The 72,089-nt window shown below is 41.1% G+C and overlaps 1 protein-coding gene across 3 annotated transcripts; it reads left to right on the forward strand.

Moving 5' to 3' along the window:
- The first annotated feature begins 23,984 nt into the window (after positions 1-23,984).
- LOC308432859 (enoyl-CoA delta isomerase 2) lies at positions 23,985-57,267 on the forward strand. Of its 3 annotated transcripts, none has more exons than XM_080932702.1 (10): positions 23,985-24,066; positions 46,497-46,659; positions 48,514-48,612; positions 48,954-49,148; positions 50,307-50,376; positions 51,069-51,168; positions 52,465-52,585; positions 54,802-54,891; positions 56,198-56,341; positions 56,950-57,267. In XM_080932702.1, the coding sequence occupies exons 2-10, from the start codon at positions 46,552-46,554 to the stop codon at positions 57,103-57,105; spliced, it is 1,083 nt and encodes a 360-aa protein (XP_080788828.1). In that variant the 5' UTR covers positions 23,985-24,066; positions 46,497-46,551; the 3' UTR covers positions 57,106-57,267. The 3 variants fall into 3 exon arrangements, with proteins under 3 accessions (XP_080788828.1, XP_080788826.1, XP_080788827.1); XM_080932700.1 differs by lacking the exon at positions 23,985-24,066 and adding an exon at positions 45,691-45,818; XM_080932701.1 differs by lacking the exon at positions 23,985-24,066 and adding an exon at positions 45,708-46,002.
- The last annotated feature ends 14,822 nt before the right edge of the window (positions 57,268-72,089 follow it).

The following is a 72,089-nucleotide window of genomic DNA, read 5'->3' on the forward strand; positions in this document are numbered from 1 at the left end:
CATTTCATTGGTCCAAACATTTCATCAAGTATACATCTTACCCCTCTCAGGGCCCAAGGTCACTGCTGTCCAGAAATAGAAGAAACTATCTCTCCCTGCTGTCTTGTGTTTGGTTTTGAACATAGGATCTGAAAGAAAAGCATGGGCAAAAGAGAGTAGTCAGTGGACACAGCCTTAGAGACACTATGACTGGGGAGAAGGCACGTGATGTGTCCTAGAAGACACCAAAACCATCTCTACTTTCATGACCTTTGGCCCGGACATCGCTCCACTAAAATTGGCTCACAGTCAGAACTACAGTTGCTGGGTGAAGTGTGTCAAGGGTCAGGGGCATACAACGCTGTCTTCAAATCTTTCCCACAATCCACTGCAGCCTATAGGTCGTACACAGCATCCCTTCATTAGCATATTAAGCAAATAATGGTGTGCCTGCTAAATTGAGTATTCTGAAATCCCACTCCCCTTACATGTAATCCATAATTCTGCAAAGCTGAAGTCTTTAACTGCATGTGTGCATATATGTCTATGTCTCTATGTATGTGTGTCTCTGTGTGTGTCTACATCTGTATGCCTTTGTGTCTGTGTTACTCTAGCTAGAAGAAGAAGATATTAGGATGGGAGGGGCTTTTAGTGCCTCTAAAACTTGGCTACTTAATGGAATTATCAAAAGATTGGCTTAAAATCACGGTGGCCAGGCTCTCTGAACCCATTTCAAGTTCATCAGTCCCTGAGAATGGAGCAAATGTCAAAACTCTCCTGGGGATGAGCTAGTTTAGCCAAGGCTGTAAAACATCATCATCGTCTTCCCCCAACTATTTCTCTTAGCTCATCATTGTTAGGATATGATGTCTGTCCCCCATATTTTAAATGTCTGCTTTGACCAAGGCTGAGATCCAGAGCTACAGACTGAGTTCCATTCATCAATCTAATAGAACACGTTCTCCTTGGTGTTTATTTTAGAATAACAAGGCAATCAAGTTAAAAACAGATTGGCCTCTGCAGGCCTGCCTGCTGCTGGGGTTTATAACTTCCTTCATCCTGCCTGTTGTGTTATTCTCTGCAGTGCTCCATTCCCAAGAGGATGCCCTTCCCAGACACAGGGCACAGTCTGCCACCTGAATTCATCCCTCGTCTCATTCTCAGAGGGTATGCGGTGGGCCTGTGATTTCTAGAGCTTTTAACTTCTGCCAAGTAGCAACATTTTAAAATGGGATTCTGTTTGTTTGTATTTTATATGGGGAGTACCATAGCTTAAAAGGGCCAAGGGAAAGAACACCTTAGCCCTGACCTGTAACATGTACAAGAACTAAATTTACTTTCCTGCTTCCTCTGAGCTCATGTGTTCATGTTTCATCATACAACCCAGGAACTATTTCTTCTCACGCCCCTTTCAGTATTTGCACACCTTGCTTAATAAACTGCTTCTTCCAGAATGTTCCCTATGGATTTGGTTTCCATGGAAACCTGTCTCCAGTGGATTAGGGATGCCTGCCGGAAAGAGTATCATAAAGTCCCTATTTACCTCCTGGTGTGAAGAAGCCACCAAGGAGGCTAGAAAGACGGTAGGGAGACTCACACCAACTCCAGTGGGAAGTATGTGTATCTATAGTCCGATTCCGTATCTATGAGCACAGAAGTGTTTCGTTCTGTTTGCTATAGTTGTTTCTCAATTCAGGACAGAAGTAAAATTTCAGAAGCACCTGCTCACACAGACTGAAGCACGTGAGTTCAGCATGCTCCTGTTCCTGGCCACTTTTTCTCCAAGGGTAAAATGGTAGGTGTGGAGGGTGTCAACACTGAATGAAGCTTTGCATAAATTCCCAGACTGGCCAACTCTAGGGTGACAGAGAAATCAGTTAGCAAAGGCTAAGATGCACTTCCAAGGCACACCACAAGGGGGCACAGTCATGCAAGGTAAGGCTACCCCTCCATTCTCTTTATGAGAAATGGTGACTGTCTTCGAGCATGCAAAGAAAAACTCTGAGATCCCCAGGGATGCTTGATGGAGCTGAAAGGATAGTCATTCAAGGACAGGTGCCTAGTCCACCAAAGAGACTTACTATTAACCAGGGCCCACAACTTAACATGTAATGTCCTAGGGCATAAAGATCAATAAACTTTCAGTGTGGAAACTAAGGTTGTTGAGGTTTGTCTGTCTGTCTGCTTATGCAGCAGGGTCTCCCTGTGTAGTTCTGGCTAGCCTGGAACTTGCTATGGAGACCATTCTGGCCTGGAACTCACCCTTGGGAACGATCCAGTGCCAGGTGTATAAAGGGCACATGGGCAGTCACTGGAATAGTGCCATGCAAAGCCACTCTGATCAATCAGGGAAAAGAAGTATCTGTGCTTCTGTTCCCAAGGGTTTCTATGTCACTGGCGTTTGCTTAAATTTGATCACTTAGGTCAAACTACCCTTTCACACCAATTCCAAGATAGTTAACTGAGCGACACTATGAATACAGCAGGTAGACAAGTTCATGGTAAAGACAATTTAAGGGTGTCCTCCCCCTAGGCCATGTGTTGTAAACATAGTGCTTAAAGACATTGTCTCCCCCTCCCCCAACAAGACTCACTCAGGTAAACAGATAGATCACTCCAGTAGCTGAGTGAGCCCACAGTACAATAAATTAGGTCATAAAACCTAGATCTTGCCAGACACAGTGATGCACTCTTTAACAGGACTGACAAAGAGCTTGCAGAGATTCTAGCATGAATGCCAACCTGTCCCTTCGGCCCCTGCTCAAACTGATGAGCTATCTTTGCAGGCAAGGAACATGGGTTTCAAGAGGAAAATGCACACAAGTTCATGTGTATGAGCATGCCCACTGTGGTCTCCGAAATGGCCCTTCAGTAGTCTGTGAAGAAATTCCTTGCTCCTTAGTCGCAGTGCTTTGGAGTCTGAGAATCTTTCCTGAGGAATGACTTTGCATGATTTGAACCAAGGTTCTCTTTAGGAACAAAGGCATGATTAAGGCAGCTGAAGCTGGAAAGGGAGCTAGCCATTTAGAGGGGATTGTATGGGCAGTCCTTTAGGCTGGGTATGTGGCTGTGACCTCAATACTCTGCCAACTGCAGAGTTCTACTTCCAGTCAGAACCTATGAATCCACAGAGAAAACACCTGGGGCAAATCCTTCCAAGCTGTCAGTACTGATCAGTTTGCTACGTGGATTTCAAAGCACCTATATGACTATTCCAGAGCCTCGAAGCAGAAAAAACAACAACAACAACAAAAATCTTAACATCTGATAAGGACTGCAGGCAAACAAACTTAATAGATTCGTAGCTTCAGCAAAATTAGCAAAACTGAAAATATAAAGTAAGGAAAACTCAGCCCATGTCAAGGCATGCGCTCATTGTAGCTAGCAATACGGCAACTACAAATAAATACAGTTTATAACTGAAATAGATGCTGTGTTTCATCCGACTTTCAGAAGTGAATCATGTGAGCTACTTGTGCATTTCCTTGTAAAATCCAGTTTAAGAACCTTGCTAAGTTAGTTCAGCCAGAAATCTCTTCTATATCTGATCAGGTCCTTCTGCCTCTACTGTCCCTCATGACCTGGGACTTTCTTCAGCAAGAATCCCTTTTAGTTAGATCACCTAGAAGCCCCCTTTTCCACCAAGCAACCTCCAAGTCTACTCCACAATGCCCTGCTCCTTGGCTCTTGCCTCTTACGTACTCAGGCTGGGTGCAGACTTAATCTCAGTCACTTATAAACTCATTGTTATGGCTGCTTTGCCTAACATGTGAGTTTGATAGTCGTTCACACCACACTGCAATGGCTGGGTCTTGACTGACCCTCTAAATCCCATGTGTTAAAGGCATGGTTCTCAGCCTGACACTATGGGGAAATGCCAGAAGCTTCCAGAGGTGGCATCTAGAGGGAGGTCTGTAGGTCACTGGGGTGTACCCTCAAAAGAGATAGTAGAACCTCAGCGCTTGCCTCATTTTCATTTGCTTCCTAGTCATGAGATAAGGTTTGTTTCACCATGCATTCCCTTGTCACCTCACCACAATCCCAAAGTGATGAGAGGTCAGTCAAGTACAGACTAGGCCAGCACAGAATTGTGACCCTCTTCATAAGCTGAGTTTCTGGAGTACTTGTCATAGTGACCAACAGCTGATACAAATACTATGTTTTAATTGTCAGCAGCACAGCTGCTTTAGTCAGACTCATTCTGTCAGGTTCAACACAGTTTGGAGCCATAGATTATTTCAGGTGTCCTCTAGAGTTAATGAAGCCATACTTGCAGCAAGAAGAATCACACAGTGGACCACTTGATGGAGCATCTGCATATGGAAATGGGCAGAAGTGGACTCAGATGCCCTTACCAATCTCCTCGAATCTTGACCAACCACATGCTATCTGGTCCTTCGCCTTGCTGTCACCCCCACCATATTGAGTTATGATATTAAGTACAGTTCCTCAAGACAAAACTTTAAAAGGTTTATGACAAGAATTATATATGGTGGCTCTTTTTTCTCATTTGCTTACCCTAAAATTTTAGATGTAACTCTTGAAATAAGGACACCAGAGCTCAGACATTAACATGTCATAATAATTACAGCAGCACTTTGAAGACCCCAAAGACATTGGGTGGACACTGAACATGTTAGCTATGAATGGTTGCCTCCTCAGCTGTGTGAGTACTGTATATCGTGATCATTGTATATACAGATCACAGTGTATACTCAGAAGAGTTCATTCTGGTGTCCATGGTTGACTTCTTCAAAGAAAGTAGAGAAAATGCTCCAAAGTGCTCTGATTTTAAGAACATCTGAACAGGAAGCTCTAGGCCCCTTGAATGCAGAGAACTCTTCCAAGCCTGATGATTCAGCATGTAAGAGTAAGCAATGCTCTCCCAAAGGACCTGAGTTCAGTTTATAGAACCCACATGAGCAGCTCACAACTGACTGTACCTCCAGCTCAGGTATCCAGTGTCCTCTTCTGGGCTCTGTGGGCATCAACATACACACACCTAGACACACAAACAGGCGTAATTTAAAAGTTACTATTGTCATTCTTAAATATATTTTTAAAAACTGATAGAAAAGTATAAAATTAGCATAGCCACATGTAAACTCAATGCATAATTCTACTTTTTCTACACTGATTGCAATTTATTTAAGATACAGTAAGATAATCCAAAAGACAGCAAAGGGGGTACTATATGGATAAATTACTAATTGTTTACCTACTTTACCAGTGGCTTTTCTCTTCCTTGTTTCTCTCTCTTTCTGATAAAGGAAATCATAATATGAATGAAAATCCAAGTTGTCTAAAGTTCCACAGAGACACGACTGTGTGCTGAGTCAACAGAGGCAGGAGTGAGGAGGTGAATCCTCAGCACCAGCCCCAGGAGAATGTCAAAGAGAGCAGAATGCTGACTGACACACAGCGTGTGTAACAGAGGACAGAGTAAGTCCCAAGATGACTTAGGAGGCCTGTTTCTATGTGCACCTGCTTCTAGAATGAAACTAGATGCCTCAAAGACAGATGAAGAGAACAAGGGAGCCAAACAGAAAGTCTTGAAGGAGCCACACATTTTACTTCCTCTAGAGACAAGCCCTTGGGTGTGAGCAACTTACTCGGGGAGGCGTGAGACACTGAGACAGTAGACAAGGCACTTGTAAAGGGTGAGGCAGCTTAAGTAGTCAAGGTGGTGGACGGTGACAACATTTCCTGGGAGGGTATGAAAATGTGTTTTGAAACCAGTATCAGAGACAATGTGAGCTGAAATCTCGAGTATCTGTAGCTTAGTTCCTTTGACTTAGGCTGTGTACTGGTCCCATAGGACTTTGACTCCCCATCATTTAGCATCCCTGGTTCTAGAAAAAGTCTTCAGAACACTGAAACAACAAAGGCAACTGAAATTAGCAGGGGCCCTGAAGTTACATGGTTACCTATGTTACCTTTCATCTATGAAGTTGATAGCCAGTAAACAAGGGGAAATGGAGTGTTCAATGAGTGATGTTGGGACAAATGAAAAACAAACCAAAAACACAAATATAGAAAGTCACCAGAGGAAGTAGCAAGAGAGGAGGAAGCCAATGGTGCACCTTCTGCATGCAGGTTGGCTGCATCACATCGGCATTTGATGCTCTAACTATTGTCTCCGCCAAATAGAGTGGTTGCACGGAGAGGATGAGGACACTGTGAGGAACTCAAATCCTTCTTTAGCACAAGATGAAGCAGATAAAGAACGTGTACTGTTTGGAAATGATCCCACCATGCATGGCAACCAGCAGAGACAGATAAAGAATCAGAAGCGCTTGTCCACAGACGGACCCCTGGACAGTGGAGAAGGGTCAGAACCACGAGATTTTAGGTAAGTCCTTTAGACTTCTTAAAGAATGAATGCTTGCATGCTTTTACATGAACGAAACATGACTCCCATAGCTCCAGGGTTTTGAACACTTGATCCCCAACTGGTAGCACTCTTTGGTGAGGTGTAGGACATGTGTCATTGTTGGAGAAGGTATGTCACAAGAAGTGGCTAAAGAGAATTCAGTTTCTCTCTCTGCATTGTGCTTTAATTTCAAGGTCTGAACTCTGCCTCCATGCCTGCAGCCTGTTGCTGTGCTGTCCCCGCTGTTATGGCCACTAAACCTCTAGAATTGTAAGCCAGAGCAAACTCTCCTATAAACTGCCTTGTTCCCGTTGTCTTATCAGAGCATATAAAAGTAACAAATATGCTTTTTCAGTGAAAATGTGTAAGCAGAAAAGGCAAAATGAGAAAAACAGCATGAATCAAAATATTTACAGTGTATTCCTCTAAATGGTGTGATTATAGGTTGTTATTTTCTCTTTGCTCTTCTGCTTTTTTTTTTTCAATGATGAGACTTCTGTTGGAAAATGGATGCAATGGATTCTAAGGCTGAATTACCTCTGGGAACTGCTGAGGGTGCCGTGGTGTAGATGCAGTGCCAGGAGGCTCTGAGAAGGGACTGGCAGACACAGCACTGCTAGAAGAATCAGCATACAAGCCAGTCCAGGCAGGGCACACCAGACTCAGTTTCAGCTCCAGAAGTGGACATTGTATACGTTCACTGGACATGAGCCCAGGGGCAGATGTCCCATGAGAAGGGAGGGTTGAGATGGAACACACAGACATTTCTGACATTCTGCGATATTTCAGGAGATCCAGCTCCAAACGGCCCAGCCTTCCAGGCAGAAAATGCTCTATGTAGCCTGATTCCAAGGAGAACGTCTGATCTGAGAACAAAAAAAGGCTTCAATTAGAGGGGAAACTGGAGGGCCAAGCAAGTGACATTCTGCACTTCAGGAGCCCAGAAAAGGCCTCTGCAGGCTGCTGAGGGCTTTTCACACAACTCTAAACCATGGGCTTCCTGGCAAGTGAGACTGATCATGGTAAGAAATACTTGGTCAGCATTATAAACCCCTATGAACCAGGCCCAGAAGACTAAGTTAGTGTATATAGATGGTTAGTTTCCTAGGGCTACCATAACAGCATACAAAGCTCCACCTTCATCCTTTATCCATTCCAAATGTGTGCCTGAAACTGGGAATCGTGGCAAACCCCATGTATACTGTTTTCCTATCTATCTACCCTTAGTTTCAAACAGTTAACTTAAACATTACACCTTACTGTAGATCTCCACATCCTAAGCAACTTTTTCTTTACTTTTCAAGTGGGAAAGATTCAAATTTTCTCTTGCAGAAAGTGTTTTGTGGCTGCTCTATTGCAGATCCACATTGCTAACACCACTACTCTCATATCCTGAGGACATTATTAAGTAAAAAATATATATATATATATGGATCACTTGAATCCAAACACTGCAGTATACAACTGACCCAATGAATGTGACAGCTGCCAAGCAATGGGTGGGCGGGTAGCAGAGAGAGAAAATACACCAGACAAAGGGCTTAAATTAAAACTTGTGAGTTATTGCCAGAGGCTACCATTTAATGTTTTTAGACTATAGCTAACTGTAGAGAACTAATGGAAACTATAAAACATGAACAATAAATGGAGATAATATGCTACAAATGTATTTTTTTTTAAGTTATAGAAGTTGGATGTTAAATCAAAGAAACTTACTGTCTTATAATTCTGGAGGCTAGAAGTCCAAGAGCCTGGTGTGGGGAGGGCTACACTTCCTCTGGCAGGCTGCAGATGACCCTCCTGGTAGCCAGTAGCCCCTTGGCTTTGAGAATGTATCCCAAACCCTCACACAGTGCTCCCCCTCCCTGTGTCTGCCTATGTCACATTTCCCTCCTAATAAGGTCAAACCAGATTAGAATTTACCCCACTCCAATTCAGCCACATTTTGACTGAACCAATTACATCTACATTTACCCTGTTTCTAAATAAACTCACATTCTAAAGTCAAGAGCACTCAGACTTTAATATAAGAATCCCAAAGTAACACAATTTTCCTTGGAACCTTTAAATTAGAACCACTTGTGTGCCTAACTACTGGTGGAGGCTGAATCCAGGTACTCAGTTTGTACATATTAACTCTGGACTTTGTATGGAAATATCTGTGTCACCCCATTTCATTTCAAATGTCATACAAGTGTGTAGTACAAGCGAATGGCACAAAGGACATCAGCAACAGCACTGTAATAGTCATCAGCAAAATCATAGCCAAAAGCTGGTGTGATCTTCCACAGAGTGCTGTTTTACATGCTTAATACAGCTGATGAGTCCGCATGACCTCCAAACTCCAGGCTTGGACCAGCATGCACATTAGGCCTACCCAGCTCCTGTGTCCACCTGGCTTCATTACACCTAAGCCTTGTCCAACTGTTAGACCCAATATGTCCTACCCAGAATAGTCCGTATTCTGCCCCAGTCTGCCCTGCCCATATCGGACACAGCTCTAACAAAAGTCCATGTGTTCAGGTTTTACAGCAAAAATATAAACAATATAAAAGATCAAAGCAGTAGCCCTCTCCCACCATAATCCACCAGGCCTATAGGAATGTTTATCGATGAGAACTACCCAGATAAACCCCAGGACACAAAATTTAAGATAGCAATCATAAAGTTCACCAAAGCATTCAAGAAAGAATAGGGAAGACAGAAAGAAACTGTTCAATGAACTTAAACAGAATAAAGACCTGGGTGATAGCCAAGAAAGCACATGATGCTGACGGGAATGATAAAGACAATCCAGGATTTGAAAATGGAATCCAATAAAGAAGTGCTCTGAAGAGGACTCAAACTAAAATGAAAATAAGAGTTGAACAACAACAACAAAAAAAACCCAATAATCCAATTATAAAACTCAATGGAAAGCCTTACAAATAGAATAAATCACACAAAAGATAAAATGTCAGGACTCAAGGATAAAGTAGAGAATCCAGATAAAATAATCAAGGAATATAAAAAATTTAAATGAATGAAAGGAACATACAGGAATTATAGGACAGAATGGCATAAGAGGTCTTCAAATTATAGGCATAGATGAGGAAAAGAATCCAAAACAATGGCATAGACCAGATCTTCAATGAAATCATAAAACTTCCCCAGACTAAAAAACAGCACACTCATAGAGACATAGAAAACACTAAGAACGCCACATAGACATGACCAAAACAACCATGTATATCATCATTAAAACACTACAAACAAAGGAAGAGAATTGAAAGCTGTAAAAGAAAAAACACTAATCACATACAAAGAAAAACCCAAATAATAGCTGATTTCTCAACCAAAACTATGAAATCCAAAACAGCCTAGAACAATGCATTCCAAGTCCTAAAAGACTATGAAAGCCATCCTAGACTAATAAACCCAGCAAAACTATATACCACACAAAGAAAAGCTTCCCATGATATGAGCACCTTTAACAAAATCAAATCCAACAAATCAAACAAAGAAAATACAAGAAGCAATATCTCACACTGAAGGGGAATGAGTATGGCCAAGAGACTGTAGACAAGAAAGTGGGGCTGTAATTATTGAAACACATAGGACCACTGAGAACACAAACACCAAAATCAACAATACAATAATTGAAATCAACACACACCTGTGCTTCCACATTTGGCTCACCACTGGGGTGTGGGAAAATGAGAGGCATTAGGCTATGTAGCATTCAGTAGGGGCCTCAGCCACCATCCCCTGTGAAAAACAAAGCAGGCTGAAGCCAAGAAGACAGGGTTTCCCAAATTCTAGGGTGTCCTGTCATTGCTGGAAATTACAGTGGAGTTGGAAGGAGCCATGTGGGCCAGTGATGGGGAGTTGGTGAGGCTGAAGCTGGGGTTCCCTTACTTCCAGACATCCAAACACTCAGACACTGCTGGGAAGCAGAAGGAGGGAGTTGCGTTGTCCAGTGTTGGGCCTGCAGGTTGGGAAGAGGATGTGTGTGGGGTGAGTGTCCAGGAACTAGAGGGGCCTTCTGCAGGAGACTTAGGCAGCACAGCTCTATATGAGGAAGGCTTCCCCCAGAGCAGTTCTTGATGAGAGACACAGTCCTTGTTTGTCCATATTGTTTATGCATTGTTCATAGTAGAAAATGGGTGCATACAACTTACTCAGGGTGGACCAGAGATTAAATACCTTTTACTGGAAGGGATGGCCAGGAAGGGAATTAATCAGGCATCACTAGCCTAGCATCTGACAAAATAGTCCTCAAACTAAAACTAATCAGAAGAGATACAGAAGGGTACTTCATTTTAACCAGGAATGCAGTTAACTCAAAAGACATTACTATCCTAAACATATATCCACCAAACTCTGGTGCATCCAATTTTATTAAAAGTGAACTATCGAAATTTAAAATGCAGATTAGCATCAATCCATTAATAGTAAGTGATTTCAATACCTCACTTTCTTCAACATTTGTCCAATTTTTGTCATCTGGACAAAAATCATACAGAAAAACACCAGAATTACACGGTATCATGAATCAAATGGACCTAACAGCTGTCTACAGAAAATTCTGCCTGAACAGCAAAGAACATACATTCTACTTGGCAGCACATGGAAGCTTCTCTGACCACATCTTGACATGCATGAGGAAATGGAAGACCTCTACAATGAAAACATTGAATCTCCAAAATATAAAAAAAAAGAAAGACTAGAAAATGAAAAGACATCTCATGCTCATGTCAAAATGACTATTCTCCCCAAGCCCATCTACAGACTCAATGGTATCTCAATTAAAATCATCATCTCATTCCTCACAGCAATAGAAGAAAGAAGTAAAAATATGCTAAAACTCACCTGGCACCACAAAAGACCCCAGATAACTAAAACAATTGTAAACAAAGAAGATGATTCTGGGGGTTACTATTCCAGACCCTAAGATTACATTAGAGAGATCAGGTAATAAAAATAATACGGTGCAAGTACAAAAAGACCATGGTACATGTAGACCATTGCAACAGTATCAAAGTCTCAAACATGAGTATATATAACTATACCATTTAATATCTGACAAAGATGCCAAAAATATACACTGGAGAAAAGACAGTATCTTCAACAAATGGTATGGGGAACTGGTCATTCATATGGAGAAGAGCAACATCAATCCCATGCCTATCGCCTTGCGTAAAAACTGGACCCCAAATGGATTAAAGACCAAACTTTGAAACCTGAAACACTGAAACCACTAGAAAACAGGAGCAGTGCCCTACATGACACAGGTATAGGAAAGAACTTTTTGAACAAGATCGCATTTGCCCAGGGCAAGTGGGACCTCACAAAACTAAACAGCTTCTGGACAGCTAAAGAAACAATTTAGTAATGAGTAAACTCACAGATGAAAGACAATCTTTTCCAGGTACACATCTGAGAGAAGATTAATACCCACAATATATAAAGAAAGCATAAAATGAAAGAATTTAGGGCAATGACCCATTCAAAAGTTGGCTTGGGATAAGCAGAGTTTTCAAAAGATGAAATTAAAATCGCTAAGAAATAACTTCTTAAAATATTCAGCATTCGTAGCAATCATTTTGAAATGTAAATCAAAACAACTTTGAGATTGCATCTCATCCCACTCAGAATGGCAAAAATCAACAAAGCAATAGGCAACCATTGCTGGAGAGGATGTGGGGGAAAGAAAACTCTATTCACTGTAAGTGGATGACAAACTGGTGCAACCAGTCTGGAAATTAGTGTGAAGAACCCTCAGAAAGCTAATAATAAATCTATCAAATTACCACCTATCCATTCATCAGTGAATACCCAAAGGCTCAATATCTTATTCCACAAATATCCATGTTTGTTGCTGCTGTGTTCACAATAGCTAGGAAATGGAAACAGTATAGATGCATCATTGCCATTGGTGGTGAATTAGCACGGGGAAAAGGGTTCACTCTCCAGAGATGATGTTGTTGTAGCATCCCCCAACTGCCTTTTCCCAACATATGTTGGGTGTGACACTGCCTTTCGTTCCAGCTTTGACTGCCAACTGCAGAGAACAGAAGGACATCACAGCCACAAGAAGGTTCTACTTTCTTGCAGTATAGCACACCAAGCCCCCAGTCACCCAGAGGTTCAGATGGTCTTGTCTGCCTTTTCAAATGCCCATGCCACAGAGCAGCTTTTGAAGTGTCAGAAGCCATCTAGGATAGGCTAAGGCTAGCAAGTAGCCTTCCTAGAGATGACCCACTGTTTTTATTTATTTATTTATTTATTTATCTATCTATCTATCTATCTATCTATCTTTTATTTATTTATTTCATAGTCTGTGATAGCAGAGCTCTATGAGGCAAGGTTCCAAAGACTTCATTTTATGATTGTTGCTTGTAGCTGATATGCATTCCCTGTCATTATTAAATTAATATAACAATACTTAGTCATTATCCCACCTCATTGAACAGATTTCCTACAGATCAATATAATGATGCACTTTCACAAATTAATGCTGTTTAGATAAATTCATGATTTTATAGAATTGCTGATTTGATTCAAATAATCTTAGGAAAAAAAGTTTTAAGAGATGCTTTTGCTAGGAAGATGTAATAAAGTTAGAATCAAGAATAGAATGTGCCCACTCTCATGATAGCAAGTAAAAGCTGCATAATAAGTACAATGAGTTTTCATAATTACACTAAAAGGAGAAATAGGCTTGGGACAAATTTGGGTTCAAGGAAAAGAATTCATGTCCAAGGATGAAGTCACAGGTGTGCACTATGATAAGGCAAGGCCATGTGAAACTATTGCTTTGAACTTATAATGAGTTTACAGAATTAAATATTGCTTTGAATTTAATAATCAGCATTCTTCTATCACTCCCATTCTGTGTCACATCTATGAGGTAATTTTTTTAAAAGTTTTATGTATAAAAAGGCAAGAGAAAAGAAATAAAGGTGGTTTGGTGTGGTGTGGTATAGTATGGTGTGGTGTGGTATGGTGTGGTGTGGTAGCTTAGGGAACTTTTCCCCATTTATCCATCTATCCATACATCTATCCAAATGTACATGTCTGTTTATATGAATGTATGTGGGCATATGTGTATGTATGTAAGCATGCATAAATACTTGTAAAGTTGTGTGAAATAGGTGGTTGGGCCCAGCAAAAATGTGAATGTTAATGTGTAAATGAGAATGTGAATGAAAATGTAAATGTGTATATGAGTGTATATGTGCCTGTGCATATGTGCCTGTGTAAAATGTAAATGTGTACATGAGTGTATATGTGCCTGTGCATATGTGCCTGTGTAAAAGATTTTAGCTCTTTTCCTTTCCATCCTCTCTGGTTCACAAAGAGTTAAGCAGCCTAGCCAGACAAGTTCTGGCTGTAGCAAGAGAAAGGAGCCATAGTAATAAATCCTTTACCTAATCATCCCTCCACCCTCAACCCCACCTCCATCCTGCTATTAAGCCAATGGTGATAATTCATATTAAGCCATTAGCTTCTGTACCCAGAATAACTAACACTCATTTATTATATATTATATGTAATATATATAATAATATAATATATATTATATGTAATATAATATAATAATATAATATATATTATATATTATGAGTAGAATAAATTCTATTCATACAAAGCAACTTTTACACTAACAAAACCAATTTTGTCTCCCCCACCCCCACACACCCTCACACCCCACAATCAATGGGCTACTATCCAGAGAAGATCCAGCCCAGGGCAGGCTCCTAGCTCTGAAGAACTTTCATTCCTCCAAAATTTGATTCTTTAAGAACTAATGACAAAATAACTAAATTTGCTAAGGGACTTATACCCAAAACCAAGTTGCTAACATATTTGGTGATTGAGGCTTTGAAATAATTGACTGGGGACAACAAGCAAAGACAGGGGCTCCTCATGGGGTTGAGTTGGAGATAAATAATGAGATAATAAATGTAAGATTTTGCCCCAGGGATCAAAGCACCCTCCATGTAAATCCATTGAATTGTATTAGGGATTGGACTAAGGTTCTGGAGATCCCAAGTATCCACCAGTGATGTCCTTCACTACTCTGGTATTGTTTATGCACATCCATTAGTTTTTTATACAACCCACTAGGGTTGGAGGTCACGACTACTGGTTTTTAAGGTTGGGAAGAGGGGCAGTGAAGCCACAAAGTCTCCATTTTCTTGGAGTCTGAGAGGTCCATCTAGTAACTTGATGCTCTTGACACATAAACCCAGGGAGTTATTGGATTATGGGTTCGAAAGAGGGCAACTTCCCAGCATCCTTGGGTTTTTCTATAGCTCACCCCTGGTTGCTCTATCCTCTATCTCTTCTAAATTACAATCTTATCATGACAAAAGGTCACCAGTGTATTAATGATTTATTTTGAAGTCCTTTGCTTTCCCTATCAAAGATCAAGTCTGTCAAGGCTTGCTGGGAACACTGCCACTTTCCCAAGAAGCCAGAAGGGACTTTGTCATCAGACATTGATTCTAATTTGATTACTACAAAATGAACTGACTTCCCATGGCCTAACCCAAATGGAGACCAATCCATCTTCTGTCCAGGATGCAGACCCCAGGTGAAGATGTGGTACATGTCCTGTACAAAGGATGGAGTTCATAACCTGTACTGCCTTCCTCGGCTTCTGCAGAGACCTGAGAAATGTGTTTTGTTGACTTCTTTCCTAGCACATGATTCAGACCTTCCACATCCCAGAACTAAGCTTTCATTCACTTCATTTCCTTCCTGTTCCTTCCAGCTGTTCCCTCCCCTCCACATTCCAGCTCCATCTCTTCCCAGGGCTCCTTTCTCTCCAAAAAGAGAATTGGCTCTGCTTAAAGGCTGTCATCAAAAATATTTGTCTGTGATCTCTCCTTCAAAGTTTCTGTAGGACAAATGTGGACTAATGAAAGACCTGAAGTCAGAGAGGAACGAATATGTACTTTAAATCAGGAAATGAGAAAGAATGCCTCTGGCCCAACCGAGCTGCCATACCCCATCTTGTCAATTTAAGGCTCTTTCCCTGCACACCCTTCCAAGCAGTAAGAAACCCGTTTGTGTTTCTCATAAGAGCTAAACAAGAAACAAAAGCATCTATGGTAACAATCCATATGTGCAAATCTAACCACTGAAAGCATGTTGAATTCGGCACTTTGAAATGCAGGTGTCAAAAAGGGCCAGCTGTTTCCCTGGCCCTTTTAGTGTCTCTAAGTGGTTTGGTGTAGCAGAGCAATGTTGAAGAAGAAATAAAGTCAACACGGGTGTTAACCTTCATTCCTGGCACAGAAAAGTGAGGGCAGTTCCTTTGCTGTACCTTACCCTTGCAGGGACACAGCTGGGCTCTGGTGCTGGGGCAGATGTTCACAGAGATGCCTGGGGGATACCAGAACACAGACTGATGTTAGTTTAAGTTTTCCCAGACCACAGGATCTTATGACCTGTCCGAAGCAGCCCCAGACTCCTTCATCCCGCATAGTCATATGGTCCCCACCAAGATGGCAGTCTTAGATGTTTCTTTCTTTGAGCTATTTTTTGCTTTTTGAGCTTTATGGATTCCACTAACATCCCAATGTGACAGATCACACCAGGTCTCTGCTATTCTAAAAACTGGGAAGAATTCACTTAAAAATCAGTGTGAATCTGGCTGGCACAGATGTAGTTACTTAGCTTGCATCTCTGCAGCTCAGAGCCACGTGCATGTTTCCAGCATGGACATAACAGGGTAGAGCAGACCATGTACCAGGAAAACACCAACGGAGTCAGGCTACAGAGGAGATGCTGAAGAAACAGATCGCATCTGCTTGAGGGAGGTGTGATGATCCCAGGCAAGGGGTAGTCTGATAATGGAGGTGAAAAAGCTCAAGAAGGAGTAAGAGAAGTCGAGGTCAGCCTGGTGGCAGTCAGCACAAGGTATAAGAGGCACAGGTGTCTGGTGGCTGCAGGAAACCTGCCATCCATATTTACTGCTGCCACCACTAAGCTTCATATTCTCAATATAGTCTGACATTTCAATTTTGTAAATCCATCTGGACATCAAGCTTAGAGTGTTAGAGTGGTAATGCCAGCTAGTTCCCCAGTGCAGAACAGTTTTCAGAGCAGGAATGTATACCTTCCAGGTGTTTGTGGACTCTTGATTCCATGAGAGGGCCAGAAAGTAGGGTGTTATAGTTACCACCACGTATATTTAGATATACATATGATGGGAAACCCACAGAGAATAGCTTGGGCTCTTTCTTGGAAAGTTAGCATTCATTATAAATTACTCATTCGATCATTCAGAAAGTATTAGAAAATACAGTCACTAACCATGCAATGTTATAGTTGGGTGTGATTCATTCCCCTGATGGCCATTTGTTGGACTCTCAATATTCAGGGTGGAGATCTGAGAGCTGGGGTTTGATGGGAGGATATTGGGTCTTTGGACATTTTGCTCTTGGGATCATCAAGCTTAGGACCCATCTCTGGCCCCCTGTTTTACTACATGAGCTCTTCTTCCCATGTGCTCCCTGACATATTGTCAATCACTGTGCTGTGACACAGCCAGAAAAGCCCTGTCCACAATCATTGCTACTACCTCCAAAATCCCAAGTTGAATGAAGTTCTCCCTTTATAAGTCATTCAGCCTGTGGTATTCATCATAATTCAGAGAAGAGACTGATACACGAAAGGCTAGCCCTCAGGCCATGAGACAAGCAGGGATGTGCTTGAGTTTTATGGACACAAAGAATAAGAAAGCATGTGTCCCAGGACCCTTTCTTTACCTCCCTCTGCACCTTCCTGATGAAGGCTCTACCCCTCTCCTTCCCTGTGATGGAACTTCTGCTACAAGGCAAGAGACATGGAGTCCATACCTTGAGTCTCACATCCTACTGTTCTGACCTCCACAAAGGGACATTCATTGGCAATTCAGAGCACTCTGGAGACTCTCATGACCTCCTCCAGGATGTACAGAGGTGGGGACACAGGGGCTTGCGTACCACAGCATTCAGGCTGGGGCAGCAGGGGAGCAATACTACCCCTGCTGATTTTATTGGATGCTTTATTTATTTACATTTCAAATGTTTTCCCCTTTCCCACTTTCCCCTCTGAAAACCCCCTATGCCATCCTTTCTTCCCCTGCTTCCATGAGAGTGCTCTCCCAACTCCCCACCCTCGCAGTCTCCTACACTGGGGCATCCAGCCATCTAAGGATCCAGGGCCTCTCCTCCCACTGATGTCCAACATGGTCATCCTTTGCTACAACTCAACCCACTCTTGCTCTAGTCAGCTCTCTAACCCCAACCCTCCACCCTCACCCTCACTCCACTCCCTGTATGGTTCTCCCAACCCACAGAGTTGGGTTTGGTTTTGCTTTGTAAAGGTATGGGTTTAGCCACACAAACAAGCCTGTAAGGAGAGTAATGGGGGTGGGGACAGACACAAAAGGATCATTTGTTCTAGCTAACTAGTAAAATACTGAGCTCTAGGTTGAAAGACACAATCTCAATCTCAGTGAAGGGAAGTAGCAGGTGTCTGTCACATGACAGTCATGAGACAAAGATACCGCAGCCATCCACTGTCAGGAAATTGACATACTTGGACTGCAGGGAAGCAGGTGACCCAAGCAGAGGAAGGCCTAAAATGCTCCAGTGCATCATCTCTGCCCTAGGGAACAAAGGAGAGAAGCCAGCTCTCCAGATGAGTGGTTGAGAATCTTCCTGAAGCTTTAGTTATAGAGGGTGAGAGTCGGTTAATTGGGTCTTTGTATTCTAAATGCAGGATCTGACCATTTCACTCCAATCTCTCTAGTTACAGAACTTGTGAATGGGTAATCTATAAAGAAAAGAGGTTCACTTGGGCTCACAGATCTAGAAATTCATATTGGTGGTGCCAGAAGATGCTCAGCTTCTGGTGAGGCCCTTGAAATGTAAAGCATAAGGAATATAGTGGAAGGCTTTATATGTCAGAATAATGACTGAGTAGTGAGCAGAAGCAGGATGATGGGTAAAACTTCCAAGATAGCCATTGCCTGCCTTGAGAAAAATCACATTAATTCATTCATAAGAACTGATCCCTCCACAGTGAGCACCTCTGAAGGCAGAGCCATGCCCTTCCACCTAGGCCAGTGGAGAGCAGAGCCTATAGCTGACATATCCACAGCCTCAGCACACAGAGATTGAAGAGAACACAGGCTCTGAAGAATAAGGAGAAGCAGCTGGTGATCGCAGACTAAGAAACATCTGGCAACACAGAAATCAGGTGAGGAGAGGTAAGAGCTCTGTGGCTTTAAGGAAAGCAGGTTAATGGTATGACCACAGCAGAGGGCCACTGCAAATGGGAACAAGAGTAGGAGTCGTTGACAAGAACCAGCCATACAGCACCTTCTGGGCCACACTACAGTGTGTACTTTATCCAAGCAGTCTGAGGGATTCCTGAGAGGTTGACAACAGGAAGTAACATGATGTACATTTCTCAAGGATTGCCTAGCAAAATCAGAAGGCTGGGAGGTAGACTTCACTAAGAGTTGCTGTGGACTCCAGGCATGAGTGATGAGGAGCTTGGGCAAGTGGCCAGGACTACTGAAGAAGGAACCCTAGGATCCGATGGCTAAACACAACATCAGTGGAAAACAGCTCTTTCTCCAAAGACAATAAGAAACAGTTTATCCTGAGCTAAAGATGGTTATAGCATGGGCACCCTCGTTCAGGTTGTCCTGGAAGTATGCTCCACTAAAGAAGAAAACTTAAACATTTATAGACCTAGAACAACAACAAAAAAAAAAAAAGTCTTAAGTCAATCTATGGAACAAATGCCATGGTGGGGACATCAGATAGGTGTAGTTCTAACAGAGCAACAGTAATTTCTGCTATAGGTTTCAGGTGCCATCTTGTGGCATTCTTAACTTGGGTTTGGTGGGAACTAATGATCTGCCAAATTTACAATACATCCCAAACATTTTACTTGACGTCACAAAGATGTTAGGTCTGCTACATAGGTTGGTGGTAGCAAATAACCATTAAGAAGACTAAAGAGAGATGAAGATATTTGGCTCTGTATGCAGTTTTCCATCTTCTCATAATCCTGACTTCCTGGCCAGTTTGTTTGTAGGACCTTCAGTATAAATGTGGTTTCTTCCAGGAACTACAGTCTGCTATGGGAACTAGAGGAAATGGGGCTTCCCAAGGTCATCAGAAGATTTATACCTTGATGACTAAGCACACGTGGGGTTGGAACAAAGATGAGTTGGGGTCAAAGGTGAGCTCAGTTTGGACCCTGGTCGAGTCTGGGGTTCTTGTGGAGTCTTAACATCCTGAATCCTATACACGAAAATGTAAGCAACAGCAAAAATGGCAGTGTGTCTCTTACCTATTCAGTATAAACACTGAATGGCAGTTCCCCTTGTTAAAGAGTCACCATCCAGTAAAAACAAAATAACAAAGGCACACAGTACTGGGAGATAACATCCTGCCACATAAATGTAGGGGTGTGGTTGTTTATGTAAACTTCCTCTTTTACTATTTTACCTAAAGTTAGCATTGAACGGAAAATAGAGTTGGGTTTTAATTATTTTTATACCCCTGAAGTCATTTTCTTGAACTTCCCAAACTGAGCATCTTAAACTCTATAAATATCTTTATAAAGATATGGTGTATTAGTTAGGGTTGCCATTGCTGCAAAGAAACATCATAACCAAGACAACTCTTACAAAGGACATTTAATTAGGGCTGGCTTACAAGTTCTGAGGTTTAGTCCATTATCATCAATGTAGGAAGCATGGCAGCCTCCAGGCAGATATGGCACTGGAGGAGCTGAGAGCTCTACATCTGGGTCTAAAGGCAAACAGAAGAAGAATGACTCCAGGAAGCTAGGAGGAGGGTCTCAAAGCCCACTCCTAGAGTGGCATGCTTCCTCCCACAAGCCCACACCTACTCCAACAAAGCCACACCTCCTAATGGTGCAACTTCCTCTGCCACACACATTCAAATCACCACATATGGAATTTCAAAAAAAAAAATTCTCTACAATTTTATTTAATTTATTTCTATCAAATAAGTATATTTATATTTAAACATGAACATATCTGCAGAAATGTGTGTATATATGTCACATTGCTGAACATAAACTAATGGAGAATAGGTTGTAACTAGAGATAATAAAACAAAGATGTGGGTTATGAATCAAGGAGCCCTCCCAGTTGCTGGGCTATAGAAGAGAGTACAGGCTTGGTGTATGGATAATCTGCTCCTGTCTAACAAGAATTCCACATTTCGATGACAGTTAGGAAAACAGAACTCCTAGGTGCTTCCCTGGTACCTTGCTGGGGTGGTTAATTTTATGTGTCAGTTTGGCTTACAGTATCCAAACATTGAGTCAAACACTAAGCTGGATGTTCCTGTGGAGATATTTTTTTAATGAGGTGAACACTAATTTAGATTCATAGACTCTCAGGAAAGTAAATAATGTGAGTGAGTCTCAGTTAATCAGTTAAAAGAACTATAAATGCCAAGGCAGAGGCAAGTCCCCTGGGTCAGAAAAAAATCTGCCAGAAGCCCATCTTAAATTCAAACAGGAATTTCTGAGGTCTTCAGCCACCAGGGTTCCTTCAGACTTTATACTTGAAAATCCTCTAACAGGTAGCTAATTCCTTCAAAAATAAAATCTATCTCACAAACTTCCCCTAGTTTTTTCTGGTGGCCCATTTCAGTCTTTGCTTATAGTCCTTTGTGACTCTGTGGAGCTGCAGAACTCTCTTTACCAGGGGCCCACTGCTGCCACAGTAGGCTGGGACTCAGCTAGGAGACTTCATCCTCCTTCCTGTTCTCCATTCCAGTCTCTCCAGATTCACCCTTAGCCCTGCTGCAGCCTTCCCCCCCCCCAAACCCCTCCCCAAGACCACCTCAATCACTTCAGGACTTAGCCTCTTGGTGTGGACCCAGAGTCCCCCTAGTTATTCCCTGCTATCCCTCTCAGACTTTACTTCTAGCCTATTCCTTCATGACTCCCACCAATCTGCAGAACAGCAACTGTGACTCCACAGCTGCCACACTTGGCCAGGACCCAGAGTGGGCAACAGCAACCAAAGAACAGAACATCATTCACCCAGAAAATATAAGATCAAATATATACACCCAGAAATGCTTATAACATCGTAATTCCAGATGACAGCTGAAAAACACGAACATGAACAACCAAGACAATACGTCTCCTCCAGAAGCCAGAAACCCTTTTACATTTGGGACTATGTTCAAAGACCTTAAGGATGCTATGAATAGATGTTTCAATAAAAACCATTGAAATACAAACAGTTGGATAAGATAGTGGGAACAATTCAAGACCCAAAAGTAGCATTTAACAAAGAAATAAAGTCACTAAAGAAAACCCAAACTGACATAAAACTCAAAATTAAAAACTCAGGATGCCAAACAAAAGGAGATAATAGCATCATTCAAACCCTATTAAAAATGGTAATTAACAAAGATCCATAAATACGTAATGGACAGACAGTGAGGTACTTCGGAGCACTCAGTCCCAAATGGAATGTCTTTATTAAACTCTTCCCCTTGAGGTTCAAGAGTCTAACACAGTGGTTCTAAACCTTAATAATGGGGCAACCTTTTAATATAGTGTCTCAGGTTGTGGTGACCCCCAAGTATAAAATTATTTTGTTTTTACTTTATAACTGTAATTTTGCTACTGTTGTAGATCATAATGTAAATATCTGAAATGCAGGATATCCGATAGGCAACTCCCAAGGGGTTTGTATCATCAGGTTGAAAACCACTCATCTAAGTGAAGAGAAGACAGAAACACTGTAAGAGCCAGAGGTGGTGGATAACTCCAAGAACTGCATCTTCCAGATGAAACTGTGTTGATGCACACATGAAGAAACAGAGATTGGGGCAACATGCCAAAACCTGCACATATTTGAACCAGATAACATGCCAGCACTGAGAAGGGGGAAATACACACAAACTTTCACCCCAAACCAAGAAGCTATTTACAATTGTAACTGCTGAATAAGGGAAAATAAGTTTTCTCCAGCAGAGAATCACTTGCGTATATTAATCATATACCAGGGCAGGGCAGGCCCCAAGAGGAGAAGGAGCTGGCCAACAAAAATGGACTCCCTGGTCTTTGTTTGTGCTTTTTGTTTGGTTTTGGTATTTTTTGTCTTACTTTTTTTATTTTTTTTTTTTATTTTTTTATTTTTTGGTTTGCCTGTCTGTTTTTATCTTCATTTTTGAGAGGTTTGTTTCTGTTTTTTTTTTTTTTTTTTTTTTTTTTTTTTTTTTTTTCTTTATAAAAAAGAAAAGATCATGAAGTTGCATGGGCAGCAAGGTGAGAAGGATACAAGAGGAGTCAGAGAAGAGAAGAGAATGTAATCGAAATATATTCTATGAAAAATAATATATTTAGTTCATCAAGCAGGTTTATATATTAAATTCTCAATCCACAAACCATCTACACAATAAGCTTACATCCAGTGGACAAAGATACAAACTGACCTTCTCTATGAGATAAAAAGACCCATAGAAACCCTTAGAAATAATAATAACCTCATCAAGCTAGAGTTACGCTGAGAGGAACATAAACATCTGCCTCCATCTTTGTTCCTCCCAGAGTCTCCCCGCCCCCCCCAAAAAAAATAATTTTAATCTCCCTTTTCTGTTGGTTCTATTTTTCTTGAGAACCCTAACCAACACATTCGTGTTCTTTTCCAGCAGTTTTGTTCACACATTTGTCCCTAAGACCTGAAGCCATTTTCATCACCTTAATTCCAGTAGTTTCTAGAACCTGCCATCTGTGCAGAAGGAAAGGTGGAGACAAGCAGACAGCAACCGCTTGACAGTGTGTGGGTCCCTGAGTCTTCCTTACTTCCTGTATCAACCACAGTCTGCAAAGCAAAGGCTTCAACCGATGCTACATTTAATTTGGAAGAGTGGCAGGGAGAGATCTCACCAAAAAGTTCAATCCAAACCCAAACCATATTTGGCACCCCTAAAAGAGACCATACAGTGAGTCATTCAGCCCTGTCCCCAACACATTCCTAAAGAATTTACTAAGCACCTATTGTTGCAGCCTGATATTGACAGTGGACTCAGAGATTAATCAAATGCAGCCTCTGGCAGACACCTGCTATGTTCTGGAAGTTCCCAGGACACCCCCTTCTTGCTCGGTTCCATAGGTACTGTCCTACACCTGGTTTGGCTCTCAAAAGAAGCAGTATCCTCTGTGTAAGGTGACTCCAATTAAACTTTTAAATACAGGGACATAGATGGATAAATATTTAGAATGCTTACCAAATACATGGCTTTTTCAAACAGCCTTAGTATGACTTATACCTCCTCTGCCCTTCCCACCCACCCATATCCCCATTTAGACCTTTCCTTCTTCTTGCCTTATGTCTCCTCATATAGTTTTTAGGGTTTAAAAGTAAATAAAAATTCATTAAAAGTCATATATTTTAATTTTCTATGATGCCAATTATTTTTTTATTTTAGTAAGACTAGAGCCTTAAAATAGAATTGCAGACTGTTTCCTGATATTAAAACTTTCCCCTACACCGTGTAGTTGCTATATGACGTCACCAGGTGGCAGCCAAAGGACTTTGTGACTTTCTAACCATTGGTTTTTGGGAGGACTGGGGGAGGAGACACAACTCTGTTGTGCTTCTCTGGTGAAGAGTGTAAGGATTTCTCTCTCGGCTTCAAATACGTCGAAGCAGGCCAAACGTAAGTACCCCCAACTGAAGCAACAAAGCAGATCAACTGTAAGTACCCCCAGTCGTAGAACTGATTACAGAACCCACTGCCAGCTGAGAACATGGGCAGGAATTGGTGTAGGGACAGGCAAAGAAGAGGTTGTCAGATCCTTGTGCAGTTGCCCAGGGCCCACCCTCCAGGCTGCCTTTCCTTGGTGTTCCTGAAAGGTAGTTTGAAGGCTGATAGGCTCCTCTGTGTTCTCGGGGCTCATTGTCTCTGCCCCTCGGGCATTAATAAGGACTCAGTTCTGCCTACTGAGACTTTGGATACAACAAAGTTCCTTGTCCCCAACTTCCTAACCTGTGACTTAAGAACTCTTAGTAAAAGACTGTCCCCTGAGATCCCCCAAATGTCAGATTCAGAAGCCCCTATAGGTATCAAAACATGTTTACCAAATCTTTTATAGGGACCAATCAAGTAGGTTTTTCAGAAAACACCCCTTGCTTTCAAAAACAGGACTTTTGCCAGACCTTGAAACCAAGTTAATAATATGCCTATGTAACCAGCCTGTTTAAGTTTAGCCTGCCTACAAAAAAGCAGTGTAGTTGCCCTTACATCTTTGGATTTCCCATGTGCATAGTACATACGTTTAATTTTAAACTAATGACTCTGACCCGGTAACTAGGTGTATGTGTGTGCATTTGCGTGTGTGTGTGTGTGTGTGTGTGTGTGTCTGTGTGTGTCTGTGTGTGTCTGTGTGTGTCTGTGTGTGTCTGTGTGTGTTGGGGTAGTTATTTGCTGAAATGAAGCTGACAGGTTGTCTTTTTTGTTTTGGGGTTTTCTTTACACATTATTAAAAGCATTTTAGTGTAAATATATATGAATATATTTTTGTCAGTACTTGATTTTTTAAAGGTTTGATATTATGCATTGAAATCTTACTGTTTACAAAAATCATAAACTACATGTAAAACAAAATGTAACATGGGAATAGTCAAACATTTTTGGTGTGTAAAGATTAAACATAAAGATTTTTAACTACCAAAAATTGAAACAAGGCTATCTTCTTAGTTCTTGAGATAATGGTTTAAGGTCTAGGTTTACCCCACTCTTAGAGGGTGCTATACACTTTTTTTTTCTAGAAGGACTGAGGCTTCCACTTTTGGTTTTTTGGGGTTTTTTTTTTTAAGCTTAATTTGGTCTGTGAGTGGTTTCTTGGGTATTCAGAACGTTCTGAGGCTAGTGTCCAACTATCAGTGACTGTATATTATGTCTGTTCTTTTGTGATTGGGTTACCTCACTCAGGATAATATTCTTTAGATACATCCATTTTCCTAGCAATTTCATAAAGTCATTATTTCAATAGCTGAGTAGTACTACATTGTGTAAATATACCACAAATTCTGTATCCATTAATCTACTAAAGGACACCTGGGTTCTTTTGAGCTTCTTGTTATTATAAATAAGACTGTAATGAACATGGTGGAGCATGTGTCCTTATTGTATGTTGGAGTACCTTTGGGGTATATACCCAGAAGTGGAATAACTGGATCTTCAGGTAGTACTATGCCCAATTTTCTGAGGAACCCCCAGACCGATTCCCAGAGTGCATGTACCAGCTTACAATCCCACCAGCAGTGGAGAAGTGTTCCTCTTTCTCCACATCCTCACCAGCATCTGCTGTCATCTGAGTTTTTGATCTTAGCCATTCTGACTGGTGTGAAGTGGAATCTCAGGGTTGTTTTGATTTGCATTTCCCTGAAGACTAGGGATGTCAAGCATTTCCTTAGGTGCTTCTCAGCCATTCGATATTCCTCAGTTGCAATTTTTTTTTATTTAGCTCTGTGCCCCAATTTTAATAGGATAGTTTGAGTCTCTGGAGACTAACTTCTTGAGTTCTTTGTATATGTTGGATATTGGGCCTCTATCAAATGTTGGATTGGTAAAGATCTTTTCCCAATCTGTTGGTTGCCATTTTATTTTCTTAACAGTGTCCTTGACCTTACAGAAACTTTGTAATCTCATAAACTCCCATTTATTGATTCTTGATCTTAGAGCACAAGCCATTGGTGTTCTGTTCAGGAAATTTTCTCCTATGCCTATGTGTTCTAAGGTTTTTCCTACTTTTTCTTCTAATAGTTTCAGTGTACCTGGTTTTATGTGGAGATCTTTGATCCACTTGCACTTGAGCTTTGTACAAGGAGATAAGAAAGAATCTATTTTCATTCTTCTGCATGCTGAGTGCCAGTTGTTGAAGAGGCTGTCCTTTTTCCATTGAAGGTTTTCAGCTCTTTTGTCAAAAATCAAGTGACCATATGTGTGAGAGTTCATTTCTGAATCTTTTATTCTGTTGCATTGATCTACCTGACTATCTCTATACCAGTACCATGCGGGTTTTAACACAATTGCTTTATAATATAGTTTGATGTAAGGGAAGGCGATTCCCACAGAAGATTTCTTGATGTTGAGGATAGATTTTGATATTATAGGTTTTTTTGTTATTGCAGATGAATTTGCAAATTGCTTTTTCCAACTCTATGAAGAATTGAGTTGGAATTTTGATGGGGATTGCATTGAATCTGTGGATTATTTTTGATAAGATAGCCATTTTTACAATGTTGATCCTGCCAATCCATGAGTATAAGAGATCTTTCCATCTTCTGAGATCTTCAATTTCCTTCTTCAGAGTCTTGATATTCTTGTGATACAGATCCTTCACTTGCTTGGTTAGGGTCACCCCAAGGTATTTTATAGTCTTTGTGACTATTATGAAGGGTATCTTTTCCCTAATTTCTTTCTCAGTCTATTTATCCTTTGAGTAGAGGAAAGCTACTGATTTGCTTGAATTAATTTTATATCCAGCCACATTGCTGAAGTTGTTTATCAGCTGTAAAAGTTCTCTGGGGGAATTTTTGGGGTCACTTAAGTATACTATCATATCATCTGCAAATAGTGATATTTTTTACTTCTTGCTTTTCAATTTGTATTCGTTTGATTTCCTGTTGCTGTCTAATTGCTCTGGCCAGAACTTCCTGTACTATGTTGAATAGGTAGGGAGAGAATGGGCAACCTTGTCTAGTCCCTGATTTTAGTGAGATTGCTTCAAGATTCTCACCATTTTGTTTGATGTTGGCTATTGGTTTGCTGTATATTGCTTTTTATTATGTTTTGGTATGAGCCTTGGATTTCTGCTCTTTCCAAGATTTTTAACATGAAGGAGTGTTGAATTTTGTCAAATACTTTCTCAGCATCTAGTGAGATGATCATGTGGGGTTTTTTTTTTTGTTGTTTGTTGTTGTTGTTGTTGAGTTTGTTTATATGGTGAATTAAATTGATGGATTTCCATATATTAAACCATCCCTGCATACCAGGGATGAAGATCACTACTTGATCATGGTGAATGATCATTTTGATATGTTCTTGGATTCAGTTTGCAAGAATTTTCTTGAGTATTTTTGCATCAATGTTCATAAGGCAGATTGATCTGAAGTTCTCTTTCCTTGTAGGGTCTTTGTGTGGTTTAGGTATTAGTTATTGTGGCTTCAAAGAATGAGTTGGGTAGTAGTCTATCTGACTATTTTGTGGAATAGTTTGGAGAGTATTTGTATTAGGTTGACAATAGATGTCTGATAGAATTCTGCTCTGAACCCATCTGGTCCTGGGCTATTTTGTGTGTGGGAGGATTTTGATGACTGCTTCTATTTCTTTAGGTGTTATGAGATGGTTCAGATGGTTTATATGGTCCTGATTTAACTTTGGTACCTGGTATCTGTCTAGATATTTACCCATTTTCTCCAGATTGTCCAGTTTTGTTGAATATAGGCTTTTGTAGTAGGATCTGATAATTTATTTAAATTTCTTGGTTTCTGTTGTTATGTCTCCCTTTTCATTTGTGATTATGTTAATTTGAATACTCTCTCTTTGCCCTCTACTTAATTTGGCTAAGGATTTATTGATCTTGTAAATTTTCTCAAAGAACCAGCTCCAGGTTTTATTGATTCTTTGTATGGTTCTTTTTGTTTCTTCTTCATTGGTTTCTGCTCTGAGTTTGATTATTTCCTGACGTCTACTCCTATTGGGTGTATCTGCTTCTTTTTGTTCTAGGACTTTCAACTGTGCTGTCAAGTTGTTAATGTATGCTTTCTCCAGTTTCTTTTTGGAGGCACTCAGAACTATGAGTTTTCCTCTCAGTGCTGCTTTCCTTGCATCCCATAGGTTTGGTTATGTTGTGTTTTCATTTTCATTAAATTCTGGAAAATCCTTAATTTCTTTATTTATTTCTTCTTTGACCATGCTATCTTTCAGTAGAGCATTGTTCACCTAACATGTGTATGTGGGCTTTTGTTGTTATTGTTGTTGTTAAAGACCAGCCTTAGTCCATGGTGATCTGATAGGATGCATGAGAGTATTTCAATTTTCTTATATCTATTGAGGCTTGTTTTGTGACTGAGTATATGGTCAATTTTGGAAAAGGTGCCATGAGGTGCTGAGAAGAAGGTGTATTCTTTTTTTTTTTTTTTAGGATGAAATGTTCTATAGATGTTTGTTAATTCCAGTTACTTCATAACCTCTGCTAGTTTCACTGCATCCTTGTTCAGTTTCTGCTTCCATGATCTGTCCATTGATGAGAGTGGGGTGTTGAAGGCTCCCACTATTATTGTGTGTGGTGCAATGTATTTTTTGAGCTTTACTAGGGTTTCTTTTATGAATATGGGTACTCTTGAATTTGGAGCATATATGTTTCGGATTGAGAATTCTTCCTGATAAAATTTTCCTGTACTGAGTAGAAAATGTCCTTCCTTATCTTTTTTTGATAACCTTTGATTGAAAGTCTACTTTATTCAATATTAGAATGGCTACTCCAGCTTGTTTCTTGGGGCCATTTGCTTGGAAGGTATTTTTCCCTGCTTTTAACTGTGAGGTAGTGTGTCTCTCTGAGATGAGTTTCCTGTATGCAGCAAAATGCTAGATTCTGTTTATGTATCCAGTCTGACAGTCTGTATCTATTTATTGGGGAATTGAGTCCATTTATGTTAACATATTAAGGAGTAGTGATTTTTTTCATGCTATTTTTTGCTGTTAGAACTAGAATTATGTCTGTGTGTCTTTCTTCTTTTGGTTTTTTTTTTTTTTTTTTTTTTTTTTTTTTTTTTTTTTTTGCTTAGTTATTTTCTTGCTTTTTCGAGCGTGTAGTTTGCTAATTGTGTTGGGTTTTCCATCTATTATTCTTTGTAGGGCTGAATTTGTGGTAAGTTATTGTGTAAATTTAGTTTTGTCCTAAAATATCTTGGTCTCTCCGTCTATGGTGACTGAGTGTTGTGCTGAATGTAGTAGCCTGGGCTGACATTTGTGTTCTCTTAGAGTCTGCATGATGTCTGTCCAGGATCTTCTAGCTTTCATAGTCTCTGTTGAGAAGTCGGGTGTAATTCTGATTGGTCTGCCTTTATATGTTACATGTCCTTTTTCCCTTACTGCTTTTAGTATTCTTTCTCTGTTTTGAACACTTGGTGTTTTGACTATTATGTGTCAGAAACAATTTCATTTCTGGTCCAATCTATTTGGAGTTCTGTAGGCTTCTTTTATGCTCATGATCATCTCATTTTTAAGGGTAGGGAAGTTTTTTTCTATGATTTTGTTGAAGATATTTTCTGTGGCTCTTAGTTGATATTCTTTGCCCTCTTCTATTTCTATTATCCTTAGGTTTGGTCTTCTTATTGTGTCCTGGATCTCCTGGACATTTTGGGTTAGGAGCCTATTGGTTTTTGCATCTTTTCTGACTGTTTTGTCTATGTTTTCAATGTTTTCTTCAGCCCCTGAGATTCTCTCTTCCATGTCTGTAGTGATGCTTGCATCTGTGACTCCTGGTTTCTTTTTTAGGTTTTCTATCTCCAGGCTTGTCTCTTTTTGTGTTTTCTTTGTTGTTTCTATTTCCATTTTCAATTTCTTCCCCATTTTGCTTGTACTTTCCTGCCCTTTTTTTTTTTTTTTTTTTTTTTTTTTTTGTGTTTCCTCTTTAAAAGCTTTCATTTGTTTCTGTGTGTTCTCTTGTAATTCTTTAAATGAGTTCTCCATCATCATCGTGAAGTATGATTTTAAGTCTGAGTCTTGTTTTTCTGGAGTGTTTGGCAATCTGCCACTTGCCATGATGGGAGAGCTGTGTTCTGATTTTGTCAGGTTGTCTTGGTTTCCATTGCTTAAGTTCTTAGCTTTCCCATGCTATCTTGTTATCTGTGGTTATATGTGGTCTTGTTGTCAGCTACTGGAACCTGTCTCTCCTGTGGATCTGAGGGCCAGTTGGCTCAGGAAGAAAATTGCTTCTGAGTGTTCTGCTTTTTGAGGGTTAGCAGTGAGTTCTGGAGGCAGGTACTCAGTTGTCTTTGTGGGCTCAGGTGTGGGAGCTCTTGTGAGGCTGCTCTGGGAGCTCAGCCCTTTGCCCACTGGTCGTGAGTACTTAGTGGTGGGGACCTGGCTCTTTCTCCAGGCCAAAAAGGACCCTTTTCCAGCAAGTACAGCACTCTCTGCTACCTGGGCCTATGTGTCAGGCTCACCTCTGGTCCAGGTGTAAAAGCGCCTGTGGAGGTGATCTTCCAGAACCACCTTCCCCAGACAGATCACGATTCTCTCTGACACAGGTTCAGGCACCACTGACAAGCACTCTCTGTGCTCTGGGCACTCACTACACAGCCTCACTAGGTCTGTGCCTCAGGTTATCTGCTGGTCCAGGTGGCAGAGCGCCTGGGTGTCTGGTCAGCAAGCACAGCCTTTCCGGGCAGATCTGGATACTCTCTTACTGGGGGCCTGAAAGCACTGACACGTTTTAAGCAACCTTAAAAAAACAAAACAAAACTACAAATATCCTGTTAATGTTAGAAACAGTAATGTGAATATAGGATGAGGTTTTGACAACTATTTTTGGTCAGCTGGGGTTAGTAAAGTAATTCTTTCCTTGTAAAATCCGTTAAAAGATTTTGAAAAAAACAAAAAAAAAAAAAAAAAAAAAAAAAAACTTCATTCCTTTCCATACCATGTTTCCTGTTTCATACAAAAAATACAGAGCAAAGCCTTTTGTTAAAGACAAGAGGAACAGACATCACACACACACACACACACACACACACACACACACACACACCAGACAATAGCCCATAGACCACAGATGACATACAAAAGAAAGAAGACATAGGCAAAGAAGTGGATAATTCAGATTTGGCCTGACTCTGGCTCTAAACTGATTTAAGAGTAACACTACTCTTTTATATTTCTTAGTGTAGTATTAATGAAGAAAATGGCAGGGTATTTTCATGGGACCTACCCAAATCATCCTATGTACCTTAAATAGTTTGTGTGTTGGCTATAATACTCTGTGTGTGTGTGTGTGTGTGTGTGTGTGTGTGTGTGTGTGTGTGTGTGTGTGATATCATATGTATATATGGTATTATACATAGTATTATATGTTATATTTATATATAAGGTATTGTTGGACCTACATGGCCCAATGATGGGGTGTCCACTCCCACAGAGACACAAACTGAGAATGGATGCAATAGGCAAGAGGTTTAATTGATGAGTCCACTGTACTGGGGTCGTTCTGCAAGTGGAACAGAGACTACCCTGAGGTTTCAAAGTACACAATTTTTATACAGTACTGAGAGCAGATTTTAGCAACATCTTGGGGTGGTGACATTGCATTGGTGGGTTACAGTGACCTTTGGATTCATTGGATAAGTGGGTTTAAGCTGACGATGATATATATTTGGGTCTTTTCCATGAGACCTTGTGGCTATCAGCCAGCAAATTCTGTGGGTTTTCATCCTTGTTTTTTTTTTTCTCAGAATTGGGTGATTAGAGCTTGAGCTAATTATGACATGCGTCGGGACCCTATCTAGGGCTTTCTAGAGGGCCAGGTGGCTATCAGTCAGTATATTCTGTGGTTTTTCTGAGAATTACTCTGGGCCATTGTTTTTATTTGTCAAGAAGAGACAAGATCTCACAACCTTGGGATGACTGGAAAGTCCCTGAGTCTGACTTTAGCCATTTCTGAGTCTTTAGAGCCCCACAGTATGAGAGAGAGATTGTGCAAATACTCAATAGACTTTATTGGTTAGGGACTAATGAACAGAAAAAAGTATGTACATGTTTAGTACAGGCTTGATTTTGATTTTTACAATTTTTTTTTAATCTCTGGTTGGTTGGATCCACAGGCACAGACCCATGAGATGGAAATAACCCAGTTGATCTTTATTTACTGTATCTGAAAATGATGCATCAGTAGCCAGTTAGGGGTGTTTCCAGGGCAGGAAAGGTTGAATAATAGACTGGAAGACAACCAAAGTACTTTCTAGATCTAGGATGCCATTTTTATAAGCACAGCAATTGCAGTAACCCAGCCTCACCACTCACAATGAGCATCCCTGGGAAGAGGCAGTCCCACATGAGCCACAGATTGCACCAGACAGCCTCAGGCTAGAGAAGCTGCCTCACCTGATCCCTTCTCTGTTCCCCTCACTGATCTGTGCTTCCCCCAGGGACTTTGCCCCACAGTGACTTCACATTAGTTGAGAGAATATTATATCAACGTTTGCCTTCTAATCTTCCCTGAGATCCAGACTGCTGTAAAGTGCCCCTCCTCTAGGACCTAACCCATAGTAAGACCTAACCCATAGTAGGAGCTCACTTATTACATGAACACAAATTTTGGGTCCATTGTTTTCCACGACTGAAAGTTCTCTGAAGGTCTGGTGTTTCTATTAATATTTCACACGTCTTTGAGCTAGTCCTGGCTTTCTTCAACTCACCTGAGTGGGCAGTGAGCAGTCCTTTGAGAAACTCTCCTTCCGGAAAAATTAACACTTCAAGACCTTTCAAGACTTCTCTTGAACTTGTTCATTCTGCCATAACTCCAGAGTCTCAGGCTGCCACTGTTAGAGAACTAATGCCTTCCCGGTAAGACATTACTCTGCACACCTGGAAATTAATACAGAAATAACTCTACTCAAAAAGCATATGGCCAGCTGTGTCTCGGGCCTGAAGAAGATTCAGGTTCAAATAGAAGATTTTACTAATTTATATCCACATACACTGCCATCCTTAAATCTCTTTTAGGTCCTTGCCCTAGATCATACTTTGCACAATTTAAGCAGATTTAATGATATTGTAACTCTAGTGATTTGGACATGTCATTTACAAAGTAAAGGCAGCCATACTTAGAATATTTCTTAAGTTCACCAGCACTGTTTTTTCCCCATAGCTGTTACCCAGGGTCATCTTGCTCACCTGCCAGAATTATGTTTCTAATAAGAGCACAGGTTGGCAGATGCCATTCAGAGAGAGCTTCCGTGGGCAAATGAGCTTCTTGGGAGACAGCTTGCTGTATTGAGCAACTTTCCTGCAGATCAATAAGAAAATGAACTTTTACAAACTAATATTGTTTAGATGAAATAATTACTTTATAGAATTGCTGATTTAATTTAAATATTTTGGGAAACTTAAGGTTTATAAAACATTTAAGGAGATGGCTTAAGTTACAATAAAGTAGAATTAAGAATTGAATGTGACCCCTCCCTTGTAGTAAGAGCTGCATAAGTTACAAAAGGAGGAGAGTGAGTCATCATGCATTGCAAGTACATAATTATACTTAGAAGAAAAAAATGGGCTCGGGACAAATTAATGATCAAAGAAAACACTCATTCTAGTTTGGGTCCAAAATCCTGGATCTTGTGACCTATGGATGTTGCTGTAGGTTTTGATGTACATCATAAAGAGACAGGTTTATGAATAAAGAATAAATATAAGAATAAAGACTGGATGGTTAGCCAATTCGCCTGAACAAGCCTTCAAAAAGAAGACGTAAGACAGATGCTGATCTGTTTCTTGGTAAATAAAAATTGTCAGTTAAGCAAAGAAAAATAACTTGCTTCTAGACTGGCTTGTTTAAACGTTGTTAATCAATGACAAACGAATTATTGCTTTGGGGTTACGATGAATGTGTGGAGAAAAAGATAGATGGGAAATGTTGAATTAGATATAAGTTTCAAAAGACAAATGTGTAATCAATAATTCTGTTGTAATTTCATTTTGTGTAATGATTTTAATTTGTTTTTGAAGAATTTTTGTGGTAATTGTTTTTAGAAAATATGTAACTGTGACTATGAGGTGTTGTAGAAAATTTTAATCCTCACCTAGGGGTTCTACCCTGCCTTCGACCATTTAGCTCCCAGATAAAAAACACACACAGAGAGCATTTATATTTACAGTAAGCCATAAACAGTACAAAAGCTAGGCAGCTGCCTACCCTCTATGCTGTTAGAATCTACTTTCTTATGGATAACCCTGAGTTATTACTTACTATGTTTCATCTGGGCTGCTCTCAACTCCAATTGCCCAGCCCTCTATTTTCCAATCAGAAATAACTTGGGAGCAGGGTCACAGGTCAACGTGCAACCTGGCATGTCCACTACTTACCTCCAGTAACATTAGAGGTAGCACTATGTTAGCTAAATTCTACTTTGTGTGCCTTAGTATTTCCTAAGCAAAATTATTAGTAAATTCTTCGTCACATAAATTTTAGTACTTCAAGTTTCTGGAGAAAAATCACCACCTCCATTCACAAGAGAGTTACAACTATCATAAATACATATTCTCTATAACTTTTACCACCATTCATCTGAGGACAGCCAGTTTTCCATTTACAAAGTTCTTCATATGATGTTGTCTCAAGGGATTGTATGTATTTTTGTGGCCACCTGAGAATACAGCAGGAGGGATTTTACCCCAAAGATCAACTAGTGTGCAGCAAAAGCTTTCAGGGTTAGTATGGGACCCACTCTGACCTTCAATGGCACCTTTTCACTTCCTAGAAACTATCTTTAGTTTTGTTCTTGGTAACAAAAGTTTTGGTTAGATTCCTGAAAAATCTGTCATTATGGCTGTGTCATTTGTCCCAAGAGCAAGTAGTGCTCAGGTGAAGGGAGGCAAGAGAGGCTGTTGCCCAGATGCCTAATGTTGAAATAGAACGGCAGGGTGTTTCCCAGGCACAGGTTGACCACCGCCCAGAGGAATTACTTCTCCCAGTAGTAACCAAGAGGGGTTTCACCCTGGGTCAGTTAACTCCTCACCCTGTAGCATCCCCAAGCAATGACAAATGACTGTGTGACACAGAACAGTGAATGATACGGCTTTCCTGACACCGTGTCAGGAGTGTGCTATGCCAAAAACAGTCTCATTTATGTTTCCTACAATGTCATATTTCTTAATAATAGTAAATTTACAAGCTATATTTGAGTGTCGTTGACTACCCTTTGCCTAACTGTCCCACTTTCTCTTGATATATGGTATCTGGCAAACATTTTTTTATTATTAATTTAGGTATTAATGTGGAGGTTTGAATAAAAACTGCCACAATAAACTCCTATATATAAAAGCTTAGTCACAAGAGAGTGGAACTTTCTGAACGCCTGAAAAAGATTAAGAGCTATGGCCTTGTTGAAAAATGTGTGTCACACGAGTGAATTTTGAGATTACAAAGTTCACATCAACTCCACTCTTTCTGTTACCATACTGCATGCCATAATGTTAATAAACTAATCCTCTGAAACTGTAAGCACGCCCCCATTTAAATGCCTCTTTTAAAAGCACTGTCATGGTCACAGTGTCTAACACAAGTAATGTATATCTGTAGTGGCTACAGAATAATTAAGAATTAAAGAAGAAGAAAATGGGCCCAGGAAACAAGCTGGAGTAGCTATTCTAATATCAAATAAAATAGATTTTCAACCAAAAGTTATCAAAAAAGATAAGGAAAGACACTTTTTACTCATCACAGGAAAAAAATCTATCAAGAAGAACTCTCAATCTTGAACATCTATGCTCCAAATACAAGGGCACAAACATTTATATAAAAAAAATTCTGCTAAAGTTCAAAGGATATATTACACCGCACACAATGATAGTGGGAGACTTCATGGAAGCAGAAAATGAACAGAGACACAGCAAAACTAGCAGAGGTTATGAACCAACTGGAATTAACAGACATCTACAGGACATTTCACCCAAAAACAAAAGAATATACCTTCTCCTCAGCACCTCAAAGTACCTTCTCCAAAATTGCCCATATAGTCAGTCACAAAACAGGCCTCAACAGATACAAGAAGATCGAAATGCTCCCATGCATTCTATCAGATCACCATGGACTAAGGCTTGTCTTTAATAACAAAAAAAGCAACAAAATGCCCACATACATGTGAAAGCTGAACAATGCTCTGCTCAATGATAACATGGTCAAGGAAGAAATAAAGAAAGAAACCAAGGATTTTTTAGAATTTGATGAAAATGACACCACTACATACCCAAACTTATGAGATGCAATGAAAGCAGTATGAGAGGAAAACTCATAGCTCTGAGTGCCTCCAAAAAGAAACTGAAGAGAGCATATACTAACAATTTGACAGCACAGTTGAAAGCTCTAGAACAAAAAGAAGCAGATACACACAAGAGGAGTAGACAGGAGGAAATAATCAAACTCAAAGAAGAAATCAGCCAAATAGAGACAAAAAAAAAAAAAAATAACATACAAAGAATCAACAAAACCAAGAGCTTTTTTTTTCTTTCTCTTTTCTTTCTTTTTTTTTTTTTTTTTTGAGAAAATTAACAAGATTGATAAACCCTTAGCCAGAGGGCAAAGAGAGAGTATCCAAATTAACAAATCAGAAATGAAAGGGGAGACATAACAACAGAAACTGAGAAAATTCTAGAAACCATCAGATCCTACTAAAAAGCCTATACTCAACAAAACTGGAAAATCTTGAGAAAATGGAAAAATTTCTAGAGAGATACCAGATAACAAAGTTAAATGAGAATCAGATAAACCATCTAAACCATCCCATAACACCTAAAGAAATAGAAGCAGTCATCAAAAGCCTCCCAACCAAAAAATGCTCAGGAGCAGATTGATTTCATGGAGAATCCTATCAGACTTTAATAGAAGAGCTAATACCTATACTTTCCAAACTGTTCCACAAAATAGAAACAGAAGGAACACTACCCTACTCATTCCTTGAAGCCACACCTAAACCACACAAAGACCCTACAAAGAAAGAGAACTTCAGACCAATTTCTTTCATGAACATCGATTCAAAATACTCAATAAAATTCTTCCAAACCAAATCCAAGAAGGCATCAAGACAATTATCCACCATGTACAAGTAGGCTTTATCCCTGGGATGCAGGGATGGTTCAACATACTAAATCCATCAACGTAATCCACCATATAAACAAACTCAAAGAAAAAAATCACATGATTCTCTCACTAGATGCTGAGAAAGCATTCAACAAAATTCAACACCCTTCATGATAAAAGTCTTAGAAAGATCAGAAATCCAAGACCCAAACCTAAACATAATAAAAGCAATATACAGCAAACCAGTAGCCAACATCAAAGTAAATGGTGGGAAACTTGAAGCAATCCCACTAAAATCAAGGACTAGACAAGGCTGCCTACTGTCCCCCTACCTAGTTAATATAGTACTTGAAGTCCTGGCCAGAGCAATTAGACAACAAAAAGAAGTCAAAGGGATTCACATTGGAAAGAAATAAGTCAAAATATCACTATTTGCAAATGATATAATAGTATATTTAAGTGACTCCAAAAATTCCCCCAGAGAACTTTTACAGCTGATAAACAACTTCAGCAAAGTAGCTAGATATAAAATTAACTCAAACAAATCAACCGCCTTCCTCTATGCAATGGATAAACAGGCTGAGAAAGAAATTGGGGAATTGATACCCTTCATAATAGTCACAAAAACTATAAAATACCTTGGGGTGACCCCTAACCAAGCAAGTGAAGGATCGGTATCACAAGAACATCAAGACTGTGAAGAAGGAAGTTGAAGATCTCAGAAGATGGAAAGATCTCTCATGCTCATGGATTGGCCGGATCAACATTGTAAAAATGGCCATCTTACCAAAAATAATCCACAGATTCAATGCAATCCCCATCAAAATTCCAACTCAATTCTTCATAGAGTTGGAAAAAGCAATTTGCAAATTCATCTAGAATAACAAAAAAACTAGAATAGTGAAATCTATTCTCAATAATAAAAACACTTCTGGGGGAATCACCATCCCTGATCTCAATCTATATTACAAAGCAATTGTGATAAAAACTGAATAGTATTGGTACAAAGAGATGGGCAGAACAATGGAACAGAATTGAAGACTCAGAAATGAACCCCACATCTATGGTCACTTGATCTTTGACAAAGGAGCTAAAAACATTCCATGGAAAAAGGACAGCCTCTTCAACAAATGGTGTTGGTTCAACTGGTAGTCAGCATGCAGAAGAATGCAAATCAATCCTTTCCTATCTCCTTGTACAAAGCTCTCCACATAAAACCAGGTACACTGAAACTATGAGAAGAGAAAGTGAGGAAGAGCTTAAAACACCTAGGCACAGGGGAAAAATTCCTAAACAGAACACCAATGGCTTATGCTCTAAGATCAAGAATCGACAAATGGGACCTCATGAAATTGCAAAGCTTCTGTAAGCTAAGGACACTGTTAAGAAGAAAAAATGGCAGACTGCAGATTGGGAAAGGATCTTTACCAATTCTACATCTGATAGAGAGCTAGTATCCAATATATACAAAGAATTTGAAAGCTAGACTATAGAGAATTAAATAATCCTATTTAAAAATGGGGTACAGAGCTAAACAAAGAATTCTCAGGTGCGGAACATTGAATAGCTGAGAAGCACCTAAAAATGTTCAGCATCCCTAATAATCAGGAAAATGCAAATCAAAACAACCCTGAGATTCCACCTCACACAAATTACAATTGCTAAGATCAAAACCTCAGGTGACAGCAGATGCTGGCGAGGATGTGGAGAAAGAAGAACACTCCTCCACTGTTGGTGGGGTTGTAAGCTGATACAAGCACTCTGGAAATCAATTTGGCAGTTCATCAGAAAACTGAACATAGTACTATCTGAAAACCCAGCTATTCCACTCCTGGGTATATACCACAAAGATGCTCTAATATATAACAAGGACACATGCTCCACCATGTTTATAGCCTTATTTATAATAGCCAGAAGCTAGAAAGAACCCAGATGTCCATCAACAGATGAATGGAATAAGAAAAGGTGCTACATTTGCACAATGAAGTACTACTCAGCTATTAGAAATAATGACTTCATGAAATTCGTAGGCACTAGAGACTATCATCCTGAGTGAGGTAACCCAGTCACAAAGAACATACATGGTATGCACTCACTGATAAGCAGATATTATCCCCAGAAATCTCTGAATACCCAATACCCAGGAAAAAATTCACAGACTTTATGAAGCTCAAAAACAAGGAAGGCCAAAATGGGGATGCCTCAGTCCTTCTTAGAAAAGAAAATAAAACTCTTATGGGAGGAAATACAAGGTCAAATAGAGAAACAGGGACTGAAGAAAAGATCATTCAGAAGCCACCTCACCTGTGGCTCCACCACATATGCAGTCACCTAATCCAAGCACCATAGCTGATCCCAAAAAGGGGTTAGCTTACTGGCAGGAACCAGACAGAGATGCCCCCTCAGGGACTATGCTAGAGTCATATAGATACAGCTGAGCATGCTTGCAGCTAACCATCGTTCTGAACTCCAGGATCTCAATGAGGTTGCTAAAGAAAAGACCTAAGCCGCTGAAAGGTGCTAGAACCACATGGGAAGATAATATTATCAACTAAACAAACCCTCTAAAACTCTCATGGAGTAAAACACCAACCTTTGTGCACACATTGAGAGACCTATTGATCCAGTTACTTATGTAGCTGAAGATAGCAGTGTCTGACATCAGTGTGAGAAGAGGCTTTTGTTCCAGAGAGGGCATGTTTTCCCAATGTAGGGGAATGCCAAGGCAATGCTGTGGAGAGGGGGATCAGAAGGGAGTACACCTTTGTGAAGGCAAATGGAGGAGGAAAGGGGAGAGTAGCAGGGCGGGGTAAAGAGATAACATCTCAAATGTAAATATGCAGTATCTATAATAAAAAAGAGGGAAAAAAATTTAAGAAGTCTCAGAGTTTAAAGAAAGCTCTGAAGAAGTAGGACAAAGGGCTGGAACAGATGCACAGAGGCCCTGAGGCTGCTCATAAGATATAAGATACTGGTGAGCTCACAGGAAGTGTGGCAGGGAGCAGACAGAGCTGTGTTGCAATGGGAACCAATCTGCAGAAGCACAGGACTGGTTTGAACTGGATAAAAGGGCTGAGAGACAGCAAGACAGGCAAAGAGCAAGTTCAGTGGCCTCTGTCAAGCAGTGGGGACCAGGCTGAGCTGTAGCCAGAGAAAGGGGCAGTCTGCTTCCTCCTTTTATTCTGTTTCCCCATGCCAGCAGTCTGTATGTGGGGGCCTGGCCACTAGCTGGACAACCAGAAAAGGGACCTCCCACCAGTCAGAAGTACAAGGGAGATGTGAGGGAAAGACAGTGGCATTAAGAAGACATGGCCACCTGTCACTAACATTTTCCTAGGCCCTTCAGGACATCCCCTCAAGGTACCCAGATCCATGACTGTGCCATAGGAAAGAGGTTCAAGATGAGCCAGAGTGAGTCAACGTTAATGGAGTAAATATTTAGACAGGAAGTTACACAGGGAAAGGACAGTCCACAGTCCCAAAGCAGGAGAGTGGGTTACTTGAAGGAGTCCTGCTTATGTGTCTTCCCAAGGTTGCATATGACTATGTGTGTTCCAGAGTTACCAGAAAACTTCAGAATGAAAGAAAACTTTACATTTAAGTAAAGTTCTAAAGATCAATTAAAACTATGTGAGCTGGTTTACTTACTCTTCACCATGAGAATTTCCTTTTGTAAATGACGTTAAGATGGTTGTGGGAAGTGTGTTGTATAGATTCAGGGACCACAGAAGAGAGCAGATATAATCAAACTCTGGCCACAGTCATTCTGACCCTAGTAAGCACATTTCATTTGTTATGTTTACCATCCTTGCTTGAGGCATCATGAGGAAAGCACATGCTCTGGGAAGCCTTAGCTTACCCAGCTGTGTTGAACTCTGTTGATTCTCAATCAGTGGGGAAGACAAGCAGATCCAGGGTGAGGAGATTCCTCCCCTCTTCTGTCTGGAAAGCTAAAGAAAGCAAGTATGTATCTAAAACAGGATATCAATGTTGACCGACAGTTCTCAGGACCTAGAGGAGGTGCAGCATTTTCACACTCCTGCACACTCCATCTCCAGAACCCTTTTCACCCTTCAAAGCTAAAGATCTGTCCCCATGCCATCTTATTACATATTTGTATCTAGGAGCCTGACTCTTTGGAGCTATACACTTAAAATGTTCACAAGGGGTGCTGGGCTCCCAGCACTTGGGAGGCAGAGAGAGGCTGATTTCTTTGAGTTAGGAGGCCAACCTGGTTTACAAAGCAAGTCCAGGACAACCAGGGCTATCGTAGACAAACCCTGTCTTGAAAAACAAACAAAAACAAAAGTTCAAAGGGGTAGATAAACTTTGTCATTCTTGTGCATGAATTTCTAAATGCATGCAACTTACCAAAATTGAAGCCAGAGTATAAGTAACTCCAATAGAGCCATTACTAACTGTAGTGATCGCCTATCTCGCCGGCAAGGAAGACGCGTCACAACAGGATCCTTCTACAGGCATTTATTGCGGGCTTGATTGAAGTAGCGAAAGACCCGGAGCCCAGAAACCAGCCCTCCTTATATATGCTTAGGAGGACTGTGCCGCCACCTGATTGGTGCATTCTGTGTGCCCTAATTAGCATACTCAGAGTCACCATGATTCAGCAAAAACAGGCAGGCGTGCATGTGCACTTAGGTTGTTTATCTCAAAACTGGCCACCCTCCCTTCGGGCTGGGCGCCATCTTGTAATGGCGAATACAGTGGCTTCCCACACTAACTGTGTTGGTTTGAATATGGTTGGCCTATAAGAAGTGCTACTATTAGGAGGTGTGGCCTTGTTGGAGTGGGTGTGGCCTTGTTGGAGGAAGTGCATCACTGTAGGGGAGGGCTTTAAGGTTCTATGCTCAAGTTCTGCCTAGTGTGAAACCAAGTCTCCTCCTGGCTGCCTTCAGTTCAAGATGTAGAGCTCTTGGCTCTTCTAGCACCAAGTCTGCCTGCACAATGCCATGCTTCCTATCATAATGATAATAGACTGAACCTCTGAAACTGTAAGCCAGCCCCAATTAAATGTTTGCCTTTACAAGAATTGTCTTGATCAAGACATCAATAAACTTAGGGAAGAGATCACATGGTCTTCTAGACAAGTGCAGAAGAAACATTTGCTAAGGCTCAACACGCTTTTATGGCCAAAGTGCTGGATAAATGGATGGAACATACTTCAAAGTAATAAACACCATGTACAATAAACGTATAGCCAACAGTGTCCTACACGAGGAAAACTAAAATCAATTTCTATAGAATTCTTCAAGAATTATACAAGAATGCCCACTTTCACCTCTCTTGGTCAATGTAGTGCTCAAGTACAAGGGATAAAAAATAGAAAAGGAAAAAGTCAAATTATTCCTATTTGTGAATGACATGCTGTATAATTAAAAGATCTTTGATCCTCTACCAGAAACAATTCAGACCTAAAAATATAAGTAAATTTGTAAGATACAAAATCAACATACAACTATCAGTTCTCTTCACACATAATAATGAACTCACAAAAAAAAAAATTACATTAAGGAAAGCATTCTGTCTGAAATAGCTAAAAAAAAAAAAAAAAAAAAAAAACCCTGAAGGTACTGTTTCCAGCCTCAGACTGCCCTTGCTGGGTTCACCCCTAAACAAGGACACAAAACTAAAGTTTGTGTTATCTTTGCAACAGAACCTCTGAGAAAGTCTTTGGTTGGTCTACCACCCTCCACACATACACCAAATATCTATAATGTTTCCTGTCAATCAGGGTGTCCAGAGATGGGGAATCATATTTAATACAGAGCAATTGAAGGCTGAACAAACTGCTAATTAGAAATACAGTCATTGACATTTGTCCTAAGAATTGACCTGCTCTGGAGAGCAGGGTCACAGGGGAAGAATGGAACCAATGAGGGAATCAGAGACTTCCCACGTAAAACAGTGTCTGCACTGAGAAACTTGTTTCTGGATGCAGAAATCCAGAGAGGCTGGGGATCCCATGTGTAAATCAAAGAATAGGCTGTGATGGCCACTGATATCCAAGCACTTAAAAGGCTGAGACAGGAGGATCATCACAAGTTCAAATGATGCCTTTATCATGAGATTTAAAATTTTAAAAACAAACAAAACATTTTGAAAAACAAATGTTTTTGAAAGTTAAGGGGGAAAAATGATCAGCATCATGGTGTGAACCTGTAATCCTAGAACTCAGGAGACAGAGCAGGAAGATCACTACAAGTTTGAAACCAGGCTGGGATGGATATTTAGACTGTTTCAAAACAAACAAACAAAAACGAACAAACCACCAGCAATAAACCGAAGTCCTAACATAATGAATAAACGAATGAGTGTGAATGAACGAAGTGGAAAGAGCAAGCATGAATGAAGATTGACATTATGGTCCAAATCAAGAAGTTTGGGTTCACTTATAAGGCAAAGAGACAGAATTCCAGAGTCTGAAAAAAAAAGAAAGAGAATGTTTTGGGTCATGTCAGCCTGTTCCATTTTATGTTTCTACAACCAAAGGCCACCAAATGGATAAATTACAGACAACAGAAGCCAGTTCAGCACTCTGAGAAGTCTAATTGTCACCAGTCTGACACCTGGTCAGGGCCTTCACATCGCATGTTCATAATCTTAGTCATTGCTCAAAGGCCTTCCTTCCCAATGCCATCAACACAGGACCCAGGAGATGGAGTTTTCCAAACATGAACTCTTGGGGACAGTTCAAACCACAACAGTCGGGTTTACAATGTAGAGAGATCTTTTAGAGAAAAAAAGAAAATGGACTGCAGGGGTAGGAATTACAGCAAACCCGTCAGTGCTAGTCAAGTAAGAGCAATATAGAAACAAATAAGGCCTGAAGAAAGTCTAGACAGAGAGAAAAAAAAAAAAAAAAAAAAAAAAAAAAAAAAACATGTGTCGAGGGCTTGTAAATAAAACAAAACAAAACAAAAAAAAAAAAAAAACAGCTCCTAAAAGACAACACATCCATACAAAGGAGCCAATAGTGAGACAGAGGGGATTCAGGCTTCTTTAAGATTTCTAGCCTTCACAGTTGATTGCACATTATTAAAATTATTCCTGAGTATTGATAGAATTTTATATGCCATAATAATAGCATGGTCTGATGGTTTTAATATTATAAATAAAACCAAGCAGTCAGCCAACAGCTCCATCAATCAGAGGCTCCATGCCACCATCTCCAGAAACACCTCCCCAAGTACTACACAAACTGAAGTAGAACCCCCAAGATGCAGTTCCACTGGAAACATGCCCTAGGTTTTTGTGACCACATCCCTTCTTAGACAGAACCGGTCACCTGCAATCAAGCCTCAAGGAGGACATAATTGACACACACACACCTCCTTCTTCAAGGTCTTCATAGGAGCCAGGAAGCCCTGGTCCAACAACAGGGGAGATTAGAACTCTAGTGAGGTGTTGAGGAGGATTCTGCCATTCTTACTCTAGTACAGAGAGAGAAAAAAAGACTCTCAAGAGATGTGCTGGGCATCATTGACTGCACTGTAAAGTAGATCAAAGGCATACCCATTGGTTGTCTTTTAAAAATGCATTTATTGTAACTTTTTAATTTTACTTTGTCCATTTATTTAACTTTCTTTATGTAATTGGTTTTGCATACCTGTATTATGCATACCATCTGTGTGTCTGATGCTTGCTTAGATCATAAGATACGTCTGTTCCCCTGGAACTGGAGTTGTGAATGGTTATGACCCACCCTGTAGATTCAGAGAAACCAAACCTCAAGAGCCTCAACTGTTCTCAAACAGCCTAGTCAACTTTTTAGCCCCACCAATCAGCTCTTTTGTGGCCCTCTAGTACGTTTAGCAGAGAATCCAAACTCCTTAACGTGGGGACAATGACCCTCAAACTCAAATTCCCTACTTACAGTAGTTTCCTTACTTGCGAACTGCCCCACCCACACCCCAACCTTCAGCCAGACACTGTTTATAGAATGTGGCCTCTGCTAAGCAAGATAATCACCTTCCGGGCAAACGCCTACATTAATGCAATTTATACAGTTTCATGTTCAGCTTAAACTTTGTTGTGCAAGATAAGCATGCCCAGGAGCATTTAATCTTATGTATTTAATCTTTGAAATATAATGTTCCATGACCTTAAACTGAGCACACTCAGGATCGTGCTCCTAACTAAACATTCTGGAAACGGTCGGGTTTCTAAGTGAGTGTGCTTAGGCTATCTGATTAATATTCCCAGAGCACAGTGAACCGCCTCCGTACCCTTGCCCTCCTTGCCAGATCTTATGCCAGTCACCTATGTACCGAGTTGGAGCCGGACCAAGCATTCTAAGGCTCCTCCTCGAAGCCCGCCCATTCTCAACCCCTAAGGAGCTGCCAGTCACACCCCTGCCCGGGGCTCATATTCTTGGTCTGCTCCGCCCAGGGTCCTCTGGCGGCCGGAGCTCACATCCTGGCCCCGCCCCTGAGCGTTGGCTCCGCCCACGCCCGGAGCGCACCTCTGGCTCCGCCCCCTCCCGGTCTTCCCCGGCAGTTTCTGCTGGGCCTAAGCCTCCGGTCTTGGTGTGACCTCAGCATCTAGCTATGGCGGTAGTGACCTGGAGTCGGACGCGGTGCTGGTGTCCGAGGTAAGCTTGCAGCCTCGACTGTCCGGCCTAAAGTCGCCAGCGAGGTTTGTCGCTCACCCACGGAGCCGCCCGCTTTGTCGTCTGGCCTGGCTAGCGGGACAGCAGGATATTCCTTTGGCGTTTTCCCAGCGCGAGAGCTCTAAAGAGTGACCCCGAAAGTTCTTCCTCTGCTGAGTCCCGAAGGGTAAGGATGGATGAGCTCCGGTCGCCTCCGTCGGTGCTCGGGTCCCCGGGACATCCAGGCCTCCAGGCCCAACTCGGAACTTCCTAGGGCACGCAGGGCTTTGGCTAAGGTGACACTTTGTCCAATATCGGTAGGTAGCACTGATCGCTGCTGACCCGCAATCCATTATCACTGGAGTAGGGTTTCAAGCAAATAACTTCACTTTGTTGAGAGAAGTGACTGGAGAGAGTGACACATATGTAACAACCCAAAGAACTACCGACCAAAGGCTGGAACTGCATGCTTGCAGTAAATCCGTGACCTGAGTGACTTTCTCAAAAGGCAAAACTTACGCTCCATTTGAATATGTGTGCACTACAGTCTGTGGGAAGTTGCTTACTTAGGGGAAATACTGTAGATGCATGCTGTTCTGATCAGTAAGAGTTGGAGCCAATCAGTAATCCTGGTGCTGCAGAAAGGAATGGCACAGAGCAAATAGAAACCACTGTTTGTAGTCTCCTGCAGGTCTTCAGGTCACCAGTGGCCACACTGCACCTGGGCAGACCAGCAATGAGAGCCAGTCAGCAGGACTTTGAAAATGCAATGAACCAGGTGAAACTCTTGAAGAAGGACCCAGGAAACGAAGTGAAGCTAAAACTCTATGCACTGTATAAGCAGGTAAGAGCCTGCCTGAGTCCTTCCTGATGAGGGTAGTTCACTTGGGGCAGTTGGGGAAACTATAATATGGACCGAGTTTTACTATTATCTACCTGTGTCCTGGTTATTGTTAACGGCGCCATGATTGATTATATAATAAAGTGTTGCGTTTCAGGGAAATAGATAGCAAGTATTTAAGGATGAAATAGTGTAGTTTTGGGGGATGTTTGAAATTAGTTAAAAAATGAAGTTTGTGACTAGACAAGGTAAAATTTAATAACTGTTCAACTGATTAATTGGATGCTGTAACTCATATGTTAGTGAATGTTTGAAAATTTTTATAACCTTTGAGAAACTAAAGGTTAGAATGGAAAAGATGTCTGCCAGCCTGGATTCTTTTGTTACCATTTGTTTATATCATTTCTACTAGACGATGAGTGTGAGTGTGGGTGGCTCTTTACCGTAGGTGTCCTGGTTGTTTTGCTTTGTTGTGTTAACTTGGCATAAGGTAGATTCACTTGGGAAAAGGGACTCTTCAATTAAGAAAGGGCCTCATTAACACTGGCATGTCCGAAAGTCTGTTGAACATTGTCTTCGTAATGATTGATGTGGAAGGTGTAAGAGAGCAGACTGAGCGAGCCAGTAAGCCCACCGCCAGCGTCTGCTTCAGTTCCTGTCTCAGGTTCCTGTCTTTGTTATCTGCCCTGACTTTTATGACTGATAGAGTGTGGCTTAGTGGTGTGAGCTAACATAAGCCCTATCCTCTCAAAGCTGCTTCTGGTCATGGTAGTTTATCACAGGAATACATGCTCTAAGAAAATGGATGCATAGTCCAACAATTTCACTTGTCCAAAAGGACTTGGCTCTCAGCTACTAGGAGGTATTCTTTAGCCCCAAAAACTGTCTTTCACGCCTGGTATAAGTATCTTTGTTAGCCCGGAGAGTCTACCAGAGGATTTAGGGTACACTGTGATCTTGGGATAAGCAGGTTCATCTGCAGGTTAGGGCTATGGCAAAGACTGGATACAGAAGCATTTCATCACAGTACTCCATGTTTGTCATGTTTCCTTCGGGTATTTCCCCTCCCCGACTCTTGGGGAGAGGTCAATAGTACCGTCACACTGGCTTCTCTTCTGAACTCTGTCCTGTGAGCTTTTGCTTCGGGCTTATTTAAGTCTCTATCCCTTCCCTGGGAAGAACTCTGGCTGTGAAAAACCACAGCTTGCAGGGTCCCTCCAGTCTTTCTAGTGGATTTGAACTGAGGTAATCTTAGAAACAGTTAGGATGGAGAAAGGCAAGGGCAAGAAACAAATGGAAGCCACTGTTTGAAGCCTCTGACAGGTTCTTAGGCTCCCAGTGGCAGAGAGAGGAGCAGCCCTCTGTGAACTTGGCTTCCTGTAACTTCCCAGATGGCTGGCTTTATATGGTGACTTTTCTGTGTGAAGTCAGAGCCTCCCCAGTCCTCTAGTAACTATTACAGCTGAGAAATTTTACATTGTTTAAGATCACCTCAGGAAAGTAGCCAAGTGGGTTATTTTATTCATCTCTGGAAAAACTTTTTTTATTTTCTGGCATGACCCTCAGATGAACTTCCTGAGGACTAGGAACTGTAAGACCCCATCACTACCTGCAGCCTGCCCTGTTGAGTGGGTAGCAGAAGCTTATCACTAAGTTTCTGGTTCTGTCCCTACAGATGGGGCTTCGGAGCACAGTGTGAACTTCCAAAATGTTCTGTAACTTTTGATAATTGGCTCTGTATTTTTACTCCCTGTGAAAACTGAGACCAGGAATACAAAACTGACAAATTTTTAGGGTTTTAGAACCACTTTCTCAAGAACTTTCTCTGAATATTAATCATTCCTCTGCTCTCTGCAGGCTACAGAAGGACCCTGTAATATGCCTAAACCAGGTGTGTTTGACTTTGTCAATAAAGCCAAGTGGGATGCATGGAATGGTCTGGGCAGCCTACCAAAGGTAAGTTTGTTTACTGTTATTAACTAGACTATTATTATTAACTTGAAGTTACTAGCTTTTTATTTTCCAGCAAATCTCTTATCATGAGCATTTGAAATTTTTTTGTATTTTTTCCCCCACTATTGTAGCCTAAATTGGCCTTGAACTCAATTCTCCTGCCTCAGCCTCCCAGTGGCTGGAATTACACATATGGGTCACCTCTCCCATTGCTACTGGAGTCATGATGTTCCTCTATCCAATCAAAACTCATGCTCTTGGTTGTGTAGTGGTTCTCATTAGCATAGCATGCTTCTCAAGATGCTTATTATCAAGGCTGAAGGACTTTGTCATCTACTCCTCAGGAAACTGCCAGGCAGAACTATGTGGATCTCGTATCCAGTTTGAGTTCCTCATCTGAAACCCCAACCCCAAGCCAGAAAAAGCATGGAGCCGCTGAGAAAGTCCAGGAGTCTGAAGGCATCCTGGTAACTTCTGAAGATGGCATCACAAAGATCACATTCAATCGGCCCACCAAAAAGAATGCCATAACCTTCCAGGTGATGCTCCTGCCCAGGGACTGGACACGTTTTTCCTCTATTTCTTTCATTTGGAATTTCGGCATTATTGTTTGTTACTATTGTTTGGTTTGTTTGTGGAAGAAGATCAGAGTGATTGGCTTCATGCTTCATTCAGCAGACTTGGGCACTGTTTAGAACTTGTATGTTTCTGGTATGTTCTACACATCAAGAAGACAGTGAAGCTTTGCTGTGAATGGAAGCATGAGTCAGTTACATCAGTCTCTGAGAAAGCAGTTTAGGAGATGCGCTGAGGCCCTCTAAGGGGAACATAAACCTCCCCAAAGAGTCTTCACATCACTGTCTTCTGAGCTTTCCTATGCCCGTGGATCCTAATTTTGTGTAAGCGTAGGGAAGTAGAGACTCAGCAGAGAAGTGATTACCCTGTGTGAATGAGCTCCACCAACCCAGGGATGGCACCACCCACAATGGGCTGAGCCCTCCCCCCTTGATCACTAGTTGAGAAAATGTCTTACAGCTGGATCTCATGGAGGCATTTCCTCAACTGAGGCTCCTTTCTTTGTGATAGCTCCAGCTTGTGTCAAGTTGACACAAAAACAGCCAGTACATTTACCCATCCCTGTTGGAGCACAGTAACTGTCTAGCCACAGAGCTAAAGGACTGGGTCTCATTCTCTTGTTCACTTTCGGAACAAAGAGTTATTTGGTACATCTGCCACAGCACCTGTGCATCATTTGTGCCCAGAAGTTGTCAGGGGAACAAATCCTCTCAGGCAGACACTGTTTTGGTTATCAAAATAGAATCCCTGGTTCTTCAGAGATGGGTCAATCCTTAAGAGTACTTGCTGCTCTTCCAGAGAACTTAGGTTTGTGTTCCTGCACCCACACCATGGATTACAACCATCTGTACATTCAGTTTCAGGGATCTGCCACTTCTGATCTCCAAAAGCACCAGGTACAACATAGTGCACACAAGCATGAGGCAAATGGCCAGGAATCCCATTGGGTACCATTTGCAGAGATCCTCGACCAATCCAGAGAGGTGGTTCTACTAAGTAGAAGCCCAGTTACTTTGTCTGGCACTGTGGAGGGAAGGATCGTAGACTGATGGCCTGGCTCAGCACACTCAATGATGGGTCTTATTTTTATTGTTTTTTTCCCTCTCTTTCTGTTCACGTAGATGTATAAGGATATAATTCTTGCACTTAAAAATGCCAGTACAGACAACACAGTCATCACTGTTTTCACAGGTAAGACGCTGCCGGACTCACTCAATGTCTATTTTACGGTGTCTCGGACTAAGTGCAGGCCTGAATGATTTTTCTTGAAGGTCTCTTCCAGTACTTCAGGGCTTTGACTTATAAATGCACTGTGACCATGCACATAATGTAACCCCTTTTTGATAATTACTCCTGATAAATATCGAAAGCCCACGTCTAAGAATGGGAAGCTCATGGTGTGATTCACACGAAACTCAACAGCCAACAACTCATCTGTCTGAAACAGATTGACTTTGAACTCTCCGTGGATCTACTCAGCAGAGTGCACACTGTTTGCTTCAATCCCATAAGTCTGTAGTTTTTGACAGAAGGCCTGCTCTGTTGATGGAGTCTGAAAGTAACTTCCTTGGGGCAGCTGGGATGACAGGCTAGGAAGGACGTGTGGAATAGTCTAAGCTGCCCTAAACACCCCAACAGACCACTCCATCTGCCACGCTATATGTAGTCACACCATCTTCATTTACATATGCTCCTTAACATCCACGTCTTGCTAGCCCCTGGTGTGTTAATGAGACCCAGCACTGTTCTTCTAGTGCATGGCCCGGAGCCCTGCACACAGCAGGCACACCACGGCTGTAGTAGAATGAGTAGCTATGTGAAGGAATTGTACCTTCCACTGAAGGTGTGTGTTTATTAAAGTGTTGGTTGTACTGTGTTCTCAGGAACTGGTGACTACTACAGCAGTGGGAATGACCTGACTAACTTCACTAGTGCCTCTGGGGGGATGGAGGAGGCGGCTGACAGGGGTGCTGTGGTACTAAGGTAAGACTGACACTTGTTTGATCCTAGAGAGTTAATCCTTTCCCCCCAACTTTTGTGTCTCTGTTTGTGGTGTGCATGCATGTTCATGTGTGTACATGTATGTACATGTGGAGTGTGATATTGATGTCAGAAATCTTCATTGTTTTTTGTTGTAGGGGAAGGAAAGGTCTATTCCTCTTACATTTCCATAGCACAGTTCATCATCAGGGAAACAAGCTTAGGAACCCGAAGGCTGGAGCCATTCCAGAGACAATGGAGGAGTGCTGCTTATTTATTGGCTTGTTCCCTCTTGGCCTGCTCATCCTTCTTCCTTATAGTATCGGAGACAACAAGCCCATGGGTGGTGCCAACCACAATGAGCTGGACCTCCTACCAGTAATTGAGAAAACACTCTGCAGACTTGCCTATAGCTGAATATTATGGAAGTGTTTTCTCAGCTGAAAGTCTTTCTTCCCAGATGACTCTCGCTTCTGTCAAGCTGACAGAAGACTAGACAACACACACATTCACTCTACTGACTGAAACAAGATCTCTCAACCCCACAGTTCTCCCACATAGCTGGTCTTATAGCTGGCTTCCTCTAGGTTCCTATCTTCACCTTCTGAGGCCAGAAGGACAAGCAGGCCTCCACACACACCCAGAATTTATTCAGGTTCTTGGGATCCAAACTTCACTCCAGTCCTCCTACTTGATTGGCAGGTGTTTAAAATGATGAGTCATCTCCTCCGCCTCCCCGTGAGGGCTCATTCTTAACACATCAGTAAAATGCCCACTCATCTGTGCTGACACACTTCACTGTGATTCCCCATCATATTCCCTTTCTTTATCCTGCCCTCCCCATGGGGTTTACTGGAAAGTGTAAGGTGAAGAAGAGCAGAGGGAGTGTGAGTTCTTGTGTGTGGGTAGTGTGAACAGACAGTGCCTGTCAATCTGGCAGTGCACTGGAAGTGGTCTTGGAAGCTGTTGAAGGAGGAGGGCACAGGCTTCAGCTTCCCTGTTCTGCTGAGTCTCTTGGTCTCCCTGAGCTGGAATATGGGGCCATGCCCTCAGTCACCCACTCTGATCTCTCTGGTCACAGCTGGACCACAGTCCTGAACTCACTGCCCAGAGTGTGAACTAGCCTTAGCCAGTAGGAGTCATGTCCTGATATTCCCTTAGGTGCAATTTATGGGAATTCTTGACCAGTCTGGACGGGTGGCTCTATAAAGTGGTCTCACTTCAGATTTGTACATTTATTTCTATAGTTAGTCATACTAGATTGGTATGTTTAACAATTGTCTATTTCCATTTCTGTAGGGAATTTGTAAACAGTTTTATAGACTTTCCCAAGCCTCTGGTTGCAGTAGTAAATGGCCCAGCTGTGGGAATCTCTGTCACCCTTCTGGGACTATTTGATGCTGTCTATGCATCGGACAGGGTAAGTCTCCTTCCACAGACACAGGTCAATCAGCATCCTGACTGTGGCTATTACTAGGTATATTACAAGGTGCTAATGGTTGTGCTGGTTAGATTTTTTGTCAACTTGACATAAACTAGAATTCCTTGTTAAAAAGGAATCTCAATTGAGTGACTTTTTCTTCATTAGATTAGTCTATGGGGCATTTCCTTGATGAATGATTGATGTGGGAGAGCCCCGAACACTGCGGGTAGTGCCACCACTAGGCAAGGGTTCCTGGGTTGTATAAGAACGCAGGCTGAGCAGGCCAGTGAGCCCTGTTCCTCCATGCTTCCTGCCTCTGCTTCTGCTTGTATTCCTGCCATGACTTCCCTCAGAGATGAATGTACCTGTAAGATGAAACTAACCTTCCCCAAGTGGCTTTTGGTTGGTTTTTTATCGCAGAAACAGAAGCAGAACAGGAAAGAGGTAGAATGCAGTAGTTTAGTCTAACTTGACAGAGTGTATCTCCTGGATTGTTAAGTTTTTCAAATACCAGTATTGTTGTGAGCATTGTCCCAACTCTGATGGTTCTGTATTTTAATAAGAGTTTAATACTAAGAAATGGTGGAAAGAGAAAAGCAACTCAGACAAATTGACCTCTGGCCTTCCTATGTGCATGTGCATGCATGTTCTCCCGTGCACACACACACACATATAAAGGAGTAAATGTGATGCTGAGAGAAGCTGGGTGTAATGGTATATGGATCTAAGTCTATATTTGGGAAGAGGGACTAGACCATCAAGCTTTCAAGGTCATGTTTGGCCACATAGCAAGTTGAAGGCCAGCCTGGACTACATAAGATCCTTCCTCCCTCCTCCCTCCGAAAGGCCAGCTGGGTACAGCAGCTCATGCCTATAATTCAGCACTCTTCTGAGAGGCAGAGTCAAAAGAACTGAAAAGACTGAGGCCAGCCTCTGCTACACAGCAAGTCTCTTTATCCAAACATTTTGTTACTGTTTCATTTGTTTGTTTTTCAAGACAGAGTTTCTCTGTATAGTACTGTCTGTCCTGAAACTTGCTTTGTAGACCAAGCTGGCCTCTAACTCACAGAGCTTGGCTTGCCTCTACCTCCCTAGTGCTGGATTAAAGGAGTGTGCTATACCACCTGGCTCAAAAATGTTTTTATTTAAAAAGAATGATAAGCCACAGACCAGTAAAAATCCTTTCCGTGATACTTATTTATAACCTGTGTTTATAAGGATCTTCTTGCAATGCAAAAATAAGGCAAAAAATTAACATTAAAAGTAATGGGAAACATGATAGGAATTACTTCACTAAAGATGCCATACCTGTGGCTGTTTAGTATACAAAGACATTCTCAGCATCATTAATCATAAAGGACATATACCTGCAAACAAGAGGCACCTCCATGCATGTAGTGACGTGATTAGGCTATGAGGACGTAGACCAGGTAGGGCTCTCCTACCTCAATGGGAAATGTTGGTGGTACAGTGACTCTCTTCACAACTACTGCTTTTTGAAAGTATAAGTCTGAAAGGGATTTTTTTCTGCTTCATTAAGTTTTTATTGACAAATGGGAACTGTACGTATTATATGAAACAAGCCTATGGTTGTAACTGGCCCTGTGGATAATGGCCACAGCACTGTAAACATTAGTAAAGGTACTAACTGGCATATAGGTCAACGAATGGTGACATGTCACACAGAGAGCATGGCAGTAATGAGGAAGAAGATACCAGTATGCAGTAGTGTTTAACTCCCAAGTGACAAGAACAAGAAACAAAGGTCTGTTGTATATAGGATCCCATGCGTGTAATATTCTAGAAACTGGCAAAACAGCAGGGACAGAGAGCAGACCATGGTACATGGGGATGGTACAAGGGAAAGATTGGCCACAGAGGTCAGTAAGATAGTAAATATCTTCTCTACTGAAATCATTATCGGCTACATAATTTACATATTTGTAAAACTCTATTGATAACACACTACAAGTGAATTGTGTGTGGTATGCATAATACACCATGTAAATTTAATTTTAATGTCCTCACTGATTAGGAGTTCTGAACTGGACATAATGGTACACTATAATGCCCCCACTCAAGAGGCTGAGGCATGAGATGGTTAAGTTGTAGGCCACAGTGGATTACCTACTCTCAAATACAAACATGCAAATTGTGAGATTAAAACCAAGTCATTTTTAAATGCTCTTCCTTTCCTCCCCCATCCCAACTAGGCAACATTTCATACTCCATTCAGCCACCTCGGCCAGAGCCCAGAAGCATGTTCCTCTTACACGTTTCCGAAGATGATGGGCTCAGCAAAGGTAACTCGGAAAACTTAAAATGTAGGTGTTGTCAAGGCAATCCTGTACTCTGTCTCCTTTCCCATGGGTAAAGCTTTAAGGATGACTACTTCTTCTGTGACATGGAGAAACCAAGCTAAGGGGTGATGTGAGATGAGGGAGGGTGGGGACATTCTCTGTAATTCCTAATGCAGGGACAGTGTCTGACAGCTGGTGACCCACAGCTGGAGCCCTGGTGGCAGCACAAGGCCTTGGCCTCCACAGGTGCCTGCCATTATTTGAAGACCTAGAATTAGGAAGTGTCTCCATGTGTGATCACTTCAGGGCTGATGAGCAACATCCACTGAGATGACATGGTGACATTTTCTCTTTAGGACCATGTGAAGGACCAGCTCTTAACAGTCACATAAGTCATAGTCACTATGACTGCCTGTCACAGCTGTTCTGTTGTGTGTTGAGACTCCCAAGGTAGCCTACTGACTGCTCAGATCTAGCTCTGTATTTGTACAAACCTAGTCATCTGTCCTCTGTGGATGGCGTGACTACAAGGACACTAAGACAGAGCTGGAGAAGAAGAACAGAAGGACGGACTTACCAGGCATTTGTTACCATCTCAGTATGGAAAGGCAGCCTGCTTGGTGACTACTAGATTTTTGTTGTGAATGCCCCATGCATTTAATATATATGTGTATATGTGTGTATGTATATGTATACATATGTACACATCTACTTCTTTAACCTCACATGCTGCCATCACAGACACTGAGTTATTAATCAGTTAAGATTTGAAAAGTTGAGCACAACCAGCTCTTCAAAGTTAAGAGCATTTGGAATTTGTTCATGTTTTTGGAAGAGAAAATGCATCTATAGAAAGAACATTTGCTAATAGTCCTTGGTTTTTCTAGGACTGCAATATAAGCCATCCCTGAATTCCTTCATTCACACAGAAGTAATTTGAGTACCTATGCAGGTGAAGATATTCAAAGCTCAGCCATTAAGGGAACCAAACTTTGAATGCCTCAAAATGTTGACCCTATGAATGCAACTTTTTAGCTACTGGGGTTCAGGTCATTTCTACCCTGTGCTTCCCACTCTTCAATTCAAACCTAACAAAAACAATTACCTTTCTGTCCCTCAAGAGGCAGAAACAGTTATGACCTCAGCTCTTTGCAGACCCTCGCCTAGTGAGGCCATAAGCTTCCCCATTCCTGTGAAAGACAAGCAACCCCAGGATCCATGAGTACGTGTGTGCTTCCAGAAACTGGGCTGTTCTACAGTCAACCAAAGCCTTTATCATGCTAAGGTCACATCTTTCTTTGCATTGCAGGCAGCTGAGATGCTTCTCTTTGGGAAGAAGCTCACAGCAAGAGAGGCTTGGGCTCAAGGCCTTGTCACTGAAGTTTTCCCTGAAAACACTTTTGAGACAGAAGTCTGGACCAGGCTGAAAACATATGCAAAGCTTCCACCAAACGTTTGTATTTGGGTTTTACTTTTGGGGACCAGGGAAACCATTTCCAAAGGGGAAAATGTGCCTTGGGAGGGTACATCCTAAAAAGACAAGACATATCTCTAGTTGGCTTAAAGCACATCTAGATTTGGGGTTTAAAATTACCATTATGTTGGGAATTTGATTTTTTTAAAAAAGAACTCACCAAATAGGCATTTCATTTCTGTGGGAAAAGGCAAAAGGGAATGATCCCAGGAGGATCCCAGTAGACACCCAGCTCTTTGACTTTGGAATCCAGGTGGAAGGTGGGAGATGAGGCAGTTGACTGTATTTAGGAGACCCTCTCTTTATAGCACTTCCATATGTGTACGTGGCAGCTATCAGCCAATTGTTCTTACATTCTTTCTGTTGAGTGTATGTATGGTCCTGGAACCAGCAGCTTCTGTGTCCATCTGAGGCTGTTTAGAAATGTGCAGTGAGAGATCTCCCACACCTGCTGTGGCATCTCTGTGTACATTGAAGATGTCCTGTTTTGCATGTCTCAGTAAAATATAGCAGGATCACAGCAGAAGGCAAGAATAGACTAACCCTATTTCTACTGGAATAATATGTTATTGGTTTTGTTCCATCAGGCCATGAGAATTTCCAAAGAGTTAATCAGGAAAAATGAGCAAGAAAAGCTCCATGCAGTTAATGCCGAAGAGTGCACTACTTTACGAGCAAGGTGGCTGTCAGAGGAATGCATCAACGCAATCGTGAGCTTTGTATCCAGAAAGCCAAAGCTGTGAAGACCACCGCAGTAGCTAGACTCCTCCAGGAAGGACGGGCTGTGAGTTCCAGTTTCAAGGACTTGAAAGACACATACTTTCCTGTACCTCTTCCTTGATTAACATAGCAGTTATGCTGAGAATGCTCCATAGCACTGATAAATAAAACTTTTCATAAATCAAGCCTTAAGAATTCATGTCAGTTTTTGGCAATAGAAAGTCTTAAATCTCTTGACATAAATGGATGCTATCTTGAAGCCTTGGGAACTGTACTTGGGGAGCTGTTTTAAAACACGCTGACATCGTATCCCTGACACCAGGGTAGCAGTTTATCATCCACAGGTAGTGACTAAACAAATTGGGCCAAATGTCAACAGTCTTTGGATCACCAAAGGTACTCTGAGTTACATTTTCTTCTCCAACTAACTGGCAAAGGAGCAAAACAAATAATCTTAATTTTCACTTGTCTTACTTAGGGTTTCTGTTGCTGTGAAGAGACACCATGACCAAGGCAACTCTTATAAAGAAAAGCACTTACTTCATGAGTTGACTCACAGTTGAGTAGTTTAGTCCATTATCATCACAGTGGGAAGCATGGTAGTATGCAAGCAGACATGGTGCTAGGGAAGACACAGAGTTCTACATGTGGGTCAATGGGGGATGGAGGAGATAAAGGAATCCTCAAAACCCTTTCCCAGTGATACATTTCCTCTTAACAAGGCTACATCTACTCCAAGAAGGCCACACTTGTTAATAATGCTACTCGCTGTTGACCTGGCATTCAAATCTATGAACCTATGAGGGTTGTTCTTACTCAAATCACCCCAACACTCCTCCCAACACACACACCAAGCAAATTTACTCAAGAGGCAGGAAGGGGAGAGGGAGTTACTTCATTTGAAAACAGTGTTCCTCCTTTGTTAGCATGGTGTTTTTCCGAGGCACCTGCAAGCTTACCTGACTATTCTAACTTTGCATTTTAATGAACGGCATCCATGTCATTTGGCAAGGCCTTTGATGATCTAGTTGAAGCTCAAAAGATCTGAATAGATTATTTGCTTATTAAAATATTGCTACTGTTTTTCTTTCAACAATCAGTTTCTTGGTAGCTAACATGTTAGAGCCTGGTAGTATTTTAAGTCTTAACTTTTTGTTACTCCATAATGTTCAGTTTTATGGATGTGAACAGAAGTAACCATTAATGTTTATTGGTGAATTACTAGTGCCTGATGCTCATCGTATTTTATCCCTTGAAAATGATGCCAGAGATTAAGGATGAGATTGATGAGATTCTTTTCACAGGTTGAGATCCTAAGACAGAGTGGAGCTTTTCTAGACTGAAATGCCTGCAAAGTGCCAAAAGTAGATAAAAAGCCTGTGCTACCTCACCCCAGAGGCCAACTCTTGTTCACACTTCCTATTTGCTGTTAGGTTTTAACATTAGAACACCTTGACAGACCCAAACTAAGGTATGTGCAAGGATCACACCATGCAACAGCTCTCACAGGAGAAATTTACTTGGAGTGCAGACATGAGAGAGACAGAGAAACCAGGAGACAAACAGAAGAGAGAAATCTGGGAAGGCAAGGACCTTTTAAAGGGTTGATGATGTAGCTTCTGGTGCTGAGTCCCTGAGAGCAGGCTGGCGGAGCATCTGATTTCTAGCGTTTGCTACAGCCAAAATCTCTGTACAAAATATGGGAAGAAACTATATGAGAATCCTTAAATTAGGAGTGGCTCATGGGGTGCTGGAAAGATAGTTGAGTGGTTAAGAATAGTGGCTGCTCTTCTAGAGGATCCAGATTCAGTTCCAAGCACCCACAGTGACTTACAACCTTTTTGAAATTATAGTCCCAGGAGATAAAATGTACTTTTTGCCTCTTGGTGCACCAGGAACCCATGTAGTAACACACCCCTATGTCTAAAATCGAAATAAATTCTCAAAAAGTAGATCATGAAGAGGCACCTAATGCAGAGAAGCAATTCTTACTGGCTGGAAAAGACATACTGCTGGCACCTCCTGACCCAAGCTGCTGGGTATAACTGTGAGTGATTTTAAATTTTTGCATCTTTTTAAAATTTTTGTTGTTGTTGTTTTGTTTTGTTTTTTGTTTTGTTTTGTTTTGGTTTTTTTTTTTTTTTTTTTTTTTTTTTTTTGTAGTAGTAGTAGTGGTAGAAATAGAGCATAGAGCACTAGAGAAGAATGCAAGCTTTGTTTTGGAATGTAGTTCATTTCCCCCCTAACTTTTTTACTTTTTTCCCTAAAAGTGTAAAGTTACTGATTGTTGTCACTAGGTGGCAGTAGAAAGACTAGGAAACTTCTGACTGACTTTGGAAGAGTTGGGGAAAGGAAGGAAAACTGATCAGATGAGCAGGAGCTATTTCAGATTCCTTGTAGTTGTCTCTCAAAGCTGCCTTTCCTCGGTGTTAAGAAAGGGTAGTTTGAAGGCTGGTGGGCTCCTGTGTGTTCTCACGGCTTCAGTGTGTCTCTGCCCCTCAGGTATTAATTAGGATTCACTTCTTTCTATTTAGATTGCTGGATATACCCAGCTCCTCATCCCTAACTTTTAACTTATGCCTCAAACAGTCATATGAAAAAGATGTTGTCTCTAGATGTCCACATAGAAGTGATACGGAAGCCCGCGTAGATACCAAGATGTCCCTATTCAAATCCCTTATAGAATATGGAACCGAGTTTACATAGAAACTACCTATATCACCCTATGTATCTTAAATAGTCCATATATATGATTTATATATGTTTATATGTATGTATCATATATATATATATATATCATACAAATACTTGATAGACTGTATTAGTTAGTGACTAATGAATAGAAAAAAGTATTTAGTACAGGCTTGATTTTGATTTTACAAATGTTTTTTTATCTCTGGTTGGTTTGATCCACAGGTACAGAGCCATGAGATGGAAATAGCCCAGTTGGTCTTTATTGACTATATTTGAAAATGATGCATCAGTTGCCAGTTAGGGGTGTTTCCAGAGCAGGGAAGGATGAATAAGACTAGAAGACAACCAAAGTGCCTTCTAGATCTACAATGCCATTTTTATAAGCACAGCAGTTGCAGTAACCCAGCCCCACCACTCACAATGAGCATCCCTGGGAACCGGCAGTCCCACATGAGCCACAGATTGCATCCTTCCCCCCCCCCAGGTTTGCCCCACAGTGACTTCACATTAATTGAGAGTGTATTACATCAAGGTTTGCCTTCTAGTCTTCCCTGAGATCCAGGCTGGCTGTGCAGTGTCCCTCCTCTAGGACCTAACCCATAGTAGGAGCTCACTTATTACATTAGCATGAATTGTGGGTCCATTGTTTTCAAGACTGGAAGGTCTCTGAAGGCCTGGTGTTTCCATGATCATTTCACACTTCTTGAGCTAGTCCTGGCTCTCTGCAGCTCACCTGAGTGGCCATTGATCGGTCCTTAGAGAAAGTCTCCTCTGGAAAAATTGACACTTACAGAGCTTTATGTGAACTTGCTCACTCTGCTGTACTCCAGAGTCTCAGGCTGCCACCTCCACCTCCATTCAGGACAGATTACATCCATGTTAAACGTGCATTCTTGCTTCCTTTTGCCAAAATGCTCTTGAAGATGCCCACAGGTTATTGTACTTCCAAAATTCTTCAAATGATGTTGTTTCATAAAACTATGTGTATCTTTGTGGTGCCCAGTGGTTAGAACAAAAGAGATTTATCCCAAAGATCAGCTAGTGTGCAACTGATAAAAAAAAAATATTTGTAAAATCAAGCCTGTATTAAACATGTACATACTTTTATCTATTCATTAGTCCCTAATACAGTCTATCAAGTATTTGTATGATATATATATGCATAAACAATTTAAGATACATAGGGTGATATAGGTAGGTTCTATGTAAACACGACTCCATATTCTATAAGGAATTTGAACAAGCACATCTTCAGTTAGGTGTGACTCACCATGATCATTGACAGGCTCTTTCTTCACTTAAAGTGAAACCTTTTTAAAATTTTTTTCTGGAAACAAAAGTTTACTCAGGTATCCCTTCTCTCCCCTACTCCTCAAAAATCTGTCAGGCTGTGGCATTTGTCCCAAGAACACAGGACATAGCCCATCCCAGGTGAAGTGAGGCAAGAGAGGCTGTTGCCTAGATGTCTGATGCTGAAATAGAACAGCAGGGTGTTTCCCAGGCACAGGTTGACCACCGCCCAGAGGAATTACTTCTCCCAATACTAACCAAGAGGGGTTTCACCCTGGGTCAGTTAACTCCTCACCCTGTAGTGTCCCCAAGCAATGACAAATGACTGTGTGACACAGAACAGTGAATGATACGGCTTTTCTGACACCGTGCCAGGAGTGTGCTATGCCAAAAACAGTCTCATTTATGTTTCCTACAATGTCATATTTCTTAATAATAGTAAATTTAGAAGTTGTCTTTGGTTTTGTAGATTGCTGTTTGCTTAATTGTCCTAGTTTCCCTTCATAGATAGCCTCTGGCAAACATTAGTCCTTTTATTATGAATTTAACTACTAATACTAATACTCCAATCTCTTGTCACCTGTATAGTAGTATGCATATGTAGATCCTACAGAATTATTAAGAATTTAAGAAGTCTCAGAGTTTAAAGAAAGCTCTGAAGAAGTAAGACAAAGGGCTGGAACAGATGCACAGAGGCCCTAAGGCTGCTCATAAGATATAAAATACTGGTGAGCTCATAGGAAGTGTGGCAGGGAGCAGACAGAGCTGTGTTGCAATGGGAGCCAATGTGCAGAAGCATAGGGCCCGTTTCAACTGGATAAAAAGGATGAGAGACAGCAAGACAGGCAAAGGGCAAGTCCAGTGGCCTCTGTTAAGCAGTGGGGACCAGGCTGAGCTGTAGCCAGAGAAAGGGGCAGTCTGCTTCCTCCTTTTATTCTGTTTCCCCATGCCAGCAGTCTGTATGTGGGGGCCTGGCCACTGGCTGGACAACCAGAAAAGGGACCTCCCACCAGTCAGAAGTACAAGGGAGATGTGAGGGAAAGACAGTGGCATTAAGAAGACATGGAAGACATGGCCACCTGTCACTAACATTTTCCTAGGCCCTTCAGGACATCCCCTCAAGGTACCTAGATCCATGACTGTGCCATAGAAAAGAGGTTCAAGGTGAGCCAGAGTGAGTCAACGTTAATGGAGTAAATATTTAGACAGGAAGTTACATAGGGAAAGGACAGTCCACAGTCCCAAAGCAGGAGAGTGGGTTACTTGAAGGAGTCTTGCTTATGTGTCTTCCCAAGGTTGCATATGACTATGTGTGTTCCAGAGTTACCAGAAAACTTCAGAATGAAAGAAAACTTTACATTTAAGTAAAGTTCTAAAGATCAATTAAAACTATGTGAGCTGGTTTACTTACTCTTCACCATGAGAATTTCCTTTTGTAAATGACGTTAAGATGGTTGTGGAAAGTGTGTTGTATAGATTCAGGGACCACAGAAGAGAGCAGATATAATCAAACTCTGGCCACAGTCATTCTGACCCTAGTAAACACACTTCATTTGTTACTTTTACCATCCTTGTTTGAGGCATCATGAGGAAAGCTTACATTATAAGAAACATTACCCAGTTGTGTTGAATAGACTCTCAGTCAATGGGAAAGTCAACAGGTACCAGCATAAAGAAATTCCTCCTCTTCTGTCCCCTAAATGCCCATTCTTTTTTCTATATGCTCCAAGGGAAATTTGAAACAGTAGCTTTGGACTAACTGTGAGTAGACTTGGCTTTAATGAACCTTCTGAAAACTTATAGCACTCAGCTTGTCAGGAAACAAATAGAGTGTAGGGGATACGTTCCGTGGAGGTATGATAAGCTGTGGGAGCAAGTCACACGATAGTATAGTATTGAATAGAGTTTATTCAGGGCATGGGAAGGGGAATTAAGAGTGTAGTAGGTGCAGAGGGGAAGTAGAGAGAGGTATAGAAGTAGAGGCCAGCCATGAGCACTTGGAAACAGGAGAATAGAATGGGGGTGGGGGGACAAGAGCAAGAGAACAAGAAAGTGAGGAGGGGCAAGCAGCCCCTTTAGTAGTGCCAGGTAACTGTGAGGTGGAGCATACCTGGCTATTGCCAGGTAATGTGGGGTGGGGTTTACAGAATTCCAACTCAGCTGACAGATATTTCTAGGACTCGGGCTGATTACTGTTCCAGGAGGGTGCATACATGGACAAACATGAGTGCCACTAAAGGTCTGGAAATTGACATGACAATTGAAATGTTCCCTAGAGAAAGAGGTTAAACTATGGGGCTTTGAACTTACATACAAAACTGCCTACCAAGACAAATGAGATATGTGATGGTCAACACCCTTCACAGAGTTAAAACAAAGTCACCAGTAGTAGATTGAATTCAGCACATCAAGGATCATGGAAATCAGTTTTTTGGTTGTTGTTGATGATGTTGTTCTTGTTGTTGGTGATGATGATGATGTTGAGACCGGCCTTCTCTGTGTAACCCTTGCTGTCCTCATACTCACTCTATAGATTAGATTGGACTCTAACTCAGAGATCTCCCTGTGCCTGTGCTGAGATTGAACGTAAGTGCCACCACTACCTAGCTTGGACCATGGAAATCTTAACACACATAAAAATAGACAGTCATTAGTCATCAGAGCACATGGATATGAATGTAGAAATGATCTGCCAGAGCTTTGAATTAAAAAATATATATATTTATTTATTTTCATGTATATGAGTACAGTATAGCTGTCTTTAGACACACTAGAAAAGGGTATTGGATCCCATTACAGATGGTTGTGAGCCACCATGTAGTTGTTAGGAATTGAACTCAGACCTGTGGAAGAGCAGTTAATGCTCTTAACCACTGAGCCATCTCTCTAGACCCAAAGCTCTAAAATTTTTTTAAGTGGGCAATCTTGAATGCCTTTAAAACAAAGGTTAAATTAGAAAACATCATTCTAGAATGAGAAGAGAAAGGGGAGATCAAAACAGAAATTTTAGAATATATAATAACCAATATACAAGATGACCCAACACCAGCACCAGTACTCTAGTAACAATATAGTTGCTACAAACTTCTCCAGTTTGGATTAAACTACAGATTTTGGAATGGTGAGTAAACGCCAAACAGGATAAATGTAAATTAATGTATGTGGGCATAATGTTTTTATACACTATGTGAAGTTTATCTTGGTGTTATTCATGTGTTGATTTCTTTGCCTTCACATCTTGTTTCAATCCAGACATGTGATTGTAATGCTTATACTAAGAATCTCCTGTCTCAAGTTTGTGCAGATAACTCTTACCAACCATTTATTCTCTGCTTGTCAATAAATGTTAATCACCCAATGTTTGGGTAGGCCTAAGGCTCTTTTAGAATATGGAAGGATGTCTGTCAGCCAAAGGAAGGAGAGAGGGAGAGAGGAAGACAGGGAGATTCAGATTATCGAGGAGGTTGGAGGATTTGATCCCATGAGGAAGGGGTCCAGAGAGAGATCATGGAAACACGCCTGAAGCCCAAAGAGCCAGATCAATAATAACATGCAAGTGTCACGGGGTGGCTTTGGGAGACAAATGCATTGGTATATCAGGACAAGGTGATCAATTGTTTAACTGCTTAGCCAGTTGGACAGTTTTAAATAAATATTGGTTTTTCTGTAGGATTATTGGGGAATAGTATAAAGTAAAGAAATAAAGACAGCAGATTAATTCATTGTTTACATTTATATTAAGAATAATGTATATCTAGATACGGCATCACAAAATCATTGAAAAACAAATGAAATCTCTTGAAAACAGGCAGAGAAAACAGCATGTGCTCATGTCTTAGCTATTTTCCTATTGCTATGACAAAACACCTACAAAAAAACAGGGCAACTTATGAAAGAGAGTGTTTAATTTGAAACTCCATTTTTCTTGATTGTTTTAGTCCACGGGCATCATGGTCAGGTACATGGCAAGAAGCAGGCAGCCATGGCACTAAGGTGGTAGCTAAGAGCTTAAATCTTAAGACACAAGCATGAGGCAGAGAGAGCTAACTGGGAATGACATGGGCTTTTGAACCCTTATTGATACAACCACTAATACTTGTGTCTTAGTGTTCTACGGCTATGAAGAAATCCCATAACCATGGCAACTCTTCATCTGGGCTTGCTTACAGTTTCAGAGGTTTAGTCCAATGTCACCATGGCAGGAGTGACATGCAGGCAGACATGGTGCTGAAGACAATACTGGGAGCTCCACACCTGGAAACACAAGCAGCAGAAAGAGAGAGAGCTTTGGGTTTGGCATGAGCATTTGAAATCTCAAAGCCCACCTCCTGTGACACACTTTCTCCAATGAGGTCACACATCTGAATCATTTCAATTAGTACCACTCCCTATGGGGGACATTCTCACTCAAACTATACCTTCCTAAACAGTGCCACTTTTGGAAATCAACCATTCAAATACATGAGTTAATAGGGCTTATGTTTATTTAAAACACCAAAGCCCAACTACAGGATTTCAAAGTTGAATAACTACAGAGTTCTCATCAGAAAGAATGAGAGCCATGAGGAAGGGGAACCAAAATTTAAAGTTCTAAAAGACAAAATTATGAACTCAGAGTTCTTCATATAAAGACTTATATGAAGGAAAACTTAAGAGTTCATCACTGATGGATCTACTTCAGAGAAAAGCTACCCAGGTCCTTAAGGCCAGAGGCCTGGAGAAAAGTCTGAACTTTGGAGAAAAGGGACCAACAATAAATGTTCTTTTGAGTTCCCAAATCTGTGTGATTATGGAAAGGATGAATTAGAAAGCCTGAAAGTACTGTTTCCTGATAGAATGTTCCATGTATAAGGAATTAATGTACTAAGTAACCAAAATGTAAACTGGCAAAACAAAATAAGACTCTGGACATTGCAATGAAAATGGGACGATATTGGTACTAAATTGCCATGAAAATGTTCAGTTTGCCCCCTTATGTTGGCTTCTTAATATCTCCCAAAGCTCCTAAGTTAAAGGCTTGTCCCCAGGGCATCCCAAGTTGGGTCCTTAGGTCATTATGGGAGTCCCCTTGAAGGTGACTGGGGTACAGGTCCTCCCTGCCCCTTTCTTTCTTCTCTATTTTCCATTCCAGCCACCCCACTTTTCCTTAGTTTTCTGACATAAGAAAGCGAGCACTCACTCAACACACATCCCTACCATGAGGCATCATCACCTTGAGAGACCCAACCCAACAGGGCTGCTTGATTTTGGACTTGAACCTTCAGACCTATAATCTGGTAAGTCACCACAGTACTGTGAATGAATTCTTTTGTATTATTTTGAACCCCTAAATCAACCATAAAATCATTTTAGGAATATATAGCTAAATTTAAGCTAAGCTGAAATGTTTTTAAAACTGAAAGTAGAATATCAAAATCAGAGGAGAAACAAATGATAGCATAGAACAAGAGTATACGTATTTATGATAAATGTAATTCATCAAGATGTGCTTAATTTTACAGGGCAGATGTTTTGTGCTATATTTTAAAGACAAAGGTTTGATGTGGGGTCTCAAGAGCCAAAAGGTTTGTACGTCAATAAAAAATAATAAAGTTTAAAAATAGAAACAAATAAATAGAAATTTAAAGGAATAAAGTTATCCAGACTGATTGTAAGATTTAAATTGTCTAAAATCAGCAATTGGTACTTAGTATGAGTTCACAAAAGTACAAAAAGAACAAAAACATGGATCCTGGCTCCTGAAAATTAATAAAGTTTTAAAAACCACTTTGTGAAAATCAATAATATAAAAACAAAATCCACAGCAAAGAAGATTATCTCCCACTATGTTAAAAGTATTCATAGCTTTTGGTGCATCTTTTTATCTCCTTCTCTGTAGTACAGGCTACCCTGGAACCTGCATGCTGTCTCAACCTCCCAAATGTAGAGGTTAAGATGTCTGACTGCCATTATCCTTAGAAGGAATTTTGTAAGAGGAGGTTCTATTGCCAACTTCCTGCCCCCCAATTGGTTCTTGATTTGTCAATAAAGAAGGCCAGGGGATAATTGCTGGGAGTAAGGTACAGGTGGGACTTCCGGGTCCCAGGAGGAAAAGGCAGATGCGGAGGAGAGAGGCTTTCTGCCATGCTTTGGAGGAAGAACACATCGTGTGAGGTCTTGGCGAAAACTTGGGCCTGTGTTCTCCACTACAGCCGGGTGGCTAAGGATATTTGGCAGGGGCTAAGTGTAACTAGCCTCTAAGCTTAGAGCAGGTGGAGAGACTGAGATAACAAATTTAAGGACACGATTTCCCAGGTGGGAGGTATCTGCACCCAGAAATTGTGCCTAGAAGGCAAGTTGTTAAGTAACAACCCGTGTGTGTGTGTGTGTGTGTGTGTGTGTGTGTGTGTGTGTGTGTGTGTGTGTGTGTGTGTATGTGTGTGTCTTTTATCTGCAGATTCAAACTCCAGGGAGCTAGAGGCCATTAAAGGAAAGGGAAGTCAGCAGGGCCTGGTCATGCAGCCAATCCCTGTCCGTGGAGATTTAAAACTACACCCAATAGCATTTTTTGACTGTGAGGGTGGTCTGGCTGTGACATCTGTCCTGCCATGGTTCCAGGGTTGGTTCCCCTGATCTGACTAGTCAGAAAGGTGTCCCTACCTACACGGCAGGCTAAGTAGATTAGGAAAACATCTCTGAAGAAGACCAGCACCTGCCATCAGTGTAGTAAGGAATGCATTGCCTTTCAGTACCTAGCATTAGAGACAGAAAAGGGAAAGAGGACATGGGTCATCTTATGATTTACCTACTATTTCTCTCTCAAAAAATATTCTTTTCTAAGTATGCTCTTGAATGTAGTAAATTATATAGTAGAAAGAAACCTTATTCTATCTTGCTAAGCTCCTATTCTTTGGGATGTGTGGTACAGTACAATTCACTACCATCGCAGGTAACTTTAGAGTTCTTTGGACTAAGAATTTTTAAGAACCAGTAATTCACACTACCTGGCCATCCTATAATACTGGATATTTCCAAGCCAAGTATGGGCTTTACCTTGTAAAAAAGAATGTAAAATTTCTTCTGGAGAAGACAATCCCTCCCTACTTCCATTCTTGACCACTGAATGAATGTGATGTTGATATCAAGGTCCCTGGTGCCTCAGATTCATGGGAATGGCAAAGCCTTCCCCAGGTCAAGTTCAGGGCACTGGCAGAAGACTTCCTCTGTTACTAATGCTGTTCATCCCATTTTCTCATGGGAGCACAGAGACTACAGTCAATTATTTAAAGCAAGCTCTTGGCACAGACTATTTCCTCCTCGGGCTGGGTTTGAAAGGTCAGTGTTAGATATGAAGAGGAAAAGGCTTATATAACTCAAGTGTAAAGGGTTTCCAAACAGGAGATTTGGTAGGCTGAGTAGTCAGGATTACAAGAGCAGATCATAAGCATATGAATTATTCCTAACAATCTCCTGAAACAAAGACACAGTCACAGGGTGGGCATAACAACAGATAGTTTTAAAAGGGTAGTCACAGGTAGTCAGACAACCTTTTGAAACAAAGGTAGGGCTGCAAGATGGTTATAAAGAGCTTTTTAAAACAAACAAAGACATGACTGCCATTCCTGGAATAGGCAGTACAGACCACTTGTAGGTAAGGTCACAGGAGGGGCATAGCCCAGTCCTTGAGAAACAGAGGTTTAATTAAAACAGGAACAAATGTATTTTGTCTTTACTCTAAGATGGATTTTAAGTCTAAAATAGAGGCAGGCTGGTTCTTCAGCATCCCATGCTTACAAAAGATCAGTAAGTGTAGAAACTGTTAACCAGGCCTTCCTCTTCCCGGACGAGGACAACGGAAGCCTAAGGCTTCTCTCCTATGGAGACCTCCTGAGATCAGCTAAATCTGCCTCCCTGTTTAGCTGTGAACCCACAAGCCTGTGAACAATCATTCTGTCTTCTCTATTTGGATGTGTAAAATTAACACTCTGAATTGTTGGTGATATGCTCCCTCAAAGTGAGCCCATCTCACATGAGGATGGCCCACCCAATCCCAGTTTTTCTCTACAAGTGTCTGTGAGTCTGTCCTTTGTTTCATTGTCTTCCTGGTCAGGTCAACTCCTGAGCCAGGAAGAGCACAGCAATGAATAAATTTTATTCAGTCTCTCAGTGTTTCAGGCACTTGGGGCCACAGCATAATAAGAACCAATTATGTTTGTCCATTCCCTAAGGGAACAACCCCAACAACAAAAGACAATGGCTGAGATCTAGCCAGCTCAAACTTGCATACTGTGCATGTGAATGGCATGCACCCAGCTAGCTCACCCTCTGTAACTCTCGAGAGAAAGTGCTGTGTGGTTTAGAGCTTTTTGAGGATTGAAAAGAAAAAGAAGAGGGGGATGGGGAAGCTATCTCAGCTGTGCCTGTTTCGTATTTTCTTTTGATTTTGAGTTTTTGAGAGTGAGTCTCGTGTAGCCCAGGTTGGCTTCAAATTTGTTGTGTTGCTGAGGCTGGGATTGAACTCTATCCTTCTCCCTCTATCTTATTGGTGTTAAGACAGATTTGTGGAGCATCTGCTGTTTCGGAGAGGATGCAGTAAGAAACTGCCAACATGACCACTCCGTTGTTAGGTGGAAAGAATTTTAATGTGAACAAGAGAGAAAATATCCAGAGTTATCTGAAAAGAGAAAGAGATGCAAACTGGACGTGGCCAAGCTAGGGAAGAGAGAAAGCAGGAAAGAAGGAAGTGTGCAAGGAGGCACAAAACAAACTGCTGGCATGACCACTCCACCATGGGAGTAGCAGGGAGCTTGTTGGTTTTGTTTGGTTTGGTTGTTGTTTCTTGAAACAAAGTCTTTCTACATAACCCTGGCTGGAACTCACAGAGATCCACCTGCCTCTGTTTCCAAGTTGCTGGGGTTAAAGAGAAAGAGAAACATATGGGACATAGCCAGGGCTAGGGAAGGGGGAAAGCAATAAAGAATAATGGAAACAGCAAGACTGTAAGTAGAGAATAGAGTGTAGCAAGCATACAAGAAGGCAGCAAGAGATAGAATGGGGAGATGGGCAAACTATGTGGATTATTAGGAGGATGAGTAGCTGGGGAGGAGGGTGGCTGAACTTGGAAATATACAGCAGGTACTTGTGATACTGAGGGAGGCCAGCATGGGCTTTGCTATGCTGAGAGCTGCCACAGATATATATCAACAGAGGATCAAGACAAATGATGCCTTTAAAGACCTAACACTGGCAACTTTCCTTGTCTTAACAAACAAGTAGGCTGACAAAATTTTGATTCATTTAATTGAAATGAGATGGAAATTCATAGTAGTTGAGATAAGAAACTGGCCCAAGGTGCTTTCAAACACATGCAGCATTAGATGAATTTGAAGATTGCCCTTACTCACCCTGCCTCAAGGCTGTCTTCTGCAGTTGACTGTGATTCACCTTCCTTGAACTAAGATTTAGTCACCCTAGAGTACGGTGTGTTCTAGCTGTGTGTCCTCAGCATTCATTTACTTATATTCAATTTTATATATAGATTATCTTGTTAGGATTAAAATAATAGGTGATTTGAGTTTTCACACAATATTTATTTTCTAACATTTCAGAAAAAAAAAAGTTGCTTCCCCAAAACACATATTCATTCTCATTGTTGACTCTGTTCGTTCATGATAATAATCAGCAGATAAATCACTATGGTCAGGAGCTTGAGTCCTAACTCAGAGATCTTCTCTGATAAAGCTATTCAGATTCCATGTTTCAATTTCATGTCAGTAAAATAACAAAAACGAAGTTCTGTATCCCCAAGGCAGTCACAGACAATACTTGTGGACAACTGTGGCTCATTGATGATACTGAGATTAGCTTACTGAACTTCACTGTCATAGAACTCTTGCTAACATTGTTAACAACATTAACAGAGATATGGTCCCACAGCATGAGTTCCTCATTATGTCACTTCCTGGAACTGATGACGTTGGAAGCTTACTGTATTTCTACCACATAGAAGTCAACAGATGCTTAGGATTAAAAGCAAAGGTATTACTTAAGAGAACACTCAGTGTCAAAGTACAGCAGTAACTGGATGGACCTGTGAACTTTCCATCTGTGAATCCACTATTTTAACATAGTTCTCCATTGTTCCTAGATTGGTAGAATTAATATTGTGAAACAGCTAGCCAGCAAAGGTAATCAATAATGTCAACAAAGCTACTATCAAAACTTTCATGTCAGTCTTCAAAGAACTAGAAAACAAATCAAAGGCCAAACAAATAAAAAACAAGAATTTATATGGAAACACAAAGAACCATGAATGGCCAAAGTGATCCTAAGCATACAGAACACTGTGTTGTTACTCCTTTATGTAACTTCAAGTTATACAACAGCATCAGTAGCATCCTATGGCATTTTACAGACTCAACAGGTTTTATCTAGGAATATACATGTTTATACAAATACATATATGTATACAATAATAATTAATGAGAAAAGAAAGGCCATGAGTTTGAAGGAAAGCAGGAAGGGGTATTATTGAGGGTTTGGAGGGAATAAAGGGAGGGAAAGTGTAGTACTTAAAACACAATATTAGAAATAAGCAGACCAAAAAAAAAAAAAAAAAAAAAAAAAAAAAAAAAAAAAAAAACACAATAGCTGGGCATAATGGCACATACCTTCAGTCCCAGCATTTGGGACTCAGAGTCAGGTGGATCAGGATCTCAGTGAGTTTAAGATCAGCCTGGTCTACAGGGTGAGTTCCAGGATAGCCAGAGCTACAAAGTGAAATCTTGTTTTCAAAACAAACAGAAAACATTTTTCAAAAATTAATAATTACCACATGACAATGAACATATACAAATAAAATGCTACTAGAACTACTAATACAGCATTTACATTGTATTAGTTATTACATTGGCTCTACAGCTTTAAAGTATAGTGGATGATATATCTACATTTTGAGAAATAGTATGCCACTCTATATACAGTGCTTGAGTATCTATGAATTTGTGTTTTCCCAAAGGGTCGTGGAGCCAATCTCCTGAGTTAC

This window comes from Micromys minutus (assembly GCF_963924665.1).
Source record: "Micromys minutus genome assembly, chromosome: 1".
Taxonomy (NCBI): Eukaryota; Metazoa; Chordata; class Mammalia; order Rodentia; family Muridae; genus Micromys; species Micromys minutus.

What these genes read in the sequence shown, in the direction of transcription:
- LOC308432859 (XM_080932700.1), top strand. Translation starts at nt 45,775, where the DNA reads ATGGCGGTAGTGACCTGGAGTCGGACGCGGTGCTGGTGTCCGAG. An exon ending in AGAATGCCATAACCTTCCAG is followed by an intron (nt 49,149 to 50,306) that starts GTGATGCTCCTG and finishes CTGTTCACGTAG; the next exon opens with ATGTATAAGGATATAATTCT. An exon ending in CTGTCTATGCATCGGACAGG is followed by an intron (nt 52,586 to 54,801) that starts GTAAGTCTCCTT and finishes CATCCCAACTAG; the next exon opens with GCAACATTTCATACTCCATT.